This window comes from Trematomus bernacchii, unplaced genomic scaffold, assembly GCF_902827165.1.
Source record: "Trematomus bernacchii unplaced genomic scaffold, fTreBer1.1, whole genome shotgun sequence".
Classification (NCBI taxonomy): Eukaryota; Metazoa; Chordata; class Actinopteri; order Perciformes; family Nototheniidae; genus Trematomus; species Trematomus bernacchii.
Genome location: NW_022987739.1, coordinates 31,392,379 through 31,464,467, shown reverse-complemented (window position 1 = coordinate 31,464,467; position 72,089 = coordinate 31,392,379). Strand labels below are relative to the sequence as shown.

At 40.8% G+C, this 72,089-nt stretch overlaps 2 protein-coding genes across 4 annotated transcripts; one reads left to right on the top strand and one right to left on the bottom strand.

Moving 5' to 3' along the window:
• The first annotated feature begins 21,424 nt into the window (after positions 1 to 21,424).
• LOC117495683 (GTPase IMAP family member 8-like) lies at positions 21,425 to 49,765 on the top strand. Of its 3 annotated transcripts, XM_034147118.1 has the most exons (6): positions 21,425 to 21,499; positions 21,996 to 22,072; positions 23,176 to 23,235; positions 42,836 to 42,895; positions 44,810 to 44,869; positions 46,120 to 49,765. In XM_034147118.1, the coding sequence occupies exons 2-6, from the start codon at positions 22,054 to 22,056 to the stop codon at positions 48,078 to 48,080; spliced, it is 2,160 nt and encodes a 719-aa protein (XP_034003009.1). In that variant the 5' UTR covers positions 21,425 to 21,499; positions 21,996 to 22,053; the 3' UTR covers positions 48,081 to 49,765. The 3 variants fall into 3 exon arrangements, with proteins under 3 accessions (XP_034003009.1, XP_034003010.1, XP_034003011.1); XM_034147119.1 differs by lacking the exon at positions 44,810 to 44,869; XM_034147120.1 differs by lacking the exons at positions 23,176 to 23,235; positions 42,836 to 42,895; positions 44,810 to 44,869.
• A 1,518-nt stretch (positions 49,766 to 51,283) lies between these two features.
• On the bottom strand, positions 51,284 to 70,274 carry LOC117495539 (von Willebrand factor A domain-containing protein 8-like). The gene is made up of 9 exons (XM_034146815.1): positions 70,164 to 70,274; positions 64,584 to 64,657; positions 63,237 to 63,319; positions 62,347 to 62,455; positions 59,663 to 59,788; positions 59,207 to 59,365; positions 58,357 to 58,455; positions 57,082 to 57,320; positions 51,284 to 52,680 (listed from the first exon to the last, which is right to left on the bottom strand). Exons 3-9 carry the CDS (start codon positions 63,260 to 63,262, stop codon positions 52,572 to 52,574), a joined length of 867 nt encoding a protein of 288 aa, XP_034002706.1. The 5' UTR covers positions 63,263 to 63,319; positions 64,584 to 64,657; positions 70,164 to 70,274; the 3' UTR covers positions 51,284 to 52,571.
• Positions 70,275 to 72,089: the final 1,815 nt, after the last annotated feature.

Sequence of the window (72,089 nt, the reverse complement as noted above, 5' to 3'; positions counted from 1 at the left end):
AAGGTAAGACCGCAATTTTATTGAAAATGGGATCTTACTAAGAGAGAACAATTCAATATTTAAATGATAAAATTACATTTTTTGGGTATCCTTTTGTTGAACTTTTGTCTGTTTAAAATTAATCGAAGCATCAGACAAAAAAAGCTTTTGAAAATAATATTATATTTTGGTTTAGGTCAAAATATAATATTTGTAAACCTGAAGAGTCAGTGCCAGTGCCTCACCAGCCATGAACCTCACTGCAGAAGCTTATATATAGACATCTACGTTTTTTTTGCCCCACCACTTTTGTACATATAAAAACGCCACTGCCCCTGCGGCTCCGTTAGCTCCGGCGGCCACCACTGGGATAATTGGGTCCCCTTTTAACATTTGCTCCCGTTTAGCATTATGGGCATCATAGCCATATACTATAAAAGTCTTACCCAAGGCTGAATCATAAACTAAACTGTATGAAACTGAAAGTTCTCATAAAATCTCAATGCCAAGCTTTTATTCTGAAAATCTTTCATCTCCGTTTAGCATTCAGCATATGGCTAATATTACGTTACCTAGAAATGTGAATGTGAAGTGAAAATGACACGGAGTGTTGCACACCAACACCTACTGACTTTAACATTACATCTATAGACGTCGAGATATTATTACTGCTGAATATTAACAGGAGGTACAGTTGATTGTAAAGTTTTGTTTACATACGGAGCTATGACGTCAGAAGGAGTTACCGTAAATGAGAACTGTGTCGTAAAGTGCTTCTTGGATTTCTAAACTAACGATTACAGCTGTTATAAAGCATTAAATAAAAAGTCATGAAAGAGATAAGGAGGAGAAAAGGCTTATGGAAGTAAGCAATGAATACAAAATGTCGAAATCCTCTGTTTCACGCGATGTCGAACATTGAAGACAGTGGAGGGCGGTCCCCCAATCTACACAGCGGGAGAGAACGAGAGGAGTATAAATCAGATCGCAGGGGACATCACAACCTCTCTTCTTCTCTGCAACCTCCCGAGGGACAACACCGGCTTTTGTCTCTTCCTTACCTATGCTTGTTCTATAACAACGTTACTTAAAGTGGACCTATCATGCTATATTTGAATAATATAGTGTATGACCATACCTATATAAGGCATATTTATACTTTTTTTTTTTCTAAATACCAAACAGATCATGCATTTTAGCCATGCCTCATTTTGCTCAATTTGAATTTTTTTAGCTCTGTGTTTGTAAGGGCAGATAAGGGCAGAACAGCACCATCTACAGGCCTGGCATATGTACTACAGCGTCTCCAGCGCTTTCGAATGGCAATGTCCGTGGCTGTCTCCTCCTGATTGGTGGAGTTGGCCCAATAGCCGTAGTGCCACTGTCCTGACGTCAGGACAGTGTTCAAATCTGGATCAGTTTTTATCAGATCCGTTGCAGCCCCTTTTTTAGAGATTGGGTATGGAGGAAAATAGAGAGGGTTGTGTTTTCTGACACTTGGTGAGTTCCCTGGAACACCGGGGACACATATTCATGTATAAAAGACGTACAAAAGTGCATTTTGTATGATAGGTCCCCTTTAATTAAAGTATCCATTTAAACCTTTTCAGAGACTCCATTAGTCTCATTATTTGAGAAGATCCCAATTCATCAATAGTTGGTGACCGCGACGTGATAGCAATCCGGGAGAGGAACCGGCTAGCTTCAACGGAGATTCTGCGAACCAAAAGACACACAAGGGCCCAAATACAACAGGTGGGAAGAAGTCAGTTATATCAAATTCTTCAATAGCTTACTTAGAACCATAAGATTTGTGTGTTTTGTGGCGAGCAGGACATCCTGAGAACAGCTGTTAATTTCATGTTAAATATCTAAATTTAAACCACACCACGTGGCGTTGTTTTAGACCAAGCAAGGGTAAGTCTCTATTCTTTTTTCTTTGTTCATTAATTAACTCTGCATGATTTTAATGTGTGTGTTTTCCAAGCCGGATATATATTAATGTGCTTTTGAGCCGGTATTTTTATATTATATTGTGTTTGACGAGTAAATAGATGGACTCTTCTCGTCTTTAGTAGTCTCAAGTAAAAGATGGAATCTTCTTGTTAAGAGTAAATAGATGGAATCGTCTCGTTTTTAGTCTCAAGATCAGATGGAATCGTCTTGTTTCATTGTCCCAAATAAGTGAGATGGTCTCTTGTTTAATTGGTGATAAGAGTCTGTGGAAGTCTGAAGTATACTCTTTAATCATTGCGTGTGCATTACGGAGGGAAATGCGGCAATCGTGCGTTAGATAGACGATATTCTTCTAATAGTGTTTGACTGGCTTCCCATTTGGTCGCACAATAGCGTGAGAGTTGCCCAGACGACCATAGGCTAAATAGTTTTGATGGTCTCTAACTATTTTGTATTAACTTGTTTAAATTGTATAGCATATTGAGAGCGTCGTGCTGTTATACTGCTCTGAAGTTTAGCCTGGAATGAGGTCTCCTTGTTGAGATCAACACCTCCAGGATTTCAACGCATCAGAGACAGCCATTCTTCTTGCAAAAAACTCTTTGTTCTGCAGGTCAGCATTTGAAATCAGTTGCCATCTTGTTTTGACCTCATGTTGACAAACAATGACATGGCAGTCGCCATTCTGTGAAATGCAAATTCAGAGGACCAGTTGTTGTCTTTTTGAAATCCATTCAGTTTCACTCACATGAGGCTAATTCAATATTCATGACCTCCATAGTGTGTAGAAAAAATCATTCTTCTTGAGTCAAAGTTGGAATTAGATATTCCATTTTGCTGAATCAGGTTATCTATACCGTTGGAGTTTGGTTTTTGAAGAAAAAGATTATTGTATTTTCTAAAAAGCTCAAATCTGATTTTTGAAATATTAGTCCTTGCAAAGGAGTTTTACCTGCTTATGCTTATACTGTGAATGTGGTGTGGCTGGGATATGCTTTGTTGATTAATCCTAAAAATTGTGTGTGCTGATGGCTGTTTTTATGCTTTGTCCATTAATCCTAAACATTGTGATTGCAAGTGTATTCGCTGGTTTAAGTTTGACTGTTTAATCATAAAGTGAATTTCTTTCCCATATCAAAGGTAGTTATTAAGAAAATAGGCTTTTTGTTAAAAAGAAGTCTGTTTTTAGAAGAGCTAAAAAGGGTGAAAAAAAAAAAAAAAAAAAAGCTGAAAAATTACAATAGCGCACTCTGCTGGTTGTACAGAATTGTTGCACAAGAAATAGGGGTAAAGGGACAAACGTATAAATACAACACCAATTGATTATAATTATGCTAAAGTTTACTTTCAAGTGTTCACGTACTTCATCACACATAGATAGAATCACAGGTGGTTCCTGATATTAAGATAAGAAACCTTACATAATAGTCTTTCAACCCAGACTGTAGAATATCTAAACACCACACAATTGAAGTAAAAACATAGTTTATGACATTAGCATAATTTTATGCACTTTAGAATACACTATACACAGTAAAGCTAGATTTTTACGAGATTTCTATTTGCATATTTCAAAGCCAAGCCACTGTACAATTTAAAAAATGTTTTACTTTATTAATCTTTAAAAAAAAATAATAATAATAATTTTTACTTTATTAATCTTAAAAAAAAAAAAGAAAAATTATAAAAAAATATATATATATACTTTTTTTATTTACTTTATTAATCTTTAAAAAAAAAATTATTATTAAAAAAAAAAAAAAAGAATCCCAGGTATTGAAGTTAAGTTCGGATGACATAGGATATTTGTTATCAGGAGCCAGGGTCAACTGCAGACATCAAGGAAAAGGTACATGTCAGATCAGATGCCACAACACATGCATCAGACAGACAAAAGATCTGGAAACAGATACAGGAATTGTTTGATCAATGGCAGACGAGAGGATTGATTCCAGCAGATGATCAACCTGGACCAACAAAAGCCCATAGAAGAGCAGTACTCGACTATGAACAGGAACAATGCCTACAACAGCTAAATGTATGGAGGGAAGCTGAACAAAGGTTTATAAGAGTTACAAGTCTAATACTCCATCTGGAATTTTCCAGCCTATTGACAGACAGCATAAATGTGGTCCAAGTAGCAGACCTACCAGTGAGGGAAGACATAGCAGAAAAAACTAAAGACGCTCAAGTTATCCAAACTCCAAAGCTGTATCTAAGCCTGGCCGAAGTCCCTCCTCCCTTTCCAAGTGTTGGATTTATAGAAGTATTGCAGTTCAATGGAGTCTCCACGGACAAAAGTGTCAAAGAATTGGAGTATGAAGTAAGAGTGCTAACCAGTAAATCCAAACAGCTGATGGAAGAGAAAAGACGATTAGAAGAAATCACAGAAGAAAGACGACGAGAAAGAGAAACACAAAAGACAGAGCGGGAAGCGCTACAGATAAGACTTTTGAAGATACAGGTAGCTGAGAAAGACATTGAGGCTTGTAGGAAGAAGACAAGGAGAAGGGAGGAGAAGCTTTCAGAGATAGCCATAGAACCAGAGAAGGCAGGGCGAACACCTCTAACAGTTCAAACTCAGGAAGAACCAGAGAATCAAATGCAGAACCAACAAAGCGGAGGAGGAAGTTTCAGAGGAAGACGTTTCCAGAATGGTGGCTGCTACACATGTGGTCAGACGTCACATTGGTCCAATGAATGTCCCACACAACTCCGTCAACAGCAAGCACCTGTGTATCTTCCTACCCAAGTACAGCCACAAGCACCTGTGTATCTTCCTACCCAAGTACAGCCACAAGCACCACAGTATCTTCAACAGCAAGCACCTGTGTATCTTCCTACCCAAGTACAGCCGCAAACACAGGTATACCCTCCCATACAACGAAGGGGCAGAGGAGGAGGACGTTTTCAATCAACAGCAAGAGGTTCCCAAAGTGAAGGATGCTTCAAATGTGGTCAGCTGACACATTGGTCCAGAGAGTGTCCGCAGAACATTGCACCAAACAACGGCCCTCCACACAGTTACCCCAGGGGAGGTTTCCATGACTAAAACAGAGGCAGGGGGTCTCGGGGATGGCAAAGAGGAATAGTATTTCCAAACATGAATGTGTTGAATGTTATTTAACAATAGTGAGTAGCATATTGCATTTAAATATAAATCATCCACAGATTAGTATAAGAAGATTAAAACATAGTAGAACATTTAGCAGACTATTTTTGTAATTATGAGAAGGAAAGAGATTACGAGTGATGTTGTTCCCCCACACAGAAAACTATTGTGCCCACACAGCTACAGAGGTCAAGAAAATGGGTTTACGCCCAAAATATGAAGATGAAAGCCTAGTCCTCGTCCAAGACCAGGGTCCTTACCAAGTCCTCCTGTTTAAATCGACTGCAGTTCCAGGGGCAGTTCAGGCTACACCTGATGTGCAGCTGTTGAGACCTGAAAACAGAAACTCGATTCTGCTGTGGTGAAGTCTGGCTACAAAGGGAGGTGTTTCAATAAGATCGCTTGTCTCAAACCAGTGAAGAAGTCAACAAGAACCCAGCAGAACTAGAGAGTGACTGTTAGCGGGAGAACAGTGACAGTGTGACAGAAACTAGCACAACATTTACCAGCCAGTACATAGATAGACCCTGTCAGAAGACCGGGGCTATGTTTAAAGGGGAACTTCATTTATTAAGTTGAGGTATATATGGAGTCAGATTACATTCTCTCATAAACACATTTTTATAATAGGTCTGAAGTTTCTGATTTAAGGCATGAGCTGCCAACTAAATAACATAACACTGAGCTTGGATGAAGAAGTTGTAGGGTTTTTTACAACAGTTTCAAGAATCAGTCTTCATTTATTTATGTTCAAGTGAATTTGCTGATTTATGAAGTAGTGCATAAGCCAATATCTATTTTTAAGTGAGGGACATCAGCCCTTCATGTTCTTCTGCGTGCAACCCTCTGTGAGAGTAGTTCGTATTTCCCTCTAGTTTAAAGACATATTATTTTGTCATGATTGTTTGTTTCACAGTGTCAGCCAATCTCTAATACTAGAGCTATTAAGACGTATTAGCAACACCAGTGTGTTTTTTTCTCGCAGTAACACTGATACATAGTACCATGACAAAAGCCATTATTGAACTAACAAGAAGTAAACTATATTTTTGTGCTGATGGCAGATTTTTAGTCAATGTGCATTTATACCATTGGAAGACGATACATCACACAACATCTTTGTACGCCTTGTGGGTACACAGAGGATTTATGTGTTTGCTACGACGTTATGGGTTTTCCATGTCCTATTCATAATAGAGTAATCATTGCGATATTAATTGAGCATTTTATGCTCAAAGGAGGGAAGGTCATGATTAGTCAGATAATGGATTTCGGTAACGTTGTAGTTGATAAATAATAACATGTTGTCAACAATAGGTCGCATAACAACAAAAGGTATACCAAAGCTTGGGCCTGGAGTGGAGTGGTCCAGTTTTAGATATTAGACAAATAGAAGTGGATAAATATGTCAGAGCTCTGAGTAATATTTTCCAAGTTTTTGTCTACACAGGCTCGGAAAGACTGCACAGATACCAGACGAGACATCAGAAGAGACTCCTGTTCGGCCAGGTGATTGGGTGAGGGTGAAAGTTCCCAAAACACAGTGGGCTGATCCCCGGTGGTCGGAACCGTGACAAGTTGTAAAGAACTTCACACGCGCTCCGGTTTAAAGGTAAAGAAAAAGGAGCAAATTGACACCACCTCACACATTGTCACCCTTCACTGGCAACTTCCAGAAAAGTTATTGGAAGCTAGGACTGATTTGGCAGAGCTGGAACAAAACAATAAATAGAAATACGATTAAGATAGCAACAGCTCAAAAGACGAATTGTCTTTAGATTTTTATAGATTGTACACTAAAGTGAAAACCTATTTTGTTTTTTCACCTGAAAAAGAGTCCAACGTTTTGTTTCTATTTTCGTATACGTTATTTTTGTACTCATTTACATTTTATAACTGACACAACCATGGATAAAATGTCAAGAACAAAGCCAAAGCAATTATGGGGTCCCCTAGGGATAAGAGTCAGAATAGCATTGTTGATTGTGCTCATTACACTTGGCACCTTTCTGGTTGGATGGGGAGTACAATATCATGAAAGACATGGATCCATTAGTTCACTCATAGAAAATGCCCACATCACTAACAAAACACCAGCTGTGTTTCAGAGACTTTCACTTATCCCCAGAGCCAAAAGATCAGTTGAGCAACAAGAGGAGGAGTTAGAAATACTCGTTCCCAAAAATGAGGAGGTTACAATCAAGATGATTCCCCCCTATATGCAGTTCTTGTATCAAATGATGAGATGGGTTTAAGTGATCGAGATATGTAAGTGATGGGGTTTTACAAATTAGGGGAATCTCCAAATACACTGGATCCATGTTTTAGTCTGTACCAGAAACACCCCCGTTAAGACTATGGACAACCGACTGGTGACCTGAGCACAATTATTGAAAAGTTATTACAGTAGAAACAGGGTACTAACCCACGAGGAAAACTGTATGTACAAACTCTATGAACAAAATTCCCCAACAGATTGTGGCGACTGTGCACAGATGTATCCAGTCACAAAAGTTACTATTGCTAAGTAATAGTGAGAAGTAAAATATTGGAGAATATATATGGGGACGTCCTTTTATAGTGTGTGAAACATGTGGTGCTTGAAACATGTAAGTATTTCAATTTATAGAAGAAAATGGTTTCCTGAAGGAGTTATTTGGAGTAGATGTGTTACAGTGGGAGAAAAAACAATGTTTAGAGATATAGTACATTTATTAGTAGACATTAATTGTGTTTAGATGGCATTTAACATTTAAAACAGATAGTATGATTAGAAGATAGAGTGGAGAAGGTTGGATTTACTTTACCTCAGTGTGTTAGAATTTCTATAGGTAATGCGTCCCGAGACCTGGACTCTCTCTCTCTCTGCCTGTCAGACTGCTATGACCCCTATCAGACAAAAGACCTCACTATAGGAGACTCCTCCTCCTCCTCCTCCTCCATCGAACAGACAGAGAACCAGAGCTGAACCAACAACGACAAGACTGCATCCAGAACCTTCTCCACCTGAGGCATCCAGAACCAGAACAGCATGCTGACATAAAGAGGCATACTCTCATCAGTCCCTAACCCAGGACATGAAGTTCCAAGCTGAGCCACGAGATTTGGCACAAGAGCAGAGTGTGGGACATGAAAGCAGAATACGCCCTCCATACAACAGCGAAGAGACTGTAAAGAAGGAGATGAAATGCAAAGCAGTTGGGCCACTGAAAAGAGTACCAGCGAAAGGATTTAAGAGCTGATGGACTGAGGAGAAGACAGAGCCTGAGGAGAAGACGGAACCAGAGGAGTTGGCATGGTCTAACAGAATGTGAGGGGGTCGTGGCTTGAGACAACAAGAGGAGGAGAAAAGGAAAACGGGAGTGAGTGAGTTTATACATAAACACACTTATTCACAAACAAACTTGAATTGACTTGATAAATACGTAAAGACAAAAAGATTTATTAGCTATGAATTAATAAATTGGTAAATTAAAATAGTAATAAAGAGGAAACTGTTAAAGTAAAATGAGGAAATAATCCTAAAACACACTGAGGGTACTGTGAGATAAAGGGGTAGACATGATGGAAATATTCACCACACTTTACACTTTAAGCAGTGAGTGTTGTGGGACTTAGGAGTACAGAGTAGAACATATTTTTCAATCTTTCCATCATGGAAACGAATTATTCCCTAAGAGATTTTATTCATGGGTGAATTTGGTAGAGATCTAATGTGTTACAATATTGATCTACAGCTAAAGGGATAGTTTTAGTGACCACTCTATAAGAGCAGACAAATCTGTGTTAGTTGGACAATGTTAAAGGGAGAGCTAATACCAAGCCAAATATAGTATCCCAATCTAAAGTATTGTTTTCGCCATTGTAGCATAGTTATTACCATAGGATAACTGTTAAGGTGGAAATAACATTTGTTTGTCCAAGATGTAGAGTTTTAAAGGACACTGGGCAAAGAGCGATTGCAAATTTATCTTTGGAAAAAGCAATATAATTGGGAGTAATACATGCGGGGCCTTGGATCACTCATTGCAATGATGCATATTTTTGACAACCCATATCGTTTAGAGAGAAGGGGTCACTCAACCCACCCAGCAGTTGTTTTAAATCTTACTTGTAGCTTCACAGGGAGCGCACGGCACCAAATTATGAGTTTAAAAGACAAGCGCCACCACCTCCTGATGGTCATCCATTTAATCAGGGATGACCTGAAATTTAGAGATGTTATTTAAAGTAGAAACATATCCGCCATAAGTGAAAATTCCTAAATTGAACTACAAACCATGGATGAAATAACTACTGTTTTTAAAATCCTTGCTAAAGGAGGGAGTAACTGTTACATGCTCGGACACCCAAGGTTCCACACACTGTTAAAGGGGTTAGCATAGTTCTTTAAGTAGACTAGAATTGAAGATAAATTAGTATAAGGAGTTATTGATATTCCACCGGTTTTCACACCATTTAAGGAACTTTATCACTTCATTAGAACAGACCACCCAACGGTAATGAAGTAGGAACCATAAGTGATGAAATTCTCCAATTGTTGTAACTGACCAAAATCTTCTCCCAGAAATGACTGTCTGAAATGCCGTATCCCAGAGTAGATGTTTGATGGTATCATGGAACTAAAACCTTGTATGCAGTCTTGCTACAGGATTAGACTGGGACCTGTGCACTTGTACAGCCAGTGATGTTTTATATATGCAGTACCAATGACAGTGGGGCAGTTAATCAACATGGCGAAACACCCCAAAAACCAGTAGGGCTAAGAGACCAGTCAAAGGAGGGAGTTTAGGCTCCACAGTGTACAAGGATAGCATAGGGGTGCCCAGGGGAGTGCTAGATGTTGGAGTTGCATTCCATGTACCCGCACCCTAACGTACCGATTGATCACCACGGCCTTTTCTAGAGAACATATTACTTTCATACTTTAAAAAGTATGAAAGGGGGGAGGGTACATTTCTCATAAGGGAACAGTTTCAATTGCTAGCAGAACAAGACGACTCAACCCATATACAGATATTGATGAAAATGAAGACAGTGTGTAAATGATGTTAAATGATATGGATGATAAATGATGAGATTGTTCAAAGAATGTCCAAATCATGTGATATTTCAAATGATGAAACCATTAGAATGAAGAACCAGCTACAAAGTGGTATTACTTTGCACTATTCAAAAAAAGGTTTTATACTGTTATTAGTGATGCGATTTTTAAATAGTATGTTTTTATACTTTGTAAAACAAGTGCCTTAACACTGAATGTGGTATGGGAACGGTTTCTGTGAAAGGAGGGAGTAAGAAATGTTCTAATACCACAAGTTGCTGCTATTTTAAAAAGTGATATTGAATGTTAAAACTAAAAGTTATGCACAAGGGAAAACTTTGACACCAGAAGACCAACCAATGTATTGTTTGTATTTTTGACGACGGTTATTTGAACCATTCCATTTTGATAGTATGTTTTTGATATGAGTTATGTACTATGCAAAGTTCAGATGAAGAACTCATTGATTTCAGTATTGTGTTCACACCTTAAAAGGTGTGAAAGGAGGGATTGTTAGAAATTAAAATCAATGTTTTATGGCATGATTTAGTCTAAAACATACCGTCAGTTTAAAAGCAGTCAGATGAAGAACTCATTACTTTTAGTTTTGTGTTCACACCTTAAAAGGTGTGAAAGGAGGGATTGTTAGAAATTAAAATCAATGTTAAACAGCATAATTCAGTCTAAAATATATCGTCAGTTTAAAGCTGTTTTATTGTGGAAAAACCCGGAAGTTCTCAGGAAATCAATGCCAAGCTTTTATTCTGAAAATCCTTTATCCGGTTAGCATGTGACTAATGTTAGATTTTCTGAATGTAAAGTGAAAATGACTGTGTTACACACCAAATCGTACGGACTTTAACACTACATCGATAGACGTTAAGATATTATTACTGCTGAATATTAAATGAAGGAACAGTTGATCATGGAGTGTTTACACATTACGTGAGTAGCTATGACGTCAGAGGAAGCTACCGTAAATGAGAACTGTGCCATAAGAGGTGTTTTTAGGACTTCTAAACTAACGATTACAGCTGTTTATAAGGTATTAAATAGAAAGTCATGACAGAGATAAGGTGGAGAAAATGCTTAAGGAAGTAGGCAGAGAAAACCAAATGTCGAAATCATCTGGTCTCTCGCGATATCGAACCCACAGATGAGAAGGGAGGTCCCACTATCTGCACAGCGGGGGACAACGAGACGTGCATAAAAACAGAGGACAGAGGACAACTCGCCCCTTTCCTTCGCTGCAGCCCACCCTGAAGACATCACCGGCTTTGTCTCTCCATTACCCATGCTTGTTCTTCAACCACGTTACTTAATTAAACTACCCATTTGAACCTCTTCAGAGACTCCATTAGTCTCGTTATTTAAAGCTCCTCTCCTGGGCGCGAGAACATCGAATACTCTAATACTAGCTACCATCACATGTACCTTAGCTTGACTTAAATGTATTACACGTATAATTAAGTGATAGCAAAATATAAATAACTAATGTCATGCAAACATTAATATTTGCTTGATTCTAGTGTTGCATTTAGCACATTGCATACAAACCATAGACTGTATATATAAATGGACGTAGGGTCCGTGACGTCACCCATAGGATTCTGCAGAGTTGCCGAGAAGCCCTTAGTAGGCGGAGTCGGCCACTAACGGCTCGACAGTGGCGTCAGAGTTCCACTCCCGCCTGCTCCAGCCTGCTCCAAATAAGGGCAAAGAGGCAGAGCCGAGGTGGGACCTGCTGCCTCCGAGCTGGAAGTAACAGAGCTAGCTCAAGCTACCAAGCTAAGCTAACATGCTCCCCATCTGCACACTGCCGTCGCATTGTACGTTTCTAAGGTAAGCGGACATGAGACTATTCAGCAAAACTATAAATAATAATCTAAATTGAGTTTTTAGCATAATACTTCAGAATCTTAAAATCCCTTAACGTTTGTATGCAATGTGCTAAATTAAACACTGGAATCAAGCAAATATTAATATGTTTGCATGACATTAGTTATTTATATTTTGCCATCACTTAATTATACGTTTAATACATTTAAGTTAAGCTAAGGTGCATGTGATGATAGCTAGTTAGTGCTCTTACCTGTGAGGCCTCCTCCAAACAGCATTATAACCAGACTGTATCATTAAAACTATAAGTACCAGTTCTAGATCCTTGACTTTAGACAAACAATTCAAAAGACAAAATGTATTTAAAGACCAATCTTTATTTGAAGGTGCCTCTTAACCTGAGATATTAGTTATACAGTAATAGTATTGACAATCTAAAAAAACTGAGCAACTAAACAGGTCACTTTTATATTTCTTATTGTCTAAAGCATTTATTTTTCCCCTCTCATATTCAGTGTGGATGGATTGAGACAGCGTGGTGTCCAGAGAGCTGCAGAGACTTCAGGGAGAAACCTCCGTGTGATGGACGTCCTGTCTGTTGGTTTGGAGAGGACTGAGGGTCTTTCCTCTGTGAGGAGGACCAGGCCTGATGGAGGAGCCCATGCATAGCTGATACCACCTGCACAGGCCTTGTCTGTCACTTTATTTGACTAAATGTGTTTACTTATACATTTAATAGGTTTACACCTTCTGTCCATATGTGCTTTTTATTTAAAACATGTTTGATTAACTTTTGGTTCACATTTCAATAAATTGAATTTGTATTTGCACTCCTTTTGTCCATTATTCTTACTGAAAATGTTAGATTACACATTCACATCTGACTGAAGATTGGCCCCATTTATTTGCGTTGCAAACTCTGCGGTACAAGGTACATGTTGTGAAGCTCATAAAGTGAGGCAAATAGAAATAATCAGCTGATGGAGTGTAGATGTGGAAATAGGTGCATTCGATCAGCTGACTGTGTTTTCACAATAAAAGTAGTTTCTTAGTGAATGTCCTGTACTGGTCTTAACATCTCATAACATCAGCTTTTAATTTTCCTCTTGGATGTTCTTCTTGACCCTCAGAGAAGGAGGAGATGCTGAGTTGTGTCTTTCAGGCATGTCCTTTCCGAACAAAAATTACAGGAAACATAAAACATATTATTGCAGAACAAGTGTGTTATTTTGTGAAAGAGGTGTGTTTGTGTTTAGGGGCTGTAGATATAATTATTTTGTAATTGTAATGTTTTTTTTTATTTCAACAGTGAGCTACAAAGACAATCAGATTATGAATGAACAATATGAAATTCATCAACATTGAAATGTATTTTATTATCAAAATAATATTTAACTGTTATCAAAACTTAGTGCAACTGTAGAAGCTTGCTCTGTTGTCTCACTGAAAGAATAACTTTTACTACGTTTTTACAGAAAATATTGAGAGATAAATAGCAGTTGTCACTATGCGTTAAATAGCTTTGCCTTCAATACCTTAAATTAGAAAGCTGACAGTCATATTGCTTGTTAACATCTAAATGTAACCCTTTGCATGGAAAAAACCCTCAACTTCACTGATGTGTAGGTGATCTAGTATTTAGTATTGTTTAATGGAATGTATATCAGTGTATTAAAGTCAATACTTCATTTATTTAAACCAATATCTTTCTTGATTCTTTGTACAGTATGAAAAAAGAGTATTTGTACCTGTGCTGAAGTTCACTGCTGTGAGGAGTCCAGTTCTGTCTCTCACTCTCTGGTCCAGCCTGTCTGCATCACCTGCACACTTTAAACAAACAGATATATATGTAAAGTACCATGTGTACAAACAATATAACTGATAATCTTCTGTTGAACATGTTGGATTGTGTATTGGCCGAGTCAGGGTCCTTTTTATTTTACTGTAACTTTGGAAGTTGTGTTACCAATGCTTACTGTTTATTTGATACCAATTTGGTAATGCAATTAATAAAAACAACAAGGTTTGGGTTCGTTCTTCAGATGACTGTGATGTTAACGTGTAGACTCAATAATGAACTCCAGCTCAACCAACCATATTGTAATATCTAAGTAATCATCTTGAAATATGACATTAATAATTGTAATATACACACATCTTATTGTGAGGTTGATTTCACATACACTACTTTCGACGTTAGCTTGTCTACATACTCGAGCATAGCCAATTTAAATTAACCTTAGCGATGCATACAGTTCCTACCTACATAATAAAATATCTCTCTAAGTTACAAGGATGACCTTATTTTATCAACCTCAAACAGAAGCCTTTTGTTCTCCAGTATTATCCCACTTAACGCTTAACACTTGTCTATTTCGTTTTAACCTTTATATATACGGTCTATGGTTTTAAGTTAACTTGGAGGCTACGATTAGCATCGTTAGCACCGATGTAGCTACCACTCGCTTATACGCTAACCCAAGCCTTAACATTCATTACGTAGCTGATTAAAATCATAAACACATACATAAAGTACTCGAATTTCACTTACCGCAAAACGGCATTCAAGCACCGTCTGTTTTAACCGCAGAGCGAGTCACAATAGTCCGATATATAAGCATGAAGAACAAACAAACACGGCCGGGGTCAAGTTGTGTTCCCTGGATGAACTCAGCAGGCAGAGTCCCTGTAGCTTCACGGAGACGGAGCAGCTAGCAGAGAGACAAGAAGCTAACAGCAGCAGTCACTTGACAGAGCTGTCACTCAATGTGACCACGCCCTAATTTATGCAAAAACTTTAAGACCTAATATAAATAAAAGGGTCATGTTAGAAAACAATTCACTCACAGATTCATAATCATGAAGGTGGAATCTAACTATATACATAATAAAATGTATTGCAGCCAGGGCTAGAAACGTTTTTTTTCTGCTGTGAAATTGGGCATTTTAACATGGGGTCTATGGAAATTGCTCCTTTCTGCAGTCATCGCCTATCGGCCAATATATGAACTGCAGTTTGTGGCACTTCCGTATTGTAGTCCCGGCTCTTCCCCAGAGTTTGCCGCTTGATACAAACGTTAAGGGATTTTAAGATTCTGAAGTATTATGCTAAAAACTCAATAACTTAGATTATTATTTATAGTTTTGCTGAATAGTTTCATGTCCGCTTACCATAGAAACGTAAAATGTGACGGCAGTGTGCAGATGGGGAGCATGTTAGCTTAGCTTCTTAGCTTGAGCTAGCTCTGTTACTTCCAGCTCGGGGGCAGCAGGTCCCGCCTCGGCTCCGCCTCTTTGCCCTTATTTGGAGCAGGCGGGAGTTAGACTCTGACGTCACTGTCGAGCCATTAGTGGCCGACTCCGCCTACTGAGGGCTTCTCGGCAACTCTGCAGAATCCTATGGGTGACGTCACGGACCCTACGTCCATTTATATATACAGTCTATGGCGTCAACGCGCTTACACCATAACACTAATGGCAAACGAGCTTTGTCCACATCGAGCCTTGTAGAGTGTCTCTATACTCTCTGAACGCTCCGTCCCTGGCAGATCTCTGTGTCCGCTGCAGCATGTCTGTTAGGCCCCGCCCCCCGCACACAGATGCGGCTTTCACACCAGCGCTTTTCCCTTTCTAGCTCCTAGCTAGAGCTTTTCTGGTTCAGCTCCGGTTTCCCTTTTCAGCTCCCGCTCTGTTCACACCGCCCAGCTGCCGCTGCTGCATCATGACGTTACCGTTTACATCGCTGATTTTCTCCCCAACGGAGCTCACAACAACAACAACGGGGGGGGGACTGCGTCGGGTCGATGATCGTGTTGCTTTTAATCATACGAAGCCAGATTAAATTAAATAACGACTTCTCCAACCTTATACTTTTCTCCAGAATGCCGTGGTTCATTGTTTATTAATGTGTTTCAGCGGCATTTACCGACCGCTGCAGTGCTGGCTGCTCTTCCACGGGAGTTTATTCTCCCGTTAGCTCCGGGTTAGCTCACACGGCTCTAAAGTATTCACTGTCTGACTGTCACACAAGCAGCTGATACATATCCCCAGTTCCCCTTAAGTGAATGTGTGTCAGTCTGAATTGACGCTGTTTGGCATCACAACGCTGTTATGAAAGTTTCTCTGGTATAACATGGGTGATGTTAGCATAGCAACCGAAGCTAAACTGACTACTTGCTAAGCCGTTTTCTACAGGCACATTTTACCGGCGTATTTTTCATTATGATTCTACTTGTGATAGTCGGACATGACAACCTGTGCAGCCCATGTATTGATTCCATCCGATAGCTGCTATAATAACAAACAAAACGTCTGCCTGCTCTCCACAATGATCAATAACAGCGAACGGATGGTCAAAGTAAGGTACAAATAAACAGAATCACACGAAGCCTGGTTAGTGTTGCCTGACTTTATAAAGTGTGTTTTTTTTTTATAAGTGTGTGGTTGCCTTCTAGTCACTTTGCTCAGCGCTACTGCTTGTAGGCAGGCATGACGAGACTCTTCAGTCGACGCATTTTCAGGGGAGGTGGGTTTAGTTTCCTGCACGCCTCGACGTAAGAGAGACGTAAGCGACGCCGCGTCATAGCTCCGAAGCTCTTGCCTCTAGACCGACAATTTTTTGGAGCTGGAAGTGAACCGCATTCCGGAGCTATGACGCGGCGCCGCTGCGGTGTAAACAGGAAAAAGCGCCGGTGTGAAAGGGGCAAGAGAGAGAGACAAGGGAGATCGCTCTTCTGGAGTGAAGAGAGCGGAAATAATGATATTGCAAGTTAGAAACGTAAGATGCATTTTGACAGACAAGATAGACACTTGGGGGAAAATATGCTTGAATGTCCGATAGTCCACCATTAACACCTTAGTCCCGTCTCGTCTCGTCAACGAAAACTAAATATACATTTCGTCATAGTTTTCGTTATCAAGAATCTATTTTTAGCTCGTCATCGTCTCGTCTTAGTCATGTAAAAAAGGTCGTTGACGAACATTTTTCGTCATAGTTTTCGCTGACGAAATTAACACTGGTTCCAAGTGAATCTGCGGCCCCCTGGTGGCCAGTACATAAATGATGTGGCCCCCACCACCATCCAAGTTGCCCATCCAATAGTCCAAAAATCAGCTCCTAAGTTCTAACCCTATCGTCTATTCCTTGACCTCTGAGTGAAACGTCACGGGGTTAAGGGATAGTGGATAGGAGAATTCAAAAGGATTTAGGAGAAGAGACTTTAGAGAATCCGACTGCACTTTCACTATCCGACGTGTTTATGATGCGCCAGCGGAGGTCATAAATGTGCGTCTGCTGCTGTGGGGAAACTATGGAAACTACAGTTTTCTATACAGCGGACTACAACAGGGATGTTTAATAAGAACGAGGGACTACTGTAAACTCATCTAGAGACTCTGCACCGTGCTCTGATACTGTTGTTTTATGCTTTATGAACGGGGACAACAGAGAAACATATTCTTCATGACCAAAGTTGGAATTGAAATAAAAAAGGAAAGTGAAACTTATGCTCGTCACCCTCTCCCTCCGGTCCACATTAATACAAATGATCCCAATACGTATGATTGTATGAACTATGAAAAGATCTTAAAATCAATACAAATGTATTTATTATAAACGTTAGTCCTTAACATCTATCATTGTGTATATCACCATTCAAACATATTTTAAAAGTTGAACAAACCCCACACAGCTCAGTAAAGACTGTGAAATGTTGACTTTATTTGATCATTTCAGTAAAAACTAACGTTCATATTTCTCTTTTTGATTATAATATTGATGAACGTTCAAAACAAAGCACTTTGGCAACTTACCACATACGTTTTAAAATGCTTAATAAGCACCGTAACTTTCATGATATCATTTCTCGTTCATAATCGGTTGTTTCCGTGAACGGCCGACTGTTGTGTGACGGCAAATGCGGCGGCCGCAAGGCATTGTGGGGCAGCATTTTCTCCTCTCCTTTCGGTTAGGGAGGTCCAGTGGTTCCTAAGCTAAAGGAGGTTATAAAGGAAGTTTGAAACCTCCTTTCCTTTCATTTAGAGAATTCGAACGGCACTTATCATGGCTGCCACTGAGGGACTTCCGGGTCATTTCACTCCGTTAGGAAGGTTCCTAAGCTAAATGGACTATTCGACCGCAACCAAGGGCGCTGGAAGCGGGGGGGCCAGGGGGCCATTGGCCCCCCCACTTTTCAGCCCTGCCCCACATTTTCGCAGCGGCGGATGCCGTGGAACACTGTACAAATCCCGTTTCAATAATTCTCCTCTACTCTAAAGTCGCATCTAAAACGCGATCTGATATAGCTGTGTATATTTTGTTATGTTTGATTGTTATATTCAATCTCATTAGCTACAGGCATTTTTTAAGCTTGTAAAGCTCTCACTCGCCACTCTGCTGTTCCACAGCGCCGCTTCCCCTCCCTCTGCTGAAATTATGAATGTAAGGCGTATAGTAATCATAGATAACACGGCAGGGTCCGTTACAGTTTGTTTTTATCTGATTTCAAATAAACAAAGTCTTGGCTTTCAGAATATTAAACTTGTTTCGGCAAATCCAGATGATAAATACAACTTTGAAGCTTGTAACGGCATAATTACAAGCAACGGAGTAACTTTACGTCACTGCAGGCATAACAGCCGGTGTTTCTCGTGAGTGTTTTCCCCGGGAAACAAACACAATACACACAAATGCAAAAATACACAAACACACACGTATATACACACACACACTCGCGGGCTTCCCCTATCTTCCCTTCGTACTATTTCGATCATTTGCTCCGCTAATAATCAATCAGATCGATCCAGAGAAGAGGAAACTTTAAAGGCCTTTTTCTCAAAATGATGACTCTGTAACAGTCATTATATAATGTGACATATTTTGCTTAATATTTGGAGTAGCCTACAACAACAATCCTGATATCATTAGAAAGCTATGAATCTCCTCTTTCCAATAGTGTATACAACTCAAAATGTGTCTTCGGGTCAATGCGACTGATTTCGATGGAGCAGGTCACTTTGCATTAGGTAAAATAAAGCAGGCAGACATAACAGGAAGAATATGTACATTTTAACCCAATCAAATAGGACATTGTCACACCATTCAAATGTATCCATGTAAATTACAACCAATAAAAAAGCTTAGATTTGTTTATTCGTTACGTTGTTTACTTTATTTGTCACGTTGTTCTGTGTGTGTCAGCCGTTAACCTAGAAAGAAAGAATAGATACACTTGCAAACAAGTCAGAAGAACCAGCGCAGAAGAAAACTAAATACAGTCAATCTAAACTTAAATTAACAACTGGAAGGTCACATCCCTGACATCCACGTCTCCGGAGCCTGGACCTTCATCAATCATAGAACCAGCGAAGCCAGATGAACCCAAAAGCAGCAGCTCTGCGGCCGCAGAGACTGTCAAAACCGCCGCCACCACCGTCGTTGAACCGAAACAGGCTGGTTCCGACTGCATGGAGGTTTGTTGTCGGGACATTGAGACGGGTAAAGCTGCAGCTAACTGACCGCTAGATCGTCTGGGCAAAGAGAAAGGTACTTCTACGCAGAATGGTACAAAAACAGAGAGTGGTTAATTCTTTGCAAAACCACTAAACGGGCCTTCTGTGAAATATGCAGATTTGCTGCTGTCAAACGGCTTGTAACTTTCTCAAAATGTGGAGATGATAGATTTGTTAATACCGGAGTTAATAACTGGAAAAAGTGCCCAAGCCTCCTGGACAGCCACGAAAAGTCTCATTTCCACAGAGTGTATTAAAAAAAAGTGCGCTTTCTTCAGTCAAACACCAGTCAACATACAGCTTGTCAAACAACAGCGTATTGAGCAGGAAAAAAGAAGAGATGGAATGATGGAGCAACTGCGCTGTCTGCAGTTTCTAACCCGACAGGGCCTAGCAATCAGGGGGCATGCGGATAAGGAGAGCAATTTCCAAAAGAACTCGTAGCTGAGAAAAACCCCACTCTGAAGAGCTTCATGCTCACCGGGAAATATGCATCATGAGACAATTAATGAACTTATAAATCTAATGTATCGGGAGTCTCTCACATTTAAAAGCAATGCAAAACATGCAGTTATTGTGCTTCCAGCAAACATCCACTGATAAACTGCGATGTTAACAACCTCATGATAACCTCATATGTTTTTAACAGAGAATCTACCTGTGTTTAGTCTAGAAAAAGGTAAATGTGTGCATTTTATTATAAAGTTGTGTATATTTACAGACTGTTGCAAAAACTAAGAAACTTATAAACATCAGGTTTAAAACTAAAAGAGCTTTACAAAAAAGTAACACAATTAGAGATGTTTGGAGTTTTATTTTAGTTATTAATTTACATTTGTTGTCAAAGAGATGCTGATTTGATACCGTTAGTTACGGCATTTCCTGTTTCTGCCGGAGAGAGGGGAGTTTGTCCCAAAGCTTGCCGCTGTATTTACTCCCTCCATCTGACAGGAGGGAGCCTCATGTGTCACTCCACAGAGTTCACTCCGTCACGGAGGGGGAGTGTGTAGGGGTAGGGTGTAGGGCGTGGTTTGGGATTGGGCCATACACACGCACTTTTTTGCCCCCCCCCACTTCTAAAATGAATCCGGCGCGCCTGACCGCAACCCTAGAGAATTCGAACGGCACTTATCATGGCTGCCACTGAGGTACTTCCGGGTCATTTCACTCGGTTAGGAAGGTTCCTAAGTAAAATTGACTATTCGACTGAAACCCCTGTGACTGCCATACACCCATGGTGACTGCCCGATTTGCATCTCTGCCCGATTTGCATTGCGCAAGCACGAGATCGTCCGCCATATTGTACAGCTACATACGGCAACCCAAATAGGACACTTGACGTCTAGATGGCTGCCCAATTTGCATTGCGCATGGGCAAGTCTTAAACTTAAACGGGTGCCCGATTTGCATTGCTCAAATATCTATACATCTGACAAAATGAAGACTTTTGTGTTTTACAACCATTTGAGAGAATACTTCTCTAAAGGTGAATTTCACCCCACCCTCTCTACAAATGAACGAGGAGGTGCCAGAAGGTGCTATATATATATATATATATATATATATATAATTCCAAAGCTGGTAAAGACAATAATTGCCATATAAGAAAAATACTGATCTAATAACAGAGATTTGTTCTTGAATCAACTTTTTTATGGAAAATCTTTTATGTAATTGTATTTAATTTGAAATAAAATGAAAGACATTCACAGTTAATGTAATTAGATATCAATTATTAACGCCATACATTGTTGCATACGATCACAGTAAATATTACTTCAGTATATGAGAGCTGTCTAACAGAAGTTAAATACATTTCTCACTTATTCAAATAATTTATTTAACCCACTAAAAGGAGTTGTTATAGTGAAGTTACGTTGTAATAAGAATAACTCATCTCTCGTTCAGATTAATGTTTTTTTCTGCTTTGCGAAACGCCACTCAGTCAAATGTCCTATTTGTGTTGCCGTATTTACCTGTCCTACCGGACCATCTCGCGCTTCCGCTATGCAAATCGGGCAGTCAAACTGCGTAGCATGGACTTTATTTACAAGTGACGGGTGAGTACATTACTATTCTCAGCATTTTAGAGCCTACAATGACATCAGTTTAATAATAGATTACTTTATTGATCAATGTTGGGAGAGACTGTTTGGCATTATGTGCGCATTATTAGATTATGGCTGCGTTGGCTGGAACAGAGATGTGTAAAGAGTGTGTGCTGTATGTGCTTTTCAATTGTTTACGGAAGGCCCTGTCTAAAGCCCCACGGTACGCCACTCGTAACACATTAACTTTGTACCACTAACATCACCACTATAGCTATGAATACAAAACTAAAACATAGATTGGTAGCCTATATTATTTCTTTTTAAAAGCAAACTCATCGTCAAACCTAATGATTATACCAAACTTCTTTTCACTTATAGTTTATAGAAACATAGAGTAGTTTAGGCAAAGTCATTGTTTCGAAAAATAAAATTGTCTCTAAAACAAAGATTGTTAAGAGCATGTTTTGTTTTATTAACACCAAAACTATTTTCAAACTCTCCCTAGGTTCTTTAACCAAGCATTTGGTTTCCAGTTGAAGTAGATTTGTTCCTGCAGTGACATTATGGCGACAGCATCAACAGGTGAGTTCAGAATGTATTATTATGGACAGAGTTGGGTGTAACAAAGTAACGCGTTACTGTTATAAATTCAGTAATCACACTACAGTTACTAACATTGCGCGAAAAAATTACTAGATTCTCCCTTTGACAGACTAGACTAGTAGTTACTACATTATTCAGAAGTTTACAGTCAACGGAGAGTCTCTCTCTCTCTCTCTCTCTCTCTCTCTCTCTCTCTTCTCTCTCTCTCTCTCTCTCTCTCTCTCTCTCTCTCTCTCTCTCTCTCTCTCTCTCTCTCTCTCTCTCTCTCCCCCCCCTCCCTCCCCTGCCTCCCCTGCCAGCCCGCTGATCCAGTAATGACTCACCCGACACGACAGAACATAATGAACATGTATAACTAGTTTAGCTAGTTCCAGGGGTAGATAAGATGGGTAGATAAGATTGGTAAATGTGATAGGTCTAACTTTTAACATCAACAGCTATAACTTTCGAGGGGTGGAGGTATGTCCATTATTTTAAATATGTCAGAAGAAAGGATAGGAATGTGACGGTAAGGTGCACTGCTGCAAACACAACAACATCAAACCTCTCCAAGCACCTGCAGAGGCAACATGCTAACACGAAGCTAGTAGCTAAAGACCCCCGAACCCGGAGTGATGATGTTGAGTGAGAGCCGACTCCGAACAAGCAGCAAAAACTAGAATGTTCACCGTTATTAACTTGTGTTATGTCTTCCTTATTGCAATAGTAATTGTTATATGTGTGCACATGTAGGCCTACGTTTTAAGTTTTGGCTATAGGCTGTTGCTGAGTAACGCAAAAGTAATGTAAAGAAACTAGTAAAGTAACAAGTTACCCTATGTAGAGAGTAACGAAGTAAAGTAATATATTGCTTTTTTTTTAAAGTAATATGTAATATATTACTTTTTTTGAGTTACGACCCCATCTCTGATTGTGGATAATTAATATAAAGAATTCTAACCTTTGTACTTTAGTAACATTTCTGTGAATATGCTGTTTATTGTGATATATTACACAACATATATTGACGTCATTTAAAAAGAACAACCAATGCTTCCTAAAGTATTCATGAAATATATTGTGAATGTTCGGATTTCTTTTAGTGTCAGAAGATTTGCAACCTGTGAAGCGGAGCAGCAGCTATGGACTACTGCCACCTGCCTGTGAGTTTAACAGAACTGAGTCAAAATGTTTAATTATTTAACATGCAGCTGTCACAGGGGTTGAGCTGCAGACTGAGACAGAGACATCAACAGCTATTACTTTCGAGGGGTGGAGGTATGCCCATTATTTTAAATCTGTCAGAAGAAAGGACAAGAATGTGACGGTAAGGTGGACTGCTGCAAACACAACAACATCAAACCTCTCCAAGCACCTGCAGAGGCAACATGCTAACGGAGCGTCCACACAGCAGCGTTAAAAAAATCTTAGAGGTGGGCGTATCTGAAGCTTGGAGATTTTTTGCGAGCAACGCGACCAACAACCAATTACATGAATCTCCCACCCCCGACATACGGGCCGTAACACGAAGCTAGTAGCTAAAGACCCCCGAAGCCAGAGTGATGATGTTGAGTGAGTGCCGTCTCCGAACAAGCAGCAACAACTAGAATTTTCACCGTTATTAACTTGTGTTATTTCTTCCTTATTGCAATAGTAATTGTTATATGTGTGCACATGTAGGCCTACGTTTTAAGTTTTGGCTATAGGCTGTTGCTGAGTAACGCAAAAGTAATGTAAAGAAACTAGTAAAGTAACATGTTACTTTATGTAGAGAGTAACGAAGTAAAGTAATATATTACTTTTTTTTAAAGTAATAAGTAATATATTACTTTTTTTGAGTTACGACCCCATCTCTGATTGTGGATAATTAATATAAAGAATTCGGTAACACTTTATTTTGATAGTCCATAGTTAACACTCTATAAGTCATCAGTTGACATTCAACAACACTGTTTCAACAGACAAGTAACATGCATTCAACTAACTGCCAGTAGAATATAAGGTACATCTCAAGTGTTGATCTATAGATTTTACAAAAAGTCTCTGTTGACTGTCAACATGTTTTTTGCAACAGGTTATTAACCGATATTCAACCTTACTATCTGTAGATTGTGTCAACATCTTCAAAATTGACAATCAACTACTCAAAATCAATCTGTCAGTTGAAAGTCAACAGGGTCATGTCGACTATCTGTTGAGAGTCAAGATGTCAACTAAAGATGACATTAATCATTAGTTGATGATCAACAGATAAGCAACTTTAGAGTTTAGTTGATTATTACATTAAGCATTAATAATAGTAATACATTTAATTTCAAAGCGCTTTTTCAGGTGCTCAAAGACGCTTTACAGTGGTGATAAAACAAGATAAAATAGAATAAAACATATTAAAACAGCAACACAACATAATTCACAAATTAAAAGCCAATCTGAAGAGGTGTGTTTTGGTCAGTTTTGAAAGTGGGGGGTCGGTGCAGTCTCTGATGTGTTGTGGAAGGGAGTTCCAGAGGGTGGGGGCAGCGATGAAGAAGGCTCTGTTCCCCCAGGTTCGGAGCTTGGTTCGTGTGGGGATAGAGAGGAGGTTCGCTTTTGATGAACGAAGGCTGCGGGAAGGGGTGTATTGGTGGATCAGGTCGGTGAGGTAGGGGTTGATTAGTTGATGATCAACAGATAAGCAACTTTAGAGTTTAGTTGATTATTACATTAAGCATTAGTTGATGATCAACAGATAAGATGATTTGACACTTGATTATATTTCACATCATTCATCCACATCTGTAAAGTAACTAAAGGTATTAAATACATGTAGTGGAGGAAAAGTACACCATTTACCTCTGACTTATGTTTACTGCCAACCTAAAAGTACCTCAAAAATAGTAATCAATAATATATTGAAAAGTTATTTGGCTGATTGTTTTATATTGGCTCAGCCAGGTTATATGGGATGCCCAGTCTACGTACAGATGGGTCACTCATTTTGAAATATTAAACTTAGTTTTCTTTTCTAACATTTTTAATTTTTCATCCTCATGTAGAATGCTATTATGAAACACACATTTGGTTGTTTATAGCATAAAGAACATCTGATTTAATGTGAGGTAGGGAAATAATCATTTGAGTATAAGTATGTGTATATAAATATGTAATTTACAACAGCTGTAAGATGCTTGAAAAGCTTGAAAATGCACCTTGAAAATGCTTGAAAAGTGCTTGAATTTGACTTTGGAAAAGGTGTAAGAACCCTGTCTACTGTATATACTGCGATGTGATCACTCGTCCGCTTTCCCACTTTTACTTTTAATTCAGGAACATAAAATGCACAACTAGTTTGACCATTTTCTGGATTCTTGGATCCATCAGTAAATATGTGTATAAACTGCCCATATTGTTCATGTAGAACAGTATTCACATAAGCCTGTACATTAATTTTGTTTTTCATTGAATGTAACCGTTTCAATAAAGATAAATCTACTATAGGTTGAGGTAGCAACCATGGTGGAACAGCTGATAACAACACCGTCGGACTAATATTCCATTCTTTAACTTTGAATTCCTTACATAATTCAGAAACACAAACACAAAAACTTTCTTTTTTCATTTTGTTACTTTCCCAACTTGTTTTTACAGTTTGTTTAGTAGGGTGAGTATCTTTATGGCCCTGTAGATTTGCCCAGTAATTAACAATTAACTGTTTTCTCCTCAAAAAAATGTGTATTTCTCCGACCTCTACCTGAAGTGCCGACACTGGTGTAGATCTGACTGCCCCACAGCATATCCTTAGTGCTTGTGCCTGGACTCTATCTAATATTTGAAGAGAAGAGTATGCAGCTGAACCATACACTATTAGTCCGTATTCTATGGCTGATCTAATTAAAGCTGTGTATACGTTCCTCAAAGCAGCTTTATCAGCCCCCCACTTAGTGCCTGCCAAGCACCTCATAACATTTAAAACCCTTTTACATTTATCTACTACTTTATCAATGTGAGTACTCCATGTGACTCTCTCGTCCAACCATATTCCCAGAAATTTAAATGTCTTCACTTTCTTTAGTTCTTGTCCATAAAGTTTTAACCTAACCTCCTCACCTATCCTTTTCCTCGTAAAAAATAAAGTTTCAGTTTTTTCCACCGACAATCTAAACCCCCATGTCAGAGACCAGCTTTCAATTTCCGTAATGGCTTCCTGAATCTTACCGACAATATAATTTACATTTCTGCCCCTTTTCCAAATAGCTCCATCATCTGCAAAAAGTGACTTACCGATATCAGATCCTACTTGTGTATATATATCATTTATCATGATAGAAAACAAAAGAGGACTTATTACACTCCCCTGTGGGGTTCCATTTTCAACTTCATGCCTTCGAGAATAAGAATTGCCAACTCGGACTCTGATGGCACGGCTAAACAAAAAATCCATAATCCAATTATATACATTACCTCCCAGACCCATAATGTCCAGTTTTATTAATAATCCTTCCTTCCACATCATATCGTAAGCTTTTTCCACATCAAAGAATACAGCTACAACACACTCCTTATTCGCTTGGGCTTTCCTAACTTCAGATTCCAGGCACAGCAGTGGATCTAAAGTACTCCGCCCTCTTCTAAACCCACTCTGATAAGGAGTCATTAGTTCATTTTTCTCAACGTAGTATGTCAGCCTTTCTGTTATCATTCTTTCTATAACTTTACACAAGTGCGATGTCAGAGCTATAGGTCTATAACTGCCATCTTAACACATTTACTAAGTTTACCAGTTTTATTCCCAATAGATTGATTAGCGCTTTTAATTATATTTGAAGTAAATTGCTCATTTATATCATCAATACTTCCTGCCATATCAATCTGATCAAATTCATTATCACACAATTTAGCAAACATCTCCCAATTTGCTTTAGAAAAAGTCCATCTCATGATACCGTCTAGCTCAACCACATTACTTATATCAAACTTGATTATAATCGGAAGATGATCACTCCCAATACTGTTATTTGCCAATACTTCCCAACTGCTACCAGAAGCTAATTCACTTGTTACCAGAGTTAGATCGATCGCAGACTCTGTTCCATCTCTAAAATTGAGTCTTGTACCTTGCCCATTATTTAAACAAACTAATTCCTTTGCCTCCATTAAGTCCTCCACCACCTGTCCGTTGTAATCTGTTGATCTCCCTCCCCACATTGTATTATGTGCATTAAAATCACCACACCATATTATTTCATTTCCTTGACAAAGACTGTCTAATTCCTCTATTTTGAGTTTATTACATGGATTATAAAAATTCAGGACACTAATTTTCCTTTTATTAATCCAAACTTCTACACCCACTATTTCTAAATCATGACTGCTCTTAAATGTTAGCCTACTATAAGACATTATTTCTCTGATAAAGATTGCACATCCCCCTCCCTGACCATCATTTCTATCTTGTCTTATAGCACTATATCCCCCAATAATGAAGTCCAAATGATTCTTCAGCCATGTTTCTTGAATACAAATAACGTCTGGTTTTTCTTTTAACTGATATATATAGGTCTTGAATTCTTGTCCATTTGCAATAAGGCTTCTAGCATTCCACTGCAGAATGAGAAAAACCATCAATCTATTCACTAATCTGTGAATCATCATTATTGGGGGCTAGCATATCATGTATCATTTCAACCGTTATATCCTTTATCCCCAAAAATGCACCGACTGCTTCCACTATTGTTTTCAGTCTTGACCTCTTTTTTGTTTGTTGCAAAGCAACATTCACCACTTTTCCAATAAAGGCCACACATGTGTACTTATTAACAATCAATGCATCCTCTCCTATCACACACTTATGTGAACACTTTGTGGAGCTTTCCTTTGCCTGTGGGAGTTTGGGAAAATCTTTTGAAGAGAATATACTTGCTGCTCCTTGGGATTTCCTAGCTATGTTTAGTGATACCTTTTCTGTTGCTTCAGAATATGAGACTTTATTTTGCACTTTGTATCTCTGCACCTCCTTGGCCTTTTTCTGCACTTTGTATCTCTGCACCTCCTTGGCCTTTTTCTGCACTTTGTATCTCTGCACCTCCTTGGCCTTTTTCTGCACTTTGTATCTCTGCACCTCCTTGGCCTTTTTCTGCACTTTGTATCTCTGCACCTCCTTGGCCTTTTTCTGCACTTTGTATCTCTGCACCTCCTTGGCCTTTCTCTGCACTTTGTATCTCTGCACCTCCTTGGCCTTTCTCTGCACTTTGTATCTCTGCACCTCCTTGGCCTCTCTCTGCACTTTGTATCTCTGCACCTCCTTGGCCTTTCTCTGCACTTTGTATCTCTGCACCTCCTTGGCCTTTCTCTGCACTTTGTATCTCTGCACCTCCTTGGCCTTTTTCTGCACTTTGTATCTCTGCACCTCCTTGGCCTTTCTCTGCACTTGGCAGCCCTGATACGCAGCACTATGTTCCCCACCACAGTTACAACATTTCACCTTAGCACCTGCAGCACAACTACCATATGCATGTTCCCCCGCACATGTTGGACACCTGGGCTTAGTTGCTTTGCACTTGTCTGCCACATGCCCAAACCTTTGGCATTTAAAGCACCGCAAAGGTTTAGGGATGAATTTTCTTGCAACATGCAACCGATCATTATCTTCTGTTGAATTGTTTCTTCAAACTGAAGAAGAACAGACAAACTATTCACTATCTTACCCTGATACCTAGTAGGAAGACGCTTAACTACAGACACTTTTCCCCCTTTCATTTCTTTCTTGAGTTCTTCTATGCCGATTTCTATCGGAACTCCACTGATAACTCCAAGTATTTTCCGATTTGCTCCAGGAACATGGCATTTAATTCGAACTTCATTCAGGGTCTTCATTTTCAGTAACTTTTCCTGTTTTGCATTCATCATTTCAACCAACATCCGTCCTTTGCTCAGAAATCTTGCTTGCTTTATCGATCCAATTTCTTTGTGGATGGCTTTAGTCAGGGCCACTGGATGTAGCTTAGCTGCGGATTGCTCACCAAACTCCACAATCACTTTCCACTCTTTATTCTCAATCCTTTTCTTTACTTTCTTCAATTCATTCTGCGAATCAGATTCACTAAGACTGTCACTTGACATGTCTATCTTCTTTCTAGAAGTATTTTTCCTTACTTCATTCCATCCTCCTTCTCCTTCAGATGCACTTTCCATATCCTCCTCTCCAGGACTCAAAGACGCCATTCCACCAGCTGCTCTCAATCTCGCACTCAGCAAACTCTGCTCCCACAATCAACTCGAAATGCGGCGCAGCTTTTGCGGCTCCTTTCAGGCTCTGAAGCTTTCCTGTGTCAGCCTTGTTCCAGCAACTTCCTCCACAAAAGCAGCAACTTCCTCCACAAAAGCAGCGAAGAAGAATGGTTGTCTTGGCTGCACTTCTGTGTATTCTCCGCGGTGGGGGCCGACGGAACCGGGCAGAGTTTTTCGCCGGTCAACGTGTGTTAAAGTTTAAATCTTCCGGACAAAATTATAAAAGTGCCGGTCAAAGGTCTTCATTGTTATTTATTGAGCTTTAAAACAAATGAATAACGACGATATAAGGATATATAATCATCAAATACACAGAGCCTGTCTCTTTTTCCTCTCTTCTCACAGCGTCAGTGTGTCTCATGCAGCAGCTGATCCAGTAATGATGACTCGACAGTAAAAATAAACATATTTATAACTAGTTTAGGTAGTTTGAGAGGTAATTAAAATAGCTAAGGGTGATGATCTGACTTGAAGTGTGTGTTTTGCTCCCGCTGCATCACAGCCGCAGGAGCTGCGTGTCTCCGTCCTGTCAGATTAGACTTCACTCGCGTTTATGTCCATATCGAGATAAAGATAAATAATCTGAATTCAAGGAGGAGCTCCTGTAGATGTTGCACAAAGAACTGTAGCATGGTCAGTAGCGACTGGAGCACGATAGCAACCCTGCAATCCGCCATTGTTGTTGTTAACGAAACACATCAGCAATGATGCGGGGTACGCGGAGAGGTGGGGAGAGGCGGGGCTATGAAACGCATGACCGTATAGGCGACCCCACGGCCCCGTTGGACCCCCCAGAGCGCTCCGTTCCCAGATCTATCCACCTTTGGACCCGTTGTCGTTTGCGGGGTCTGTTTCTACGTTTCCCTTACGGCGTCGTCGAGCTTAAAGGGCTATACGCATGAGAAATATGCGGATTCAACCCGTTTTCGTCCCCGTGGAGCTTAGGCCTCAGGTAAACGGCGATCCGCCCAGGGAACTGGGACCCGCCCATGTTAAACTGTGATCCACCCAGGTTAAAACTGTGTTAAGACTTCTGTGGCTATCTACCAGCGATCATGTTTAATATGAAAGACTACACACACATTTATCCCTTATAAAAACAGTATTCTGCAGCACTCATCCAGATAAGATGTGACTGTTAACTCGTTTTACAAAGATAGCAGCAGAAATGTCATTGCTGCATGTGCAGGGATACTTAGACTTTAAAATACTGATGGGTCATTAATGTTGGTCTCGGCAAACAATATTAGGAGTCCTCTATTCAAACGTAATATTCAGTGTGTAGCGACATGAAAATAACAAAAAAGTTCATGCTGGACTCAAACCCGAGTCCCAAGAGCAAAAATCACTCGGGCCCTGCGCTTTACTAGTGCGCCACGGATCTACTCAAAGTGTTACACCACTAGACTTTAATATATTGCATTATAACCTTGTTAAAAAGTTCCAGAAAGATGCAACCCGACCATCATTTATTATGTGAGCGAATGTATCTACACTTATAATATACATATTATAGTAGGCATTTGCTTAGAAATAGTATAGGCTACTGACTGAGGTCTGTATCAAGCCTCATTAAGACCCACCGAGATCAGATATCCTAGTTTATCAGCCTGCGAGCCCACATTATGTTGTGATAACTTTTAATTGTACATATAAATGTGTTCTAGTGCACACATAAAGTTCCAATATGCAAATCAGGCCATGTGTGTCGTTACATTTGCCATGCAACATTATGCTATAATATAATATTTAGCCTCACAATATAGACATTTTTAAACACAAACTTTTTAAATAGGCCCCCCATTTCCTGTTGCTATGTCTGCTAATGCAGAAGCTGATAGGATGTAAACCTGGATCAAAGCTGTTGCGCTAGAAACAGAATGCAATTTAAAAAAAGGTTTATATTCTAGCAATACTGGCTGTCTTTTCTGTCTTGCGACAGACTCACCAAAATAAAATACTTTACAGCATAGGCATCACGTCCCCTATGGTGTGCTAAGGGCTAATTTTACATATTGCAACTATAATAACAGTGGCCAAATTCATGTTCTAATATGCAATGCAAGCTTTGCTTCTGTATAGTAGATAGACTTACTCATTAGTGTGACAGAAGGAAAGACAACAACAATGATAGTAATGATTCAGTATCAGCTTTATTTGGCATGTGTACACATACAAGGAATATAGCCTTTTTCTGTCCTGTTGGGATCCAAACCACACAGCGATGGATGTACAGAGAACAGACTGGATTATTGCAAAGTAATAATAATAATAATACATTATATTTATATACCGCTTTTCTTCAACTCAAAGTCGCTTTCATTTAATTTCAAACCTTTATTTATTCAGGTTGTATCCCATTGAGATCATTGATCTCTTTTTCAAGGGAGACCTGCTCAAGTAGGTTCCACATGAAACATTAAAACATAAACAGAACAACAAAAGGACATCATACAGCATCATTACAGGGATTACAATTTACATAACTATCCACATGCACAGGTACCAACAGCTTCCAATTGAGTAGCATCCAACCGAGCTTTAAAAACATTTAGTGGCACCAGATTGCTCAGTTTCCATTTCAATTGCAGACTATTCCAGGACAGCGGAGCTGCGCATCTAAATGCTATCTTCCCTAAGACAGTCCTAGCAGTTGGCACATTTAATAAAACCACAGCATGCGATCTCAGGCAGTAGCCACTTACAATTCTCCGTGAGATCAGGGAGCAGATGTAGGATGGAAGTTTCCCTAACATGGCTTTATATATAAAAATGTACCAGTGACTGAGCCTCCGTACAGTTAGTGAAGGCAGACCAGCCCTTGCATACAGGGTACAGTGATGAGTTAATGCTTTACAGTTTGTCACAAATCTCAGTGCACTGTGATACGCAGCATCTAACTTGACCAGGCAATTGGCAGGTGCATTCATATAGATCAGATCACCATAGTCCAGTACAGGTAAAAAGGTCACAGTGACCTTTTACAGTATGATGGAGGGTAGACAAACAAGGACAGGCAAACAAATGAATATAGTAAAATAAAATAAACAGAAAAGGCAGTCAAGAGGAAGTTGATTGAGAGGGGGGGGGGGGATTATGGGTAGACAGAGTTGAAAGTAAAAAGAGTAGAACTGGATCAGCAGCTCCTGAGGCAGGTTGTAGCCTCCTCAAGAGCTGCATGCAGGGCAAAAATACTCCTCCTCTGTGGAGGGCAGTCCCATGCATCCAACATGATACCACATGATGCAGGTGGTGCACTCAATCTGACAGGGAAAAAGATAAATACCTTAGAATACTGTCAAACATTTTGTCAGGTTCACATCAATCATCCTGATTAGGATGTAAAATGAAGCCGTTTTAACTTCCTTAGACATTATTTCTTTACATAGTATGGCAATGGGTGTCAGATATAGGGTTAACATCTTAGCTGTGGTCCTTTCTGTTTGGAGTCTGTGGTATGTTCCTTCAGCTGCTCCAGTGCCCACCGAAAGTGCAAAGACATGCAAGTTAGGTGAATTAAACTATACATTTTCAATAGCTGTGTGAAAGTGAGTGTTCACCCAGTGATGTTGAGGTAACCTATCCAAGGTGCATCCCAGTCTTCCAGCAGAAGGTTGGTCAGGACATGAGTTTCTCTACATACCCACGTATCAATGTTAGCCCCCGAGCTGAGCTCCCCACAAGCCCTGCAGAGCTGGGATAGGTCATCTGTAAACAATAAGATAATGTAGTTTAATGGCAATATAGACACATTCAAGTATACCTGGTAGAGCTCTGTATTACCTGAATTTGTCACCAGAGACATTGCCATGTCCAGCCGCAACATGGCCACACCCTTCTGGTCAACAGGGTAGTCAACGGTTTGGCCAGACAATATCTGCTCTGCAAGCTAAAAAGTGTCCGATAAGTATAATTTGGAGCACTTTTTAATAATGACAAATAGCAACAGATATAATCAAATGTTTACCTTGCACACAAACACCCCGCATGATGCCGAGTCCTGTTGCTTGGGGTGAGCAACGGTTGCGCATGCCCATCTCCCTATTGCTGGAGTCTTCTTGCGGACCAATGCTCTACACACAAAACACACATTTATTACAGTTTGCCATTTTTAACATATGCCCAAGTCAAATCATTTAATTCAAGATCACTTGAATCCTGTTCAAAGACAAAAATGCTTGAATGACCTTTTTGTTGCTCCCAAAAGATGATCCATGGTGTATGAATACATGTATTTATCTAATGCACACATCAAAGCTGACATTTCATTCACCTTGTTACGTCCTTGCATTTTGCCATCTGGGCTTCTGTGGCCCCAAATGGGTCCAAGTACAGGGACCGCCTCTCCTTTAGGTACATGATCTATGGAAATGCAAATACTAATTATAACCAACCCCTACATCAGATAGTGTCATGGTTCCGTCTAGATCTGTTTACGTTGAAGATGACTTACAATCAGTGTCCAGTGTCCGTGGTGGCAGACTGCTCCAACTGCCACATCATGTTTTAAAAGGTCCAACTAAAAACAAATATTATAATTCCAACAACTAATGTATACACTAACATAAGTATGTATTTGTGTGTATGGACAAACAAACATACATATACACAAAATACATAGGCCTACTTATGTACAAAAAAAAGAAATCATCCTACTATATAGTCCTACTCACACTTCTCAAAGAACCTTTGTGGGTTCCCTTCCAGAGCGACGTCATCAGGTAGGAGTCTATCAGGAGAGCGCCAGCTTTCCTTCTCACCATAGTCAAATATGAATTGACGATCTAAGAGTACAAAAATAACTTGATACAATCTCAATAAATATCAGTCCAATATTCTTTTGTTTTGTAACTTACCTCTCCCTCCAACCACTTCCCTGGGGCCAAGTCCATTACGTTTTGTGAGTAGACTTTAAATGGCCCAAACTTGCACCACAGCGTGTCCTTTCTCCTCCCTGTCCATATTTGTCGAATTACTGTAAATATAGCAATGGCAGTTATTTGTGAAATGCATAATTTGGAGTGTACTTTCTGTCTGTTTACTTACAAAGTTCAGGATTCTTTGGTGCCATTTCGGCGTCGCAGTCCATGGATGGAGGTGCCATTTGTGGTGTTTGTGTGGTGGGTGTTTGTGTGCTGTGGATGTGTGTCTGTGTGTTTGTGTGTTGTGGACCAGCCAGAGGAGAGGGATCGGACAACTTTTGTAGTTTGGCAGGGATCCTCTCCTCTGGCTGGAAATAATGTGTCAAATGGTCAATATTGGTCTGCAGCTTCTTTGCACCCTTACCAACAATGGCCTTTTCCCCCTCTAGTTCCAGGATGATGTATGGTCCCAACCAGTCATCCTCCAGCTTTCCCCCTTTTCTTTGCTCCTGTCTCACGTTCCTCCGCAACACCTGATCCCCTACTTGGAAGTTGTCCTCCTGGCCCTTTTTCACTTTACTTTTGCGGACGTTGTCCTGGCTTCTTTTCATATTTAGTTTCACCTCTGTGAATACAGCCTCCTGTTTCTTCAAGCCTTCATGGATCTCCTCCGTTTCGACCAGGCTGCTGACTTTCTCTTCTTTGACCTGCAACAAATGACAGTTAGAATTTTAGAAGGCAGATGATCCAAATGAAAACGTTTGAAAAGGATGACAACATTAGAACATCTTACCAGGTACTCCTTTGGCACCTCTGAAGGATACCTAGCCTCCCTCCCATACATTAAATAGTAGGGGCTGTATTTAGTGGTCAGCTGCTTTTTGGTCCGAAGAGCAAACATGGTGGACTGGAGCACCTGGTCCCAGCGTTTGGGGTGACCAGCCACCATTTTGTTCAACGACCTTAAAATGCAGAATTCAAGTATAGGTATGAGGAAGCAGGAGAGCATATGGGTTCTCATGTATGATAAAGCAACATATCATTAGTCATTAGGAAATGTGTTTGTTATTCTATGAAGAGCGTGAATTCCATCAGATATTGAAAAGCAATACCTCTGAATAGTGCCATTCAATTTCTCCACAAGGCCATTGGTCTGTGGGTGGTACGCGGAGCACAGGCTTCTTTTTATATTCAGCGTCTCACACAGGCCAGAGTTGACCTTGAAATGATCATTAGGACAAACAGGTTAGCACAGCAACTACAGTTACATATTGGGGATTCATACTGCATCAACACTATACCTTGTTGCAAAACTCAGAGCCCTGGTCTGTTAGCAGTCTTTGAGGTTCACCAAATTTGTAAAAGAAATCAATGATACAATTGGTCACCTCTTCTGCTGTTTTAGTCTTAAGTGGGTAGGCCTCTGCCCATTTGGTGAAATAGTCAACCATTACACATATGTACTGGTTGCCACCATCAGTTACTGTGAGTTTACCCACTAAGTCCATCCCAACCAGTTCAAAAGGCTCCGTAACCTGGGGGTAAAAAAAGACATGAGCATTACAGTAAATCACTGTTGACGTGTTTCTACACTGACAATACCAGTATGCCATTGTTGATTTTTACCTCTATCGGACTGTACTCCAGCTTTTCTTTCACGTTGGCTCTCTTGGCCTGGCACTGTGGACACTGAGCAATCTGAAACAGACAAACATAATTTCAAAGTTATGACAAATATGTAGTGCAAATAAATGTGCTATATTATATTTTAAACTGATAGGGTGATTGCGCATACAGCATCAACAAGTTTTAAATACACATTACACTCCTCTGTCCTCTACTTTTGAACCTGAATGTGTATTCCACCACATTATTTTGAAGATACCAACTCACCCACTTGCGTATGTCATTCTCCATGCCAGGCCAATAGTACCGAGCAATAATCGCACAGTGAGTCTTCTCCACTCCACAGTGTCCACCAATATTGCTGCAGTGAAACTCCTCAAACAGTTCGTTTGCTTCTTCGGAAGAAGAGACCACTTTGGCAAGGTGCTCAGCTTTATTTTTTTTGCGCACTCAGATGTAGTACAGTTCTCCATCTGGTGTTTATATGTCATAATATTAGATGTATTAGTTTTACCATAGCATATTATCATTGTGTTCTAGAGTCCATATGGCATGCATCCTTACCCTTTATCCTGAAGGTGTCAGCTCTCCTCTTCATCACATATTTCTCTTTCTTTGTTGACCCCTCAGGATACTGGTGGTGGACTTTCACATCCAGAATTTCTTGGACAATTCTGGGATCCATTTTCCAACACTCTCTGTCCCTCTTTCTACAACACCTACTTCCACCTGTCTCGCCTACTCCTCCCTACCTACTTACCCTCATGTATTCACACACAAACAAATTAATACAACAAAGACAAACAAACAAAGTCACAAATACACGCAAACGTACAATACCAGCCTCTCTCAAATACACACAGTCGCACCTCAATTACTCACCCACTATCACTCACCAGGACAATCACTCTATCACAGGCAACGCTCAATCACTCACTATATCTCACTATCACTCACTATCTCTCGCTATCTCTCGCTATCTCTCTCTTTATCTGTCTATCTATCTATATCTATCTATCTCATGTCATGTAATGTAATTGACGTCAGTGTTTTCAACACAATGATTTAGTTTATGATTCTCCAGAAGGTATCGCGTTGGGTCCGTGGCGCACTCATAACGCGCAGGGCTGGAGTGATTTCTGCTTTTGGGATTCGGGTTTGAGTCCAGCATGAACTTTTTTGTTATTTTCATGTCGCTACACACTGAATATTACGTTTGAATAGAGGACTCCTAATATTGTTTGCCGAGACCAACATTAATGACCTATCAGCATTTTAAAGTCTAAGTATCCCTGCACATGCAGCAATGACATTTCTGCTGCTATCTTTGTAAAACGAGTTAACAGTCACATCTTATCTGGATGAGTGGTGCAGAATACTGTTTTTATAAGGGATAAATGTGTGTGTAGTCTTTCATATTAAACATGATCGCTGGTAGATAGCCACAGAAGTCTTAACACAGTTTAACCTGGGTGGATAACAGTTTAACATGGGCGGGTCCCAGTTCCCTGGGCGGATCGCCGTTTACCTGAGCGGGTCGTTTAACACAGATGAAGACTTCTCCAGCACGCTGCCTTCAAACTGTGAGTAAACACCGTGTGCTTCACTTGGAGGCTGTCTGAAGGTGTACACAGGTCTCAGATGGACTTAGTATCACATTAGGAACGATATTCAGTGATAAATCGGGCAACAATAGCTGGTTTTAATGATTTATTGGAGCTCGCAATGTTTTGAACAGACATCCCCAGTCAACTCGTTTGTTTTTTTGTAGTCCTCGCTGTTCGCGTCCGGATATCGCCATCGTAACCACAACCTCACACACTGGTACTGAATGTGCATCAAAGTCTTCCTACCGAGCCAAATATACCAAAACATTTATGTAAACGACAGAAGAAGCGATCGAAATGTGTATTTCAGTCGAAGGCCACGCCCCTCACATCTGTGCCCCAGTTGATCGGGGAACCAGTTCATCCGGAACACCCGGCAAACGCTTAGAGCGGCACAGGGGAACAGTTTGCGGAGTTGATTCTTAATACGTGCTCTTAACTTAACCACATAATTGTGTCGGTAGGCACTTGATGCAAACTTTGCCCAACACCATTTCCGCGAAAAAATAGACTACATGAGCACAACAGGGCTGAGTCTAACTTTAACAGCAGTAATGGCGCTGGCATGTCGATGTTCCGTTCAAAACAGTGAATACAAGAAAAGTAAATAACACTTGCTAGTTAAAAAGCAGTAATTAATAACTCAGGTGGTATGCTTACTTGTTTTAGATGATTTGAAGAGAATCCAACGCAAACACGTGTGTCCAACTGCCGAAGAATCGCTGTAAAGAGGAACAGGAAGTCTCACACCGCGGTATTCTCGTTTGAGGGCGTGGCATGACCGTGGCGTTGACAAAAGCATTTTCATGAAGTTTTCCAAAACTTATTTATAAGAAAGTTCAGGAAAATGTGATATTAATTTACAAATTAATGAGTTCTTAAAACATGTTCTCATTGTTACTTAAGTGTTACTTATTTAAATGCACATTGAAAAAAAAGTAATTTAGGGCAAGTCAATTACATAAATAATGTTTTTCTTAATTAACAAGATTATTATCTCAGAATTCCAGGAAAAGTTCTTTGAAAAACCTTTTTTCCTCAAGTGAATGCATTAGGCTTCTGTATTTATCTTATATATTAGTCAAATAAAACAGGAACAGGTGTTCCTAACTCAAAAATTACATACATTATGAATAAATAACTAAATATTCACACAAAGCCAGAGTCAAGACTAAATTGAATTGCATTGCAGTGTCACAAGATTTGTTTTCAATCAATTTCAGTCAAGATTTTGTGGTTCCTAATGTGGTCATAGTGACAAAAATAAAAGCACAAATTCATGAACTGTCGAGGAGAAAAAAGATAACCTTCGGGTTAGACCTTGAGAAGATTATCCATTTCCAGCAAATCATTTTGTAAGCATGTTTACTGTGTTAAAAGGAATTTAAAACAGATTTCAATGAAAAGGTAATTACACCTGACTAACAATAGATTGATTAAACATAAAGTCAAGAGATTATTTTGTAATAATGTTCACACTGTTTTTTGGTAGTATGGAAGAGGACGCTTTGGTAACACCTGGAAAAGAAAGAGATCTTGGGTGTTTGGTATACTCGAGATCAAAGCTGCAAGCAGACGTCCCATTCTTCGCCTAGTAAAGAGAAGAAACAAGGAGACCCTTGTTCCCATCATCAAGAAGCATATCAAGCCTCAAAGTCTTGTTGTGAGTGATGAGTGGAGAGCATATGCCAGTCTTTCCCAAGAGGGCTACAGGCATGTCAGGGTCAACCACAGCCAGAATTATGTTGATCCACAAACAGGACTACATACTCAAAATATTGAGAGAGCATGGCAGACATACAATAGGGAAGTTTGGCGTATGAGGAGGAATCGTTCTGAGAAAACCTTAAAAAAACAGCTCTCCTTATGAGTGGACCTACTGGTTAGCAAGAACATATACACATGGTGTACTTGTAAGACTTATCAAGGACATACAGGATGGTAACCACAGATCAGTTTAGGACCTTTCTGTAGCCTAATTGCTGTTGTTTACTGATGGAGCTGCACACCCTGGTAATTGGCTGGGGGTTAGACACACACATTGGAGCCAAAGGCTCTTTGCTGACGCCCATAAACGTCCTGAACACAGCAAAATAAAAGGAGAAGAGAAAATACAGGCAGAGGGCAGGGTCTCTGTAGATACAGACACCATCACACACTTCTATCTATACATTGTTTTTTTAGGAAATTCCTACATATTATACCTTTAACGGTTGACCTTGGCCTCAGGGTAGATCAATAATTGAATGTTCTTCTGTTGGTCAGGTGTCGTTGTTTATTTTATTTATAGTTATTAAACTGTTCAAATCTGCAGTGCAGTGATTTATTTCCGTTTGCCTGGTATTGACTACCAGCTGGTAGATAATGTGTTTCAAACTTTATTTTTGACCATTTCACAACTGTTCAGTGTTTTTACTATATTTGTAGTATATTCTTAAAATAAAAAAGCTTTCTTTCTCTGATATGCTGCATATAGTGTTTGTTCTACTGTGCTTTATAGCCTGGTATTGACTTCAGTTATCCAGTGTTCGTGATCAGTTGTGCAAAACATTTCGCTTTATTCCCATGTCTGTTGCATATAATTAATAATAATAATAAATTGAATTTATATAGCGCTTCTCATCTGCCAAGACAAATCTTGAAGCGCTTCACAGCAAAGGACACTGATACAATTTGAGAGATTAAACAAATAATAATACAAATTATTGAAACAAAATTAAATAAAAATTAAATATAAAATAAATTAAAAATAAATAAATTAAATAAAAGTCGGAGATAGATAAAAATGGCAATACTCCTGGTGTACCATGCTCAAAGTTTATTGGAAGGCCTGCCGAAAGAAGAGGGTCTTAAGGCCGGTTTTTAAGACCTCGGTGGAAGGGGCAGATCTCAGCTGATCTGGGAGGGAGTTCCAGAGGCGCGGGGCGAATGAGCAGAAGGCTCGGTCTCCCATTGTTCGGAGACGTGTGCGGGGGATGTAAAGAAGAGGAGCGTGGCTGGAGCGGAGAGAGCGGCTAGATGTCTGGGTACGGATGAGGTCACAGAGGTATTTTGGGCTTTGTCCATTCAGGGCTTTGTAAGTGAGGAGCAGAACCTTAAACTGGATCCTGTAGTGGACTGGGAGCCAGTGTAGTTGTGCAAGTATGGGGGTTATGTGTGCGGACCTTTTTGTACCGGTGAGAACTCTGGCTGTACTGTTCTGGACAAGTTGCAGGCGGTTTGGCTGGGAGACCGGAGAGCAGTGCATTGCAATAATCTAGTCTTGAGAAGACGAATGCATGAACCAGTTTTTTGGTGTCATCAGTTGAGAGTGAGGGCTTCAGTCAGGAAATGTTTTTCAGGTGAAAGAAGGAGGTCTTGGTGATATGTTTGATGTGGGCTTGGAAAGACAGAGTGGGGTCAAACCTTAGACCGAGGTTGGTGACAACGGAGGAGAGAGAAATGAGCTGACCATCAAGGGAGGGGCTGATGTTGGCGGCCTTGGCAAGCTGGTCGGTGGTGCCTATTAGGATTGAATCAGTCTTGCTGCTGTTGAGCTGGAGGTAGTTGGTGGTCATCCAGGAGCGGATGTCTTCCAGGCAGGTGTTTAGTGTTTGGATAGTATTGGTGGTATTGGGTTGTGTTTTGATATAGACCTGGGTCTCGTCAGCATAGCAGTGGAAGTTGATGTTATGTTGTCTGATGATATGACCCAGAGGTAATAGATAGATTAAAAACAGGATCGGCCCCAGCACTGAGCCCTGTGGGACCCCGCATGTCACTGCGGTGTCATCAGACCTGGAACCCCCCAGAGCCACGTGGTACTTCCGGTTGGTGAGGTAGCAGGAGAACCACTTCAGAGCCGTGTCCGTCACCCTGGTGTAGGTCTCGAGGCGGTGGAGGAGGATGGTATGGTCCACTGTGTCGAAAGCTGCACTCAGGTCAAGTAGGACCAGGATGCTGGGTGACCCAGAGTCGGCTGCCATCAGCAGGTCGTTGGCTACTTTTATTAGGGCTGTTTCTGTGCTGTGTGCAGGGCGGAAACCTGATTGGAAGGTCTCATACATTTTATTGTCAGACAGATGAGACTGGAGCTGTGCGGCCATGACCTTCTCAAGTACTTTGGCAAGGAACGGGAGGTTGGAGATAGGTCTGTAGTTGGAGAGGAGTTCTCGGTTGATATTTGTTTTTTTCAAAAGTGGGGTGACAACTGCTGTTTTGAAATGGACAGGCACCTCACCAGTCTGTAGTGACTTTTTGATGAGTGTTGTCAGGAAATTAACCAAGGTTGGCGAACAGGTTTTTAGCAGCGGGGTGGGTATGGGGTCGAGGGAGCAGCTGGTAGGCTTCGATTTGCCTATGATGGCTAGCAGTGCAGATGACGTCACCTCGTTGAAGCTGCAGAGGGTGATGCCGTTGATGAAGGGAGAGCAGGTGAGTGGGGTCCGAGCTACTGTTGAGGCTGTAATGGTTGCTCTGATATCTGCGATCTTGGTCTTAAAGAAAGCAGAGAAGTTATTACAGAGTTCTGGAGAGGCAGCTGGGGGGCTTGTGTTGGAGGAGTTGAGAAGGCGGTTGATAGTGGAGAATAAGGTTCTAGGATTGCTTTTGCCGTTGTCTATTATTGACGAGTAGTATGAAGAGCGGGCGTTTTTTAGAGCAGTAGCATAGGCACTTTGGTGTTCTCTGAAGGCCAGTAGGTGGACGGCGAGAGCCTGCTTCCTCCATAGTCTCTCCAGCTGTCGACCGCAGGTTTTCATGCGGCGGAGGTCGTCCGTGAACCAGGGGGAGGACCCTTGGAATTAGTGGATGAATGTATGTGTTCTGTTGATAGGTTATAGACTTTCTACTGTTCTCAACTGTTTTTCACTTTAATTGGATAGTCTTAACACATGCCTACAAACGCTTAGTGGAGAATGCCTACTAAAAGTATACTGATAGTCAACTCTAGATTAGTTGACGATCAACAGATAGTCAACTAAACTCTAAAGTTGCTTATCTGTTGATCATCAACTAATGCGTAATGTAATAGTCAACTAAACTCTAAAGTTGCTTATCTGTTGATCATCAACTAATGCTTAATGTAATAGTCAACTAAACTTTAGTTGCTTATTTGTTGATCGTCAACTAATGCTTAGTTACTTGTCGGTTTGAACGGTGCTGTTGAATGTCAACTGATACATGTCAACTGATGCACTGTTGACATGCTACTAAATGTCAACTGATGACTTATAGTGTTAACTATGGACTATCAAAATAAAGTGTTACCAAGAATTCTAACCTTTGTACTTTAGTAACATTTCTGTGAATATGCTGTTTATTGTGATATATTACACAACATATATTGACGTCATTTAAAAAGAACAACCAATGCTTCCTAAAGTATTCATGAAATATATTGTGAATGTTCGGATTTCTTTTAGTGTCAGAAGATTTGCAACCTGTGAAGCGGAGCAGCAGCTATGGACTACTGCCACCTGCCTGTGAGTTTAACAGAACTGAGTCAAAATGTTTAATTATTTAACATGCAGCTGTCACGGGTTGAGCTGCAGACTGAGACAGAGACATCAACAGCTATTACTTTCGAGGGGTGGAGGTATGCCCATTATTTTAAATCTGTCAGAAGAAAGGACAAGAATGTGACGGTAAGGTGGACTGCTGCAAACACAACAACATCAAACCTCTCCAAGCACCTGCAGAGGCAACATGCTAACAGAGCGTCCACACAGCAGCGTTAAAAAAATCTTGGAGGTGGGCGTATCTGAAGCTTGGGGATTTTTTGCGAGCAACGCGACCAACAACCAATCACATGAATCTCCCACCCCCGACATACGAAGCAAAAAAGCCCGAAGTAAACTGGATATAAACTCCCCAAACAGGCGAAAACCTACCACTGTCTCTGCCACCTCCCTCCATGCCTGGCTCCTCCGGTTTGTATCCCGGTAGGTAAATAGGGACTGGTCATAAAGCACCGGGTGATTCCCTACCGCTAATTTCTCCTCCATTTTTTGGAATATGAGGAAATGACCTGCGGTATGTCTCTCCCAGCATACACGCGGTTTGATTGGCTAGCGCTTGTACTGTCAGATTTGCATACACAGGATTTGATTGGCTGACGCTTCCACCTCAGCTTCAAAAGTTGAACATTGCTCAACTTTTGCAGTTCGGCGAAAAGTGAGGCAAAGTGACGTCACCCCATTCAAAGTGAATGGGCAGAAGCATTGGAAGATTTTTTTAACGCTGCTGTGTGGACGGGCCGTAACACGAAGCTAGTAGCTAAAGACCCCCGAACCCAGAGTGATGATGTTGAGTGAGTGCCGACTCCGAACAAGCAGCAAAAACTAGAATTTTCACCGTTATTAACTTGTGTTATTTCTTCCTTATTGCAATAGTAATTGTTATGTGTGCACATGTAGGCCTACGTTTTAAGTTTTGGCTATAGGCTGTTGCTGAGTAACGCAAAAGTAATGTAAAGAAACTAGTAAAGTAACGAGTTACTTTATGTAGAGAGTAACGAAGTAAAGTAATATATTACTTTTTTTAAAAGTAATAAGTCATATGTAATATATTACTTTATTTGAGTAACGACCCCATCTCTGATTGTCGATAATTAATATAAAGAATTCTAACCTCTGTACTTTAGTAACATTTCTGTGAATATGCTGTTTATTGTGATATATTACACAACATATATTGACGTCATTTAAAAAGAACAACCAATAGGCACATTCACACCGCAGTACTTTTCCCACAATAGTTCATGAGAACTCTTTAGTTCTCATGAACTAAGTACAGATCGCGTTCACACCGGAATAAGTTCCTGGGGGAAGGATTAGGCAAATGAAGCCGCTGACGTCACTTCTTCTTCTTCTGCTTTGGGTTTACTGGCAGGCCGCAAACAACTTCACGGCGTATACTGCCACCCGAAGTCCCCGGTCGGAAGTCCCCGGAGTTGGCTTGGGACTCCCAGCAGCTTCTACTGAAGCCTTCCGAGTAAATCGCCAGAATGCCGACACCTCCTCATCTCCACCGCTCCCATGTTTTCTTTTGTGTTGCCATAAGTTAGTCTCTCTGCGTTTGTGCGCTGGGCTAATGCTAATGCGAGGATAATAAAATGGCGGCTTCACAAAACCTTTTGGGAGTTTTATGGGGCGTGGTTTGCAATCCGCCCAGCCAATCAGAAGTAGGAACCTTTTTCTCCCACGAAAGTACCTGCTCTCTAGCAGGGATGGAAAAGGGGGTAAAAAAGGTTCTCATGAACTAATTTTAGTTCCGGCTCTTTTTGGTGTGAACGCGACATTTCGGAACTAAAGTGGGAAAAGTACTGCGGTGTGAACGCGCCTATTGGTTCCTCAAGTATTCATGAAATATGTTGTGAATGTTCGGATTTCTTTTAGTGTCAGATGATTTTCAACCTTTGAAGAGGAGAAACAGCTATGGATTACTGCCACCTTCCTGTGAGTTTAACAGAACTGAGTCAAAAAATATTTAATGTAAATTAACATCTAAAATCACAGTTTTTTAGATTATGGGTACACATCCTTTTTTTCTCCATTGAGGCCCCGGCTCCACGGGAACGCATACGGCAAAACACATAGGAGTAACGCAAACGCAAACGCCAAAAAGCTTCCGCCCACACGCAATATACACCGGATTGTGTCAAGCTACACGAGACGGCTCCGTTTAGATCCAACCGCTGGAAAAGCTGCAGTACATATGCCGAGCCTGTACGTGGAGCTGTAACTTCCTCCACAAAAGCAGCAACTTCCTCCACAAAAGCAGCGAAGAAGAATGGTTGTCATGGCTGCACTTCTGTTTATTCTCCGCGGTGGTGGCCGAGGGATCCGGGCAGAGTTTTTCGCCGGTCAACGTGTGTTAAAGTTTAAATCTTCCGGACAAAATTATAAAAGTGCCGGTCAAAGGTCTTCTTTGTTATTTATTGAGCTTTAAAACAAATGAATAACGACGATATAATGATATATAATAATAAAATACACGGAGCCTGTCTCTTTTTCCTCTCTTCTGACAGCGTCAGTGTCTGTCTCATGCAGCAGCTGATCCAGTAATGATGACTCGACAGTAAAAATAAACATATTTATAACTAGTTTAGGTAGTTTGAGAGGTAATTAAAATAGCTAAGGGTGATGATCTGACTTGAAGTGTGTGTTTTGCATCACAGCGGGAGGAGCTGCGTGTCTCCGTCCTGTTAGATTAGACTTCACTCGCGTTTATGTCCATATCGAGATAAAGATAAATAATCTGAATTCAGTGTGCAGTGTACTTTTGCGGGGGTGAGCAGCAGAGGTGGGGAGAGGCGGGGCTATTGCGTCGTCATTATCAGAAACGGATGACCGTATAGGCTACCACACGGCCCCGTTGGACCCCCCAGAGCGATCCGTTCCCAGATCTATCCACCTTTGGACCCGTTGTCGTTTGCAGGGTCCGTTTCTACCGTTCCGTTACGGCGTCGTCTAGCTTAAAGGGCTATACGCATGAGAAATATGCGGATTCAACCCGTTTTTGTTCCCGTGGAGCCTAGGCCTGAATGTATGCAAGCTCTCTGTTGATTTTGCTAGTTTTGAGATAACAGCTGACACATTTACTCAAGTCCACCTTTTAAAATATATTACCCTTTCATTGGTTTCAATTACCCAATTCAGTTTTTGGTTGAAGAGTAGTTTTTCTAATTCTGTGTTTTCCTTTTCAGTGTCTGAGGCCAAACCAGCTTTAAACCTGGTTCTGTGTGGGAGGAAAGGAGCAGGGAAGACTTCAGCAGCCGAGGCCATTTTAGGTCAGAGAGAGCTTCCTTCAGTCTCCAACTCCTCAGAGTGTGTTAAACATCAGGGAGAGGTGTGTGGACAGAGGGTTTCCCTGGTGGAGCTCCCTGCTTTGTGTGGAAAACGTCAGGAGGAAGTGATGGAGGAATCATTCAGCTGTATCTCCCTCTGTGATCCTGAAGGCATCCATGCCTTCATCCTGGTCCTACCTGTGGGTCCCCTCACTGATGAAGACAAGGGAGAGATAGAGGCCCTCCAGAACACATTCAGCTCTCGAGTCAACGACTTCACCTTGATTCTGTCCACTGTGGAGTCAGATCCTACAGCTCCAGCTGTTGTTAACTTTCTAAAGGAGAACAAGGACCTCCAGGAGCTCCGTCAGAGATGTGGAGGAAGACATGTTGTTCTCAACATCAAGAACCAGCAGCAGATCCCAGAGCTGTTGGATGCTGTGCAAGAGATGAGAGGTAAAAGATCTAGGAGCTTTACAATGAAGATGTTCACCAAGGCTCAGATGGAGAAGGTTGTAGAGCTGGATAACACTAACAGAAGACTTAAAGCTGAACAGCAAGACGTTACAAAGAAAACTCAGGAGGGAGATGTTGATGAAAGTCAGAACGGAGAGTGTCTCAGGATGGTGCTGATTGGGAAGACTGGCAGTGGGAAGAGTGCAACTGGAAACACCATTTTGGGCAAAGAATATTTTAAATCAACTGTCAGCTCAAAGTCAGTGACCAAGTTTTGCACGAAAGCAACAGGAGAGATTGATGGACGTCCTGTCGCTGTGGTGGACACCCCCGGTCTGTTTGACACAACACTGTCCAATTATGATGTTCAAGAGGAGATGGGGAAATGCATCAGCTTGTTGTCTCCTGGACCTCATGTGTTCTTACTGGTGCTGCAGATCGGCCGATTTACCCAGGAGGAAATAGACACCGTGAAACTGATCAAAAAATGTTTTGGCAAGAGATCTGGAGATTTCATCATCCCTATATTCACCAGAGGAGATGATCTGAAGGGTCGAACAATAAAGAGTTACATCCAATCTGATGACCTCTTGAAAAAACTGATAAATGACTGTGGAGGGAGATACCAGGTCTTCAATAACAATCAGACCAACCACAGGCAAGTCAGAGAGCTGATGGAGAAGACCAACAAAATGCTGAAGGAAAATGGCGGCGGCTGCTTCACCTCAGAGATGTTTCAAGAGGCCGAGGCGGCCATAAAGAAGGAAGTGGAGAAGATCCTGAAGGAGAAGGAAGAAGAAATGCAGAGAGAGAGGAAGGAGCTGCAACGAAAACACAAGGAGGAAATGGAAGCAGTGAAGAGAAAAATGAAACAAGAGAGAGACGAAAGTGAGCAGAGGAGAGCCAGACAGCTTCAAGAAATGGAGGAAAATATCAACAAGGAACGAGAGGAGAGAAGGAGAGATGAGGAGAAGAGAGTGGTTGAGGAGAAGGAGAAGAAAGGGCTGGAAGAAATTCAACGAATGGAATGGGAGAAAAAACTTGCCGGAGAAAGAGAGCAGAACAAAAAAGAGATAAGAAATCAAAAAGAAGAATGGGAGAAGGAGAGAGAAGCAGAGCAGATCAGACAACAAGAAGAAAATGAAAAGAGACGACTAGAGGAGCAAACAAGAATTCAAAGGATGCAAGAAGAGTACAAGCAGGAGAAAGAAAAACATGAACAACTAAGAAAAGAAGAAGACAGAAAGAGAAGAGAACAGGAGGAGGAGGGGAGAAAACAAATGGAGGAAAACTTTAATAAAGAACTGGAAGAAATGAAGTTAAAATATGAAGAGGAGGCCAGAAAACTAGCTGAAGAAAACCATGATATAAGCAAGCGCTTGCAGGCGCTTGCAGGAAACAGAACACGTGAAGGAAAACCTTGAAGAAGAACTGAAAAACAATGAGTGCACCATCCTCTGATCTTCATACTGACTCATGATCATCATCACGTCAGCAGATAGAACATCATGTCCTCTCCATTGAACAGCAGATTTCTGGATGATAATTCTCAAACAGGCTCCATCAGGCCACTCATTGAGACATTTCCACTTTGTGAGTATTTTTTATAACCCATAGTTTTGTTTCTTTGCCAGAGGTCGCGTTAACCGAATATTTTTTAACAATGACGGAAATATCTGAAAGCCGTCTGTCATTTTGACAGATTAGAACAAACTCAGGACAGCGCCAGTTTCCCCGCAGCGGGGCTCCGGTGTTATGCCGTGTTATATATGCCCGCCCAAAAGGAAATTATATTGTTTCCAAACCTAACCTTGCAGAACAGATCATTGAAATGTTTGTGAGTATTTGCTTTACGCTGTGCTAGTAGAATCTTTTGACTTTTGAATAGTCAATACTTTAACCAAACTTCAAGGTGCAGATTAAACTTTGTCTGTTTTATGGACTTAAGGTTCAAGTTAAATAACTTCAGTAATGTACAGATTAGTTGGTGTAGGTGCGTCTTTATAACATGGTGTGTTTTTCAGTGAGTAAATAAATGTATTAAATCAATCATGCTATGGAAAATGTTCAATCAATCACAAATGATTTTTATATCACACATTTTACATGTGTTTAATAGAGGGTTAAATGCAATAGAAAAGCTATCTTTATTGTCAACATGAATATTGAAGTCACCCACGATAATGACTTCATCTGTTTTAAGCACTAAACTTGCCTCTAAATGTGTGTAAATGTATATTTGTTTCTTGGGTGTAAAGGTGTGTATGTACAGTATGTATATATTTCTTTGTATATATTTGTATTCTTTGGGATGGTGAGAAACAGAATTTCGACCCCCCTCTCTGTGTAACACAAATAGAGGAGTTTACTTTGACTCATTTAAGCTGACATATTGTTTGGGTTTCAGTGAGTGATCATAAATACATGTTATCTTTGTTGCAGCCATTTTATCTGTATGTTTTATTTGTTAATCTGTTGTAATATTCTCCTGAACACTGGGTGGTGTAGGGGAGCAGGGAAGCATAAAGGGGAGCTCACCAGGACAGGGGGGGTGTATGAACGTTTGATTTGTTTATATATTATCAGAATATACAGTATTGCCGTTTACTCAGTGGTTTTGAGTCGAACATCAGAATACCTTTATTAGTCCCACAGAGGGTACATTTACATTGTTACAGCAGAAAAGAGCCAAAGACAGCTTAATGTTACCAAAGAAAAGGTCATCAGTCAGTGTGTTCATGTTCATGGACTTGTGTTAATCAGTCAGTCACTGCCACATTTGCCCAATTTTTTTTTGTGTCATCCTTTGATTTATTAACATATATCTCTCAATATGTAGAGCATGTGCTGCCACAAGATGGCGCCCTGTCTGTGAGCAGCTTGTTCTTAAAGTGTTGGGGTTCCTGTTCAATGACCTCAAGGTTCAAGGCTTTTATTGGTCATACGAACATAGCTACAGTGTAGTTATGACGATGAAAACCTTAGGTCACAGGCTGCTGTTTGTGCAGTGTGAATCCACTTTGATTCCCATTTCTGTAATAATCATTCATTTGTTTTAGTATCATGTGAAGTCAATGTTTGGTTCAATAAATACATCATTTTAATTTCATTGTGTTCATGTTACCTCATTGCACACAAATGTGTTTTATATTGTTTTGAAAGAATAGAGTTTTCCCAGTTGTCCTGGAGATGTAATGCTGTGAATGCATGTATAGAACATATACTGGTGATGTACTGTGAGGAGAGAATGCACCCCTCGGTGGTGGTGAGAGAAACGGCAGGCTGCAAGCATTTCTAATTATCATCCAAACCTCTCAACTCAGTGATTCAACAACTTACTGAGCTCTACTACCAAAATTCCATTTTATAAGATAAAAGGTAGACATCTCCCTGGCCGATATCTCCAACATTTAGCAGCTTTCACCACAAGATTCAAGGCTTTATTGTCATTTGTACATTAGCTACAGTGTAGATATGTCAATGAAAATGTAGGTCATAGACTACAACAATCTAGACTGATGAATTGCACAGAAAGAATATGTTAATTTAATTGAATGTGTGTGTGTGTGTGTGTGTGTGTGTGTGGTGTGTGTGTGTGTGTGTGTGTGTGTGTGTGTGTGTGTGTGTGTGTGTGTGTTGTGTGTGTGTGTGTGTAGTGTGTGTGTGTGTGTTGTGTTGTGTGTGTGTGTGTGTGTGTGTGTGTGTGTGTGTGTGTTGTTGTGTGTGTGTGTGTGTGTGTGTGTGTGTGATGTGTGTGTGTGTGTGTGTGTGGTGTGTGTGTGTGTGTGTGTGTGTGTGTGTGTGTGTGTGTGTGTGTGTGTGTGTGTGTGTGTGTTGCTTTGGAGAGTGAGTGAGTGTGGTCGAGTAAAACAAATGGAAAAAGTGACCATGGAGGAAAAAAGAGGGAAGTTTGTGATTCGAAGAAATCCCTCAGTTTCCAAAAAGCTTCTGGTCCAACGCAGAATAATATACACAATAAGACACACTGTTATTCTACTAACTTACAATATAATCATTATTTTATTGCAAATACAGTTACTGCTTAACAATTTGTTCTCACACCATCCTTATATTTTTATATATGAGTGCGAGATAGGATTTTGGCATTTATTAAAGCTTAAAATGCCCAATTTTAAGCTTTAATGTTCTGCAGAAATCTCCAAAAAACAAGAAAAATATGCCGTGTTTTAAGCTTCTCAACAAAGTATTTTCTAAATAATCCAGTAGGTTTAGTTTAACATGTCAGAGAAACAAAACAAAAAAGTGATGTGAAAAATGTAAAATGATCAAATCTAGAGATTTCTGAGCCACAGTTTTTAGCAGTAATAATTAACGTTCACACATCCTATTACTCATCAAAATCAAGGACTTTTTAAGGACTTTTTAAGGACTTTACAGACCCAATTCCCTTAAATGCAACATATTTCCTGTTGGCTTAATCACAACAAACAATGACGCAACTTTGTGAGCCTCACATGCAGACAGATAGACTATTTACTAACGTCAAATATGAAATATATCAAAATAACTTGCCTAAACTAAATATATAAATCAATGCACTTTCAATGACCCATTTCTATTATGAGTATCAATCAGGCAATAGCACACACATGGAGAATCAACGGAGCAATGTTAACATGATTTATTAAAAGTGTATACATTACATTATGTATAAGTTATACAAATGTACAATTAAATAAGGCTAAAATAATTCAAAATCTAGATGATCAATTTAAATGCATACAGTACATTCTCAATCATGAAGAACTGCAAACATGATGAAGGAATAAAATCTACAGTCATGTTTTTACTTTAGTTCCTTCCAACAAACAGGGTCAAAGTGTGTTGATAAAAACTCAGAGAGGATCAATGCAGGCTGATAGTTAGACAGGCTGTCATATTGATCACAACATTGATCAGACACAGAGTATTTCAACCGGAGGGGAATCTGAAAGAGTATTGGATGCACGAGGCTGTGAGGAACCACTGACATGAATGACTGCACAGCATGAAGTCAGAGAGCAGAAATACAATAAAACACAGGTCTGTGGGAAGTTCATCTCTCAACACACACAACTAAACACGGGGGTGACGTGAAGTCATGTGACCGTGCTGTAGTTCCTTCATAGCCTAACGTTAGCTTTTTACTCTAGTGGTGTTAATATATGGAGATTATCCTGCTGAACAAAACATGTAGGTGTCATAAACGTTATATACATTTCTGCGTTTATAATGTAATGCTAACTTTCGATTCAGCATACATCATTTTGTTATCCGGCAGCCAGGAAGGAAAAGGGCTTGAGCATGTTGACATAGATGCTGAGGGGGAACACACACCTACACACACACACACACACACAGCGGCTGCCTTTAAAGAGCCTGTGCAGTCAGGTGGGAAATTCCCAACTCACAATCCCAGCATTCCAGAGGAGCCGAGTTATTACCGCTCGTCACGTCCAAGTGTTGGTCAGGTGTTGGTGTCGTGTGTGTGTGTGTGTGTGTGTGTGTGTGTGTGTGTGTGTGTGTGTGTGTGTGTGTGTGTGTGTGTGTCGGCAAGGGTCAACCCCAAAACACAAAAATAACAACAGGTTATGGCGAGCGTTTGATCCCCACATGGGGTCTGAGCCAGGCTCCAGCCAGTCATTATGTCACTGTAGCTACCACATAGTGCTTGTCATTATGCGGACGATACACACTATTCCCTGCTAAACATTATACTCTGTCACGCTAACACTTAGATTCTGCTGAAGGCCATCTGTACGATAATTAAAAAATCGCTTAAAAGGCGAGTCTTCAGCTCTGATACAGCTCAGATCAAATGATCTGATACAGAAAGTGGTTTTAAGTCTGACAGGTTTCTCGTGCTTGCAGATATGATTTTGAGTTTTTTTATTGTGTGAGATAAGAAGTCAGTCTCAGGCACTGGACAGCATCGTAGACGTGAAGATCTGCTGCAGGATTTGGGGGATCTGTTTGGTGTCCATGGCAACGAAGGATCTGCCCGCTGGAAGGGTCTTCTGGAGTCTGAATGGAAACGAAAAAAAACGGAAAAAAAGATGGGAGGTTAAAAACAGAGACTGGCTACAGAATCGTTTCAAAAGACAAAAAAAAAGACGGACAAGAGCTTGTTTGTTGGGTGGATCGGTGCTAGATAGCATGGGCGACACAGCCATTATATGAGGGTGGGACAAGTCCCCCCCACCTTTTAAAATGATTAGTTTAGACCCCCCCACTTTTACTATGCGGAAAGTCCGTGCATCGGTCTATCCACTCGCCGCTCTCTGTAGAGCGCTGTGTCAGGGCTTCATTATCAAATCCATTCCACTTGCTTATTGAGAGAATGCCCAAATCAATGAAACTCTGTTCCATGTTTTCACTGCTACTTTGTACCAAGGCAGATTCTCAGAGCCGTACACATGAGCCGTGCACATGCTGCGTTTTTTGTGTAGCTGTGTCTTTAGTTGTAAAATGATGCGCGCCACAGTTTCCCCACTGCGAGGCTCCGGCGCTAACAGTTCACGAGCGTGCTAGGCGCTGTTATGAAAGAGGTGGAGGGAGAGTCCTCTCCTGTCAGACTGAGAGGCTGATAACTACAGCTCAGTGAGGTGAAGGACTCTCTGAGGGGTGGAGGGAGAGTCCTCTCCTGTCAGACTGAGAGGCTGATAACTACAGCTCACTGAGGTAAAGGACTCTCTGAGGGTTTAGATAGTTCACTTTAGTCTAAGTCAGGGGTCGGCAACCCCTGGCACGCGTGCCAGCATTGGCACGCGGCACCGTAACCAGTGGCACACTAGGAATAAGTGGAATAAGTGTGCAAGATATTTAAATTGTATTTTCGGATCCTGAACGAGACCGCCGCCAGAGCGCGTCTCCCCGTTACCTGCAGAAGGAAGCCATGCACGCAATGCAGCCCCGCTCTCTTTAACTCCAGGTGACTTTCTGCCGCTTTCCTCCGTGGTGCAGGGCTGATCGTTTCACCACAGAGGAAAGCACTTCACAAATTGCAGTACCCATAAGGAGCTTTACAAATGCCGCAGTTTTTGCGTGGCTGTGTCTTTAGTTGAAAGCCCAGTGGCGATCTGCTCATCTCTCATTGAAATAATATGCTACAAAGGGGCGGACTGGCCATCTGTGTGTTGAACTTTCCTGTCGGCTCCCAGACCGTAGTGGAGGAGGGCAGAAGCAACAAGCTTCAGGTTCAATAACCCACTTTAGCTTAAATGGCTGGAGAGAGGCGAGCTCTTCTTGAGAGGCCGTTGCATTTATTTAGCTGTTCTTCTGTTTCAAAAAATACATCACAGACCTCTGTTTTTCTGCTGCCTCGTTTCACTTCTAGAAACATACACACACACGCTCCCTCTCACTCTACCATCCACACACACACATGCACACACCACACCCCTCTCTCTCTCTCTTAAAGGAACAGCGATCTCATCTCACTCTGCATGACCCTAATATCATCACATGTGTGTTCTGGAGAATCACAGAACAGACGATCGTCCTTATTATTATGCCGTTTAAACCAATTATTTAAATGTGTTTGTTAACCTGTTAAGCACCGAGCCTGTTTTTCATGTTTCAGGCTCGAAAATGACATGCCCAAAACAAATGACTACAACTTAACTTCTAAAAGGGTTATATGAATAATTTCTTTTATCAAAGCAAGGTTACATCTGTGAGTTGGATGTAGAAGTGTCAGAATCAATATAAATGTTTTTTATTTAAAAAAAAATTCAGATTTTACATAGTAAAAAACTGTAAATTATAGTGTCCGTCCAAATATTATTTTTTTACAGATAGTGAAAACTACCCTTGGATGATGGGTTAGTAGACTAAAAGCTTTAGGAATCCAAAGTACAACATATAATAAGTACCCTGTATCAAGATTGATGCAAAACAAGTGAAATATGACCTTTTTAGAGAGATTTAGCCAAAAACCCCCACTTCTGGGGTCATTTGACCTATCTCTGGCCCCCCTTGCTCGATTTGGATCGTTGACACACCTTTCTGACCGTTAGAGCCAATAGAATCGAAGGGGGAGGCCCACACCCACACTCATTGTAAAGAGAAAAGATGGGGGCTGCGCATCTAGAAATGAAACTAGATTTGCAGATTTTGTCCTTCTGGAGTTTGGAAACTAAAAAGCCGTTTTATTGCTTATGGATTATCAGAAATAATTTCAAAGAGGACACAGACACATTGGATTAACCTATGGATTAACTGCAGTATCGTTTTTTTATCGTTTGAATGCCATTGAAGACCAGTTTTGACCAAGGTAAGCCATGTTAGCGTTTCTAGCTACTTAGCTTCACATGTTATGATGTACGCTTTCGTTTATAGCGTCACGAATGTTTATCACTGAGTGTTGAGGTGGGCACCGTTAGATTCAGTGTCTCCAGGACACCAAAAAAGAGTGGTTGGTTGTGCATCTAGGATAAGTAATAAGGGAGTTAGAGTGAGTTTAAGTGCCGTTTTAGGTTAAATTATTTCGCTCGTGGGTAATTCAGAGGCTGAGTGTTAGCATTGTGGGTTTTTTTTGAAAAAAAAAATGAAAAAGATCAGTTAGCTGAGTTTCTTCCCGTTACATGGATATAACACATTCATAGTTTTATTCAATATTAAGATTCCTTAGACGTTGTTTCCTGCAAATGGCGCGTTTATCCGCCCGGTACCGGGCGGATGGTGCGTAACAGGTTAAATTCAGAATTATGTAAATTGTGCTGACAGGTCCACACACTGCTTCCCCGCAGCGAGGCCCCCCCCGCCCTCCTGTTGATAGTTCTCGATCGTTGGCACGCTGATACTTTTTTTTTTTTTTAAATGGCACTTCATATCAAAAAGGTTGCCGACCCCTGGTCTAAGTAGTGGGTCTTAAACGGTTTGGTAATCATTTATGTAAATAAGTATTTAACTGTCTTTCGTTACTGTTCTGATTGAGTATTTCCTCCTGTTTCTGTCTTTAAAGGTCAGAGGCCTCTCTTTTACTCCTCTTGCTCTCCTGATCTGACTCCACTGACGACACAGAGTCATGAGTTGTTTCTGAACAGGTCACTTTCCTCCTGAAGGTGTTTGAATCTCGTGACTCTACCCACGTAGTCAGCAGCTTCTCAGAGAGGCCTAAAGAGAGCACGTACCCTCTCTTTCTCTGTGTGTGAAGCTCAGGGCGTCATCTGGGTGTCACAACAAAGGTCAGGAGGATCATCAGAGGGAACATGAGGAGGGTTCAGAGTCGCTCCCTCAGAGACCCATTGTTCTGCTGCACTTTGAAGGCTCGCTGTTCTTTATTGCTTTTGGATGAGTGGCTACAGTTCAACTTTAAGTGGTGTAACTTTAGCAGAACCTCTTAACTTAACTCACTTAAATCCTGGTCAGTTTGAGGTCTCTGCATGGACTCCATCTCCTTGTCACTTACTGTACTCTGTGTCTCAATTCGTACACTGTGAGAACTTGTGCATTATATGCATTTAGACCGTGTACCGATATCTCAAATTGCACATAGCTGCTGTGACAATAGCCGCTGTTAGCTTGATAGCTAGCTATTTAGCACAATATAATTTTCGATATCAAATCAGACTGCTCAATTAACCTTATCAAATTAACAGTGCAATTTTTTTTCGAGACCAGTATGGCATTACGTTTATTAAAAAGTAAATGAAACACATGTACAACTTGTATTTTAGATAGTTTTGTGTTTTCCAGATACAATTATTTTACGCAGACAAGAAGGCAATGATATAGTGGAAGAAGTGAAACATGTGGGGCCGTTATGAGCGCAGCATCCAGGTCATTATAGCTAATTTAGCCAGATACGAAATTGGATGCACTCGAAACAGAAAATGTAGTACAGATATACTCGGAATGAGAAACAGCATTAGTCCAGTCTTCTTGTCTTCTTTCATTTACTACTTATTCTCCCTTTCCTTTAGTTTTTATTCCACTTCCTGTCATCATTATCCGTATTCACCTTTTTTTGTTTTTTAACCCGATCACTGATCATTTCCTTCTGTGCTTATTTGAAGCCTTAATTTTGCTGCTGCCTATTATTTATTTAAATTAAATAGCCATTCATATCTTACACTGCATTGTTATGTTCATTATTGTGTTTTATCAAAATGTTTTAATTTGTATTCTCTTGGCTATTTTATCTATTAATGCTTTTCTTTGTTTTTTGACACATGCTATTACAGTAAACTTGCCTTTAACTTATTTTCACCCTCTACCTAAGTCCACCAACCCTGTCTCCCCCTCCTCACCTTTCTTCTTCACCTCTTTCCCCCTCTCCTCTCTCCTCTCTTCCTATTGCTGTAATCATTATCTTATTTGGCTTTTGACCCTATCACTAATTCTTCACACTTCCTCATTAGCCTTCCTAATTCTCACCCTCTACTTTACCCACAACCTCATCTCCTCTTTCCCCCTCCTCACCTTTCGGCCTGATCTCCGAGGGATCCGATGAAGATGGCGAAGGCGTTGACCTGGGGGTCGGAGGTCAGGACTTGAGCGAATCTTTCGGGCCGGATGCCGTATCGCTCCAGGTTAGCGTCGCTGAGCACGACCACAAAGTGCTCGTCTGCCTCCTCCTTCACTAACTCCTTGATGCTGGAGTCTGTTCCCTCCAGAGTGAAGTCTCCACTCATGCAGAACTGAGAGTGAGCGTGCATCGTCTGCAGAGAGAGAAAGAGAAGGATGTAGAAATCATTTTAGGCATCACAGGTGGAGACGTTTGGCTATAAGATGGAGTACCAGAGGCTTCAAACTACTGTGAGGAATGTACTTAGAGGGTTATTCAACAAATATAACTATCAGAATGGCTTTTGTGGGGGAAACTTCTGTGTAGCAATGCATTGGGAGTCACCGACTCAGGAAGGAGACACGGTGAGAGTTGGAGCTTTTGATGTCAAACACTGATGGGTTTATTCAGAGTATTCGGCCGGAGGATTCACATCACAAATCAAAGAGTCAGAGGTTCTGACTTCACGGTAGAGTTGCCACGTCAATTCTGAAGAGCCTCTCTCTATGCTAGACCTTTTAACTGGTTCACAGAGAGAAATCAACATCTCTGAAGGAGTAGACTAAACAGCTGGGAACACTGAGCCACCTGCGTCCGACACTTATGGCCTCAAAGATTTCACATCTTAGAGTCCACTAACACCGATAAAGAAGTGCCTCAGCGTTCTCACAAGAATTACCATTCGTGCCAGACAAGTTGACCGGTCACAAACTGGTGACAACAACACATATGGCACCAAGGCCTTTCCTTAAAGGAGATAACAGACGTCAGAGTAGATCATAAACGTCACAGAGCAAAAGGTTAGATATCTAGAAGAATTATTCCGTAACAGTTTTAAACCAGAGGACAATTAAAACGTATGCATAAAAAACCCAATGTTCTAAGGCTATCTTGCGGTTAATAAGGGAAAAAGCAGAAAACAGCTACTCATGGGCTGATTTGAAAATGTATATTTGAGGGTCAGTTCAATAAAGTTACAAAAAAAATTCAAAACATTTGAAAGATCTACATAGCAGAGGAAACAACAACAACAACAACAACAACAACAACAACAAACTGTGGAAATGTTCCAGTTAACTAGGGAAAAAATAAAATAAATGCAACAATACCAAACCCTGTCTTCAGGGTGTTTGTGTGTGTGAGAGAACAACAGGTGTACAGTAACAAAGCAGACTGATATGAATCTGTACCTTGAGGACTTTGAGTCTCTCTTTGTTGTTTTTGGGGACTTTATCCGCTCTAACCAGCTCGATGTCGTACCCGTCGCCTGAGTGCCCCACGATATCGTACTGCGTGGAAAAGAAAACACTTGAATTAAGAGAAAAATCTGCCAACACAAAGTTAATATCAGTGGTGGAAATCAACATGCATTTTCACAAGTACTACTTAAGAACACTTTAGAGGACCTGCGTAGAGTGAAAAACACTTTAAGTAAGAGACACATCAACAAAGACAGCACTAAGTTAACATCAGTGGTGGAAATCAACCTAGTACTTTTTCACGAGTACTGTACTTAAGAACACTTTAGTTTAAAGGACCTGCGTAGCGTGAAAAACACTTTACTGTAAGTAAGAGACACATCAACAAAGACAGCACTAAGTTAACAACTGTGGTGGAAAATAGTGAATTTTTTCGAGTACTGTACATTTTAGAGGACCTGCGTAGAGTGAAAAACACTTTAAGTAAGAGACACATCAATAAAGACAGTACAAAGGTTACATGTATCGTAACACATGAACATAAGTGGCAACAACAACAACATTTAATTGTTGCACAACTTTGTGTAACCCCCTCTTATATCGACACCAGGAATAGCATGTGTAGAGAAGTGTAAAGCTGAAGGTGTGCAGAAACGTCACGTCGTAACACACTACACACACTCTGCACACACACTGCACACACACACACACACACACACACACACACACACACACACACACACACACACACACACACACACACACACACACACACACACACACCACACACACACACACACACACAGTGTTTCTGTCATGGTGTTAGTAGTGATGGCCTCACCTTGAACTTGTGCTCGTAGTTCTCCAGCCCCTCCATCACCATGCACACGGCCTCCATGGAGCGCTCCAGCCGTCTGTCCACTCCGTTGAAGCGGTACATGCTGCCGGAAACATCCGCTAACACCCGCAGACGCTTGGGCTTCTGCTGGGGACTGCCCAGCTGCACACACACACACACACACACACACAGAATTATTATATTTCTATTAAAACAATATTCAAACTTCAAGAATGATAATTTACTGCCTAAAACTTTTACCAGGAATTCATAAAATACTGTTAAATATGTTTTTATTTTAGCATCTGCCTTTGTATATTTTTTGCATCAGATATTTTTTATGTATTTATAATGCTTATAATATCTGTGAATATATATATATATATATAAAAAAAAAAAAAGAATGATAGACAGAAATAACAAACACAAAGAACAACATCTGTATTCACACACACACACCTCTGGGTCCAGCTCTCCTCTGCGTTTGTAGATAGCTTTCTCTCCGGTCAGTCCATCGATGATTTTAGCGTCGTCCAGTTCTCCCAGAGCCTGGTTCTTCAGCCACTGACGCTCCTTCCCTTTGGCCTGAAAACACACACATCACTCCTCAGGTATGATAGAAAATAAGATGACTTGGTATAATCTCCATTATCCTCACAGAGGGAAAGAAGCCCGGGGCTCAAAGGACCAAAACAAACAATGAGCAACGTTCGTGTTCAAAGCCAACGGTGGCGTGGCTGCAAACACCTGGGTGGAAAACACACACACACCTACAAACACCCACACACCCACCCACCCACACACACCTACAAACACACACACACACACACACACACACACACACACACACACACACACACACACACACACACACACACACGATGCATCAACCCCATTTCCCTTCAGAAGCTCAAACAAAGGGAGGAAAATCTAACCTTACTAATGAAATGGTCAACTCATTGTTATCTACCAATTTTATGACGTCTCAACTTTTTATGTTCTGTCGGCCAGGTTCACTAGATTGTATTCCTTAACCTGTTAAGCCCTGAGCCTGTTTTTCAGGTCTCAGGCTCGAAAATGACATTCCCAGAACAAATGACCATATCTTCCCTTCTATAAGGGTTAAATTAATCATCTTTTTTCTCAAAGTAATGATAAACCTGTGAGTTGGATGTAGAAGTGTCAGAATCAATATAGATGTTTTTTATTTTAAAGAAAATTCAGATTTTACATAGTAAAAAACTGTAAATTATAGTGTCCGTCCAACAATTCTTTTTTACTTATAGTGAAAACTACCCTTGGATGATGGGTTAGTAGACTAAAAGCTTTAGGAATCCAAAGTACAACATATAATAAGTACCCTGTATCAAGATTGATGCAAAACAAGTGACATTTGACCTTTTTAGAGAGGTTTAGCCAAAAACACTACCTCTGAGGTGATTTGGGTGGAAATGTTTTTTTTTCCATATCTCTGGCCCCCCTTGCTCGATTTTGATGGTTGACACCTCTTTCTGACCGTTAGAGCCAATATAATCGAAGGGGGAGTCCCCCACACACACTCATTGTGAAACAAAAAGGTGGGGGCTTTGCGCATGTCATTTTGCATTAGAGTGAAGCTACACTCTAGCTCTGACATCTAGAAACGGAAAAGCATGGATTATCCGTCTCATTGCTCATGGATTATCAGAAATCATTTCAAAGGGACACAGACACATTGGATTAACCTATGGATCAACTTCAGCAGCGTTTTTATCGTTTTAATGCCATTGAAGACCACTTTGGAGAGACTACAGCGCCAAGGTAACCTTGTTAGCATTTTTAGCTACCTAGCGTCACCTGTTTTGATGTCTGTTTTTGCTTATAATGTCGTGATTTCGTATAATTCAGTGATAATGAGGGTACCCATCGATTCTGTGTCACCTCACGATGTGAAACGATGTCATGGATGTGGAGAAAAGATAAATAATAAGGTTTTGTGAGTGATTTTCGGTGCAGTAACCTGTTGGCATTTTTAGCTCGTTGCTAATTCAGAGGCTCAGTGTTAGCATTGTGGGTTTTCTTTTGAAAAATAAATAAAAATGATCAGTTAGATGAGTTTCTTCCCGTTACATGGATATAAAACATTCATAGTTTATTAAATGAACATGCCCTGAGACACTATTTCCTGCAAGATGTTGCGGCAGTGCCCCGGTACCGGGGTCTCTCGGGCTTAACAGGTTAATGTCGAGATGACCTAAAACTACCCCAGGAAGGAGGGGGCGCTGTCCCCAAGGAGCGTCCTGATTGGTTGAGAGAACAATAAGCAAGATCCCAGGTAGTGATTTTGTCTCCATTTTATTATTATGGTTTAGATTTTCCTGTCTTTGTTTGAGCTTCTTTGAGGAGATCTTGGTTGATGCATGCTGGGTGTGTTGGAATCATAAAGTTGAACAACTTTTTTGTTTGTGTAAATTGAAAATATACTATAAAAGGTTAAAGGTAGGGTAGGTAAGAATGGAGAAACCAGCTCGAGTGCGCTAGAATTTGAAAGTACACAACCGGAAAAAATTCTTCCTTCAGACTTCCTTACAGAGCCCCTCCTCCAACACACACGACCACATGACCAATGAGGGCACGAGATAAGTTTGTGCACAGATGGAAGGCTGACAGGCAGGTAGGCCATCCAGTTATTTTAGCCGGGCCGGCTCAGATGATTGGTTGTGCTTTTTACAGTACTACGGCTTCCACAGATGACATGTTTTTATGGATTTATTGTCAAAGCATTTAATATATTCATTGCTATCGGGATGTTAAGAGCATTCCATGGAATATAACAACAAGTGTTTCTGAAGTGAATTACCTACCCCACCTTTAAGTGACTATACCATAATATTTTTAATATTGTCTTGCCCAAATAGCATGCTTAAAACAAGAGAACAATCCAAATGCTCACCCGTTAAAAAAATCTATATAATTTTGTACTGTTTACACAATGTTTGGTATTTCTTGACACCTTAGTATCATATATGGTGTAAACAGTTGTTTGTTTGACATGTTTATTTATCTCTCAGATGACAAAGACTTCGTAGAATCCACCCAAACATCTAGATATGAATGCTTTCTGTTTTGTCTGGTGTTTCTGTGCTACAGTGTGTGATGCTGACCTGCAGGCTGTCCAGCACGATGCGCAGAGATTGGACCTGCCTGCTGACGGCGCTGGAGAACCGCTCGTACATAGCAGCGTCGTACTCACTCATATTGATCTCCTTCAGCCTGAGGGAAACACACAGAGAGAGGAGAGGCACATGACTTCATTTGATATGTTTTAGACTAAACACACATTACATTTAAAGCATACAATATGTTGGATATGAGTTACCTGGACTCATCTGCTGAGGACTTCCCGATCACAGACAACATGATTAAACACGTGCTTGACATTGTTGTGTCTTTCTTAAATGTTATGAAAGTACATAGCGGGTCTGCTGTGTTAAGGAGGATGAACATTCAGACATTTCTCAATGCTAGCTTCGGCCTTTACAGAACTCTTTCATAGATAAAGGATCTGACGTAAGATTTAAAATACAAAACCTCCAAAACCAGGTCATAGTTGCTGCAGATCATCTACATTTATTGCAAACACTGCAGGTGTTACTGCAGGTTCTCACATTTTTTCCATGCTTTTCTGCAAAAACATCAGATTTGTTTTCCAAAAACAGGCAAGTATTTAAATGCAACCTTCTGACACTTCTGTGGAAAATAACAAATGCAATTTTAGGATAAATGCAAAGCCTCTACTTGTGCTACTGCCAATATCTGCTTCCTGATTTTCCAAATAAGGTCAGGTAGATAGAGGAAGAAAAGTAAAAAAAAGACAGAAAAAGGGCTTTATGAGCTTAGGACACCTGTAGACAAACTAGAACAGACTGACCTATCGGTGTGTGTGTGTGTGTGTGTGTGTGTGTGTGTGTGTGTGTGTGTGTGTGTGTGTGTGTGTGTGTGTGTGTGTGGGTGTGTGGGTGTGTGGGTGTGTGGGTGTGTGTGTGTTATCTACCGTTCTCTGAAGGCTTTCTCTCCCATCTCGCGGGCTGCTTTGCGGACCTCCTCTGGGACGGCGTCTTTCTCAGCCTGGGACACCTGGTAGGAAACATCACAGATCAAATCCCCGCTGAGACACTTTCTGATCCGATGTTTGCTATAAAAGCATTTCATGAGTTAAATCTGAGCCCTGTCCTCTTTCCTGAAAGTTGTAATTTAAGCAGTTTACATCAGAATAAATACAATTGGGTTTCAGGGTGTGACGTTTAAGGTGGAGGGGGGAAAGCTGACGATAGCTCGTATCCTTCAGGCATGATCGATCGTCGGAGACGTCATCAAAGAGGTGAGGTAGACCATTCTCTGGGTCTCCTTATTAAGACAGTGGCGAGCCGTCAGGGCCCTCTAAGATATTCTACAATAATATTTAAAAACATTAAAAATATATATTTTTTGGAATATCTTCTTTTTAAATATTTCTTTTTGTTATATTTTTCATTAGTTTTACCAAAATAACTTGATTTAATTGTATTTAAAATAACATTTCCAAAGAAATAAATCCTTCGAATCTGCCTATTCAGTTTCTGTTGGAATGTGAAGGGTTAAATGAAAGAAGCTCGTGTCTGCGAGGTACTGTGAGCTGATTGGTGGTCCTGCTGTAAATTCACAGAGGGCCCGCTATAGTAACTGAATGAGAGAGTAATGTCAAATGACAGTACAATTGACCAATCATATCTTCCCTCTAAATGGGTGGGTTTTATTATCGCAGACTTTATGACAAGTTCCGCCCGCTGTGAAGCTTTTCTTGTTTCCATAGCAACAACAACTTCCTGTCAACAGCTTAAACTCGCCTTCAAAATAAAAGCATGTCCACAAAATAGGAAGCCAAGCCAAATTACACTTAAGACACAACTGCAACGAAAGTAACAAACACAATGCAATATCCTTTTTGATTTCAAAGAACACAAATTGGGTTATGTACAGGTGTTGTTTTGTGTGGTAGAGGGTCGCTGTCATTGATGCGTTTGGACCCCGGGCCGTTGTTTTGATATTCCGCTGGAGTATATGCTGTGAGGTAATAACTCTTCTTTTCTTTTCGAGGGAAGTGGGGGGGGGGGGGGGGGGGGTCAGAGGGCCTAAGTATAAAAGTCACGGCTCGCCACTGTATTATTGTATTAAGATGTATGGTGGTGGGAATAGCTTTAAATTCCAGTTGGTTCTTGACTTGACTGAAGTTGGGATCCCTCCAGAAGTTAACAGGGATTTAATTTATTAGTGGAGTCCCCCAAGGCTCAGTTCTTGGTCCTCTATGTTATTATCTTTGGCTCACGGTATTGTTATATTTGTGAACTGATTGGCTTCTTACCTGGTGGACTTTGTGTCCTGCATCCAGCCGGTAGGGACCTCCTTTCCCCCCGAGCCCCGCCGTGTCTCTGCCACCTGCAAGGGAACGTTTTAGTGATGAATTCACTCCATAAAGAGGCATCAAGTTGATTTGTTTACATCAAATCTGCAGTTTTTTATCTCACTCAACAGTATTTGTAACCTTTTTCATAGTCACGTATTCCTGCATTTTTACTGGCAGCTTTATATCCCTTGCAATATCTTCATCTTGCACTTTCTTATCAAATCAAATCAAATCAGGTTTTATTTATAAAGCACATTTAAAAGCGATTTTTGGTCGAGCCAAAGTGCTGTACATGTAATAAAAACACATTACTACAAAACACAATAAACGACAATAAATTACAACAGATATATCTTAAAAAACAAAATAAGAATAAAACACACGGAAAAGTCAGGAGTCGTGCTCCGCTCTAACTAGAAAGCCAGAGAGAAGAAGTGTGTTTTTAGTTTTGATTTAAAAACCCCTAGGGTCTGGGCCGACCTCACATGGAGGGGCAGAGTGTTCCAGAGCCTAGGGCCAGCTGCTGCGAAGGCTCGGTGCCCTCTGGTTTTTAGCCTGGTCTTGGGCACTACCAGCAGCAGCTGGTCAGCAGACCTTAAAGCTCTGGCTGGGGTGTAGCGCTGGAGCAGTTCAGTTATATAGGCCGGAGCCAGCCCATTTAGGGCTTTAAAAACAAATAAAAGGATTTTAAAATCAATTCTGAACCGAACTGGAAGCCAGTGTAGTGAGGCCAGAATAGGGGTGATGTGGTCGCGCTTTTTGTGACCAGTCAGCAAACGTGCAGCAGCGTTTTGGACTAGCTGTAAGCGTTTGATTGAGGCCTGGTCCATACCCACATACAGAGCGTTACAATAGTCCAGTCTCGAGGTTACAAAGGCGTTAATAACCCTTTCTAAGTCTTTAAAAGATAAATACGACTTGGTTTTGGCCAATAGTCTTATTTTAAAAAAGCAGGATTTTACTACGGTGCTGACCTGCTTGTCGAATTTAAAAGTGCTGGTGAAGGTCACTCCAAGGTTCATGACCGAGGGGAGGATGTTTTTTTTGATAGACCCCAGAATATCAACCGGAGAGGCTGAAGGTTGCGGTCCAAAAAAGATGACCTCAGTCTTGCTCTCGTTGAGGTTGAGGAAGTTTTTGCTCAGCCAGGATTTTATCTCTGCTAAGCAGTCCATCAGCTGCTGTAGTGAGTGTGTGACATTTGCTTTGAGAGGCAGATAGATCTGTACATCGTCGGCGTAGCAGTGGAAGGGAATGTTATGTGTTGTGAGTATTGAACCTAGGGGCGGTATGTACAGTAGAAAAAGGATGGGGCCCAGAATCGAGCCTTGGGGAACCCAACAGGTAAGAGGGGCTTTGGCAGAGGAGAAGGCACCTAGCTGTACCGAGAAGCTACGGTCTGTCAGGTAGGACCTGAACCATGCAAGGGCAGAGCCTGTGATGCCAGCGGACTGTTCAAGCCGTGACAGCAGGATGCTATGGTCCACAGTGTCAAAGGCAGCTGTCAGGTCTAACAGCACCAAGACAGCTGGGCTACCTGAGTCGGCGGCTAGGAGCAGATCATTAAAAACTCTTAAAAGAGCTGTTTCAGTGCTGTGCATGGGTTTGAAGCCAGACTGAAACTTTTCATGGATTCCATGCGTGGTTAAAAAAGACTGCAGCTGGGCGTAGACTACTCGATCCAGGGCTTTTGATAAAAAAGGTAGCTGGGAGATGGGCCTAAAATTTGCGAGAATAGAGGGGTCGAGATTTTTCTTTTTAAGGAGTGGCTTAACCACGGCATGTTTGAAGGCAGCTGGGACACATCCTGAGGTAAGAGAGGTGTTTAAAAGTAATAAAATACTTGCTCCAACTGAATCAAAAACATCTCTGAGAAGGCGAGAGGGAATGCTGTCTGAGGTGCAGTTTGTCGGCCGCAGGTGCTTGACTACATCCGAGAGAGAAGAGAGGGATACAGGGTCAAAGTGGTCGAGGACAGCAGGGCACAGAAAAGGAGCAGGATCTGGGGTAGCACTAGTGTGGGCTAGCCTAAGAGCAGATACTTTTTCAATAAAAAATGTAAGAAACTTATCACAGAGAGTAGTCGATGGGACAATAGAAGAAACATCACAGGGATTAATGATAGAGTTGAGGACATTAAAAAGAACCTGAGGTTTATGGCTGTTTTTGGAGATGAACAGAGAAATGTGCTCTGTTTTGGCTTTGACTGCCGTCTGGTAGTCAGAAAGGCAAGCACGAAGGATTTCTAGGGAGACATGGAGTTTATCCTTTTTCCATTTTCTCTCTGCACGCCTGCAAGCGCGTCTGAGATCACGAGTACAGTCATTGAGCCACGGCTCTGATAGAACTTTGATGCGTCTAAGCGTAAAAGGAGCAACAGAATCCAGTATTAGTGTGCATGTCGAGTCAAACATGGAGATAAGCTCATCAGCATTAAAAGCACAGTTCACATCTAATTTACAGATCGGAGAAGCATTAAAAGCATCAGAGAACTGTGAGGCAGTCAAGGGCTTAATCGAACGTAGACGACGCGCAGGGGCACGTGATTCGACTCCTGCGGAAGGGATGGAGGTTGTAAACAGAACCGGTAAATGGTCTGAGATACGCGTTGCTGCACATATTTCATCCACAGATACAGACAGTCCAAACGACAATACTAAGTCCAAAGTGTGTCCTTTTTCGTGTGTTGGGCCAGCCACGGACTGAACGAGACCAAAGGAATCAAGGAGATTTAAAAAGTCCCTAACCAGAGGTTTGGACTCGCAACACACATGGACATTGAAGTCTCCGGAAATCAAAACACGATCATATTTCACCATGATCCCGGACAGAAAGTCAGAAAAGTCATTTATGAAATCCTTATTACACTTTGGCGGACGATACACGACTGCGCAGAGTATAGGCGAGGCCGGGTTCAGTTCAAAAAGCTGCAACTCAAAGCTGGCATAGCTAGATACAGGGTGAAGCAATCGGCATTGGAGGTTTGCTCTAAACACTGATGCTATGCCCCCACCATGGCCAGTGGCACGGGGGGAGCTGAAGAATGTACAGTCAGGAGGAAGAAGTTCAGAGAACGGTGTATACTCGCCAGCGTGGACCCAGGTCTCCGTCAGGAACATAAAATCCAGTTCACGAGAGGTGAAGAAGTCGTTTAGCAGGAACGTTTTGTTTGCTATCGACCTAGCATTTAGCAAAGCCATGCAAAGTTTTCGCTCCGGGCTTGCCGAAGGTGTAGTGCGTCTCAGCTGACGAAGATGTGCGTGTTGAACGCCGCGCGGGCCGGGAGCAGTCAGTCGGGCAGGAGGAGCTGCCAGCGGGCCCCTCAGACTCCGGAGCTCCGGAAAAACGGGGCGAATCCACCGATCCCTCACTTGGCGTGCAGCGGGAGGGCCATGACATCCGAGGCGTGGATAATTCACAGAAGAAGCCGTCAGGTATGCCTTAAGATGGACCAGTGCACCACCACGCTTTCCCCGTCGTCGAAAGCGCTTTCGGCGAGGCAGGACGCAGTGTGACCGCCGTAGGTAAGTGGGGATATCCGACAGTAGAGGTGGGGGGGACGATTTATGGTTGCCAGATGTAGGTTTGGGCAGCAATATCAACTCCAGTGAGGGTCTGAGGTGGAGGAGAGCTTGGCGATCATAAACGAGCAGAGCAGAGACATTCTGACAAACATAAAACAAAAACAGGACAGCTAAAGGTAGAGAGCTGAGCGAGCGGCGAGCCGACACAGGCGCCATCTTGAATCACGTCACTTGAATCACACGTCACGATTGACCTCACGATTGACCTCACGATTCCCTTATACATTTTATCTTTCATGTCTTAAGTATACTGTAACAATATAATAATGTCACATGTAAAAAGAAGGAGATCTGACCAAAGGTGATTCTTTGAGTTCTGAGATTAATCTAAGATTCTGACGAAAGACATCATTTAATCTTGAACCAATCACATTTGCTTAAAGCACTTTTTGTCTGCAACCATGGCTGGAAATCTAGATTTTTCCCAACTATTTATTGAACTATTTAATTATTTTGTTTTAGATTATCATTGGATTCTTGTTTAACTGATAAAATGCCCTCAATTTGCTGGAGCTCAAGGTCATTACTTCAAGTTTAATATGACTAACAGTGAAAAACAGATAGATATTGACAAAACAAAAGGTATGCTAAACAAGTAAAACTATAAATCATAATCACAATTATTGTCTTTTCCAACTATTATGGACAAACACTAATCCAAACCTTTGATTCGAACGAAGGGAGACTGTGTGCCTTGCCCAGGGGCAATAAGCACTTCCTCTCTCTCATATCTACACTTCCTAACATGCCATCAATCATAGTGATGTTTGTGAAGTGTCATCACAGATTTTAATCACCATATGGTGGATTTAAGGGATTCCTGCGTGATGCTGAGTCAGTAAGAGATGGCAGAAGTACACACATCCTTTACTCAAGTAGAAGTACAGATACTCGTGTTTAAAAATACTCTGGTAAAAGTAGAAGTACTGACTAAACTTCTATACTCAAGTAGAAGTAAAGAGGGCTTTGAAATGTACTTCAGTAAAAAGTACCCATAACTAGCAGCTGTTTTAAAGAGTACCTGACCTCCCTTTATATTAATAGAACAATAATGTCATTGTTAGCTAATGCATGTTTCCATGCTGAACAACGGCAACATGACAACGTTTTCATTGGTCCCTCTTCTTTAGAGAAGACCAGGAAATGATGGATACACGGATCGTGTTCAAATCAATAGGCACGCAATGACTCTAAATAATAATGATCACGCCACCAAACACACATTCAAACTAAAGGAACCAGCCTGTTTGGGAAATGTAAGAAGTAGAAAGTACAGGTATTTGGGTTCAACATGTAAGAAGTAGAAAGTACAGGTATTTGTGTTCAACATGTAAGAAGTAGAAAGTACAGGTATTTGTGTTCAACATGTAAGAAGTAGAAAGTACAGGTATTTGTGTTCAACATGTGAGAAGTAGAAAGTACAGGTATTTGTGTTCAACATGTAAGAAGTAGAAAGTACAGGTATTTGTGTTCAACATGTAAGAAGTAGAAAGTACAGGTATTTGTGTTCAACATGTAAGAAGTAGAAAGTTCAGGTATTTGTGTTCAACATGTAAGAAGTAGAAAGTACAGGTATTTGGGTTCAACATGTAAGAAGTAGAAAGTACAGGTATTTGTGTTCAACATGTAAGAAGTAGAAAGTACAGGTATTTGTGTTCAAAATGTGAGAAGTAGAAAGTACAGGTATTTGGGTTCAAAATGTAAGAAGTAGAAAGTACAGGTATTTGGGTTCAACATGTAAGAAGTAGAAAGTACAGGTATTTGGGTTCAAAATGTAAGAAGTAGAAAGTACAGGTATTTGTGTTCAAAATGTAAGAAGTAAAAGTAAAAACTCGTCAGAAAAATAAGTAGTGGAGTAAAGTACTGATACCAGAAAAATGTACTTAAGTACAGTAACTAAGTATTTGTACTCCACTACTTCCCACCTCTGAGAGTCAGTCAGAGTCTCTGTTACCTGTGCCTCCCGCCCACTGGTTTCCTCCGACGTGAGGATCGTTGTTTGCGTCGATCTTTCCGTGTTTCGGGGCGCTGACATCCAGACCGCTGTCCCTCTGGATGGTGATCTGAGAGGAGAGGAGCCAGAGAGGCGGTCAGTTTTCAAACATTAGTTTTAGTATTATTATTTAATTTATGTTATTTAATTGTATCTAATTGTATCTAATTGTATTTATTGTATTTAATTGTATCTAATTGTATCTAATTGTATTTATTTCACACACACACACACACACACACACACACACACACACACACACACACACACACACACACACACACACACACACACACCCTCTGAAAAACATACGTTAAATGGGACAATTCACCCTAAATTAAAATAAATTAACATATTCTTTCTGTGCAATTCATCAGTCCAGATTGTTGTAGCCTATGACCTACATTTTTCATTGACATATGTACACTGTAGCTAATGTACAAATGACAATAAAGCCTTGAATCTTGTGGTGAAAGCTGCTAAATGTTGGAGATATCGGCCAGGGAGATGTCTACCTTTTATCTTATAAAATGGAATTGTGGTAGTAGAGCTCAAAGAAACATGCAATGGTTACTAATCTACAGATCTTGTTATAAGTAGTTTAAGATAAGAAAGTTTTCCTTTATATCAAACTACACCTGGTAACCGTATCATATCCCAGAATCAAGCGTGCATTTACTCGTACTTTGGTCAGAATCCAGACTGTTACACTCTCTAAGCGTGTCATAAAAACAAGGTATTTCACAAGAAGCAGACCTGCGCCATGTGCAAACAGGGAAGCATGTGGAGGCGAGGTGTGTGCACAGTTTGGTGCAGTAACACGTCTCTGTGCAGGTATACAGAGAGCCCTGTAGGCAGGTATGTTTAAATACAGTAGTGCTACTGTTGTTTGCAGTGAGCTAACACCGAGCACAGGCAGAGTCTGTTAGTCTGACCTGCAGTGGACTCAGGGTGCCCCATCAAAGAAGAGCTGACTCCGCAGGAATCTCAGGGAGTGTGTGTGTGTGTGTGTGTGTGTGTGTGTGTGTGTGTGTGTGTGTGTGTGTGTGTGTGTGTGTGTGTGTGTGTGTGTGTGTGTGTGTGTGTGTGTGTGTGTGCGTGCGTGTTTGTATTATTGTATGACATTAATCTGTTTGAACTCTCCCTACTTTCTTAATGTAAATCAAATATGACTTTATTGTTTTTGTCTTATTTAGAGCACAAACTACTTGCCTTATTTACATGAAAATTGGTAGCAGAGCCACTTGGCATGGGCCAAGTAAGAACCCATTAAATTCTGGAGTGTATCCGACATTCTCGTTCGTTAAAATGCAAGATGAGGCATTTGGTGTTCGTGGAGGTATGTGTGTATTAATCTATTCCCAGTCAAAGGATTTCTATTAGTTTTGTCTCAGTAGCCCTGGACCCCAACACACCTTATAAGAACATCTATATTCCTGGATTCATGGAAACACAAAATGAGTATGTAAAAATGTAATAATGACACCTCTTCATACAATTTTAAGTGGCAAATATAGAAAAAGGTAAAGAGGTTTTATTTATTTCCCCCCCATTTACCCCTTAAAAATCTACTTGTATTTCCTTTAAGTTACACAGAACCCAATAATGAAGTGAGTGAGTTTGTATTATTAACTTAAACTCCAACCACTCTTTTGACATAAGAAGGAAGTCCCTGATCATCAAATGTATGATCAGTTTCTTTGACATCCACTTCTTTCCTTGCCTTGTACACAGACCACAGATTATGCCCTCTACATCTGGAAGGCTCCACTATCTCTATCTATATGGCTATTCAATCTGCCTGTGATGTATATGTGGGCACCTTCACTATGCTCTCTCAGTAAGCTGCCCTGAAATGTTCCGACCCATACCGAAGGGGTCAAACTT

Coding starts and splice junctions, on each gene's coding strand:
- LOC117495539 (XM_034146815.1), bottom strand. CDS start 63,262: ATGGGAGAGAAAGCCTTCAGAGAACG. Junction 59,789..62,346: donor TCGTGCTGGACAGCCTGCAG/GTCAGCATCACA, acceptor GTGTGTTTTCAG/GCCAAAGGGAAGGAGCGTCA. Junction 58,456..59,206: donor ACTACGAGCACAAGTTCAAG/GTGAGGCCATCA, acceptor TTTTCCACGCAG/TACGATATCGTGGGGCACTC.
- LOC117495683 (XM_034147118.1), top strand. Junction 42,896..44,809: donor TGGACTACTGCCACCTGCCT/GTGAGTTTAACA, acceptor GATTTCTTTTAG/TGTCAGATGATTTTCAACCT. Junction 44,870..46,119: donor TGGATTACTGCCACCTTCCT/GTGAGTTTAACA, acceptor TTTCCTTTTCAG/TGTCTGAGGCCAAACCAGCT.